Source organism: Gossypium arboreum, chromosome 3 (assembly GCF_025698485.1).
Source record: "Gossypium arboreum isolate Shixiya-1 chromosome 3, ASM2569848v2, whole genome shotgun sequence".
NCBI classification, from domain to species: Eukaryota; Viridiplantae; Streptophyta; class Magnoliopsida; order Malvales; family Malvaceae; genus Gossypium; species Gossypium arboreum.
The window spans coordinates 102,137,053-102,209,141 of NC_069072.1; the positions used below are offsets into that span (position 1 = coordinate 102,137,053).

The window sequence follows — 72,089 nt, forward strand, 5'->3', positions numbered from 1 at the left end:
GGTTCGTCGTAAGTTGACACAAAACAGAAATGTCAATGAGTCATTGGGGACTAAGAAATGGATAGAGAGAGAGTCCACTAAGGATCGGTTCAACCATGGAAGTCAGCCAAGAAAGGTATAACCTAAGAAACCTTGAGCAAGAAGGTGAGAGATCTAGTATACAGGTACATGATGGCGAAATAAGTTAAAGGTCAATGAATACCATGTATGCGGTGTATATGAAAGGATAGGAAAGGTGAAAAGGGATAGGACTTATGGGTATGGCGAGGTACCTAGACTACGGTTACAAGGTGAGTCCAACCAGAGGAAGGTCTTATGGTAAGTCGAGTAGCTCGGAGGATCGGGTGGAGTTCGCAACCCTAACAAAGAACACTCGCCTTCAGCAAGCAAAGAGTATTTATGCTAATTTTATTTTACATTGTTTACCTTCATGCAATAGGGTATAGATATGGTACAGTGAAGGAATGTTCATAGGATTTGCGAGGTTAATGGAGTACTTCGATGAGGGACCAAGCTAGATGGAGCGAGATCAGGGATCGCATACAATTAAAGTCATGCACATAGGAAGGAAGTACCCTTGGAGGTTTCACCTCAAGATAAAGCATGGTGTAACCATATGATGTCCATAGAATCTAGATTTTTAGGACAAATAGTCCTTAGCTAAATTTAAAGAATTTCTTTGTAAATGATTATTATAATTAAAAATTGAAATTGTGAGGAACTAAGCATTTAGTGGCTAAAGGTTTTAGTTGTAATAACCCATATTTTTAATTTCAGTATTAGATAGTTTTATTTTTAGACTGATTTATAGCAGGTAAGTTAGCTAAATTAAGAATAGGTTTGTTTATGACGCTCCATACCCGGATCCGATAGACGGTTTAAGCGTGGGGTGTTACAAATATAAGGGTATCAAAGCATAGGTTTAGTCGGTCCTTTGACCTAAAAGATTGGAAAGAAGTACCCCTATGTGCAATACGATTGAACTAGCTAAGTCCCTCAAGTCCTCAGTATGGTTAAGAGAATATATGCGATATATGAATGCATGCACCTAGGTTAGTGAATTAAAAGGTAAGTACCATAGCTAAATATAAGATATATATATATATATATATGTAGAAAGTATAACTGAGAAAATGTGGTAGTAGAAATTCCAGTAAAAGCATGTTCCAAGGATACAAGGAAACTATAAATAAGGAAATGTGAGTAAATGAACATAGAAAAAAGAAAACTCCATTGATTGAAAAATACAATTACTAAAGATAGTAAATTTTATTAAAGAAAAGGTACAAAAGAAAATAAGTGTTTTAATTCAACTAGTGCGATGACCGCCTTAATGGTGTCTGCGCCTTTTTTTGACCAGCCCCTCAAGAGAAGTGAGAACAACTCTACTTGAATTCCTGGTGGAGAGAGGGGGAGAGTAAGGGAAAATCCCTGACTTTGGTGAATAGATTTCTATAAATCTAAGGAACTGTACGCCCATGTGGAAGACTATGTGGCCTTAATCCTAAACATGATCGTCACCAATTCACTTGGAAAAGAATAGACACCTTTCTCTGGGAGTCCAATTGACATTCTTCACGCTTGATTCTAATTTTTTTCACCTAAATTAGGTCTTCCAAATGATATTTACACATGAATTAATGGTTGATTTCAAGATTTGACAAGATTGTCAAAATTTTTGGTAAGAACCGTAAAAGATTGATTAATCGAACGTAAGATTAGCACCGAATAGTAATATTACAAAATTTGGGATCTAAACATCAGAAATGAGATGTACTTACCGATTATTGGCAAGAACAAGGATGCTATTGACAGAAATTACAAAACCAATAGAAGGAACAATCGAATGGAGGATGATTTGATTCAGGAAAGCAAAATAATTAACAATAATTAGGATGAAAATATGATGCAAAAAAAAGAGAAAGAAAATAAAAAGAGATTAAAGAGAAATATAGAGAGCAAATTCTATTGGAATTTGGAAATGGGCAATATGAAAATCTAATTAGGAAAAAAAGTGAAAGAGATGGTGGAATTCTAATTCTATTGGGATTTTGAGGAATGGCAAGATATGAATTCTAATTAGGAAAGAATTGGTTAAATTTCTAAGGTTTGTAAACCCTAAGGGCATCACCTGTAATTTTCCCAATATTTGTCGAATTTGAATTTAAAATGAAGGGGAGGGAAGAGGAGGCTTGAACCTGGGTCTTTAGAAGTACTAATGCCTTAACAGTTGAGCCTTTTCTCATTTCTTGTTTGTTTTTTTACGCTTAATCATATACGTATGTTTTGGGGCATATTTGGCGAAATTACAAAATAAAAAAAAAAGGAAAAAGTGGTTTGAACTTGAGTCACTAGGGGGATACTAGCGCTTTAACCATTAGACCTAAAGCCTATTTTGTGCTTCATTATTACTCCTAATTGTATATATTTTGCTGTGGCTTTTATCCTAGGTTGCTAAAATTAAAAGAAAAAGAAAGTGGAATAAATAGAGCTCGAACTTGGGTCTCTAGGGAGGACACTCTAACATTTAATCATTAAGCCTATAACTAATTTCTTACTTAATTTAGTCACTGAACCATACATATTCTTTATTACCTTACTCATTTACTCAATTTTTCATTAACTTATTTAACTTCTAGTTATTAGCACCTTCCACTTTAGTTTATATATAATAATTAATACTCATAGTCTAGTATCATTATTAATATTTTAATTCATGTCACTCTTAGTAAACTCTAATAAAATGACTTAGATATACGGAAACCATCCAAAACACTAGAGAGCACAAAAGTATTATTTAACTAAGGCTAGTCACACACTTATTATTCAAACAGAGGCATATTAGAATTTTAGATTTTAGACATTCATAGCATTCAAAGTATTATTTACTATTCACACAGAAACAAATTCAAAGTATTTTAGATGAATTCTTCTAACCCAGTTTTGAGGTGTGATATTAATATTTTGCGAAACTCGACAATCGAATCATCTTGAAGATCACACTATCCAGCCTCCATTTTCGGTAGTCTTTTAAATGTTCATTTCGGTTATGTGACATGTAATAGGATTTGAATTGCATTCAAGTGTTTTGTAAAAGTAAAGTGTGTTTTGAGTTCGTACATGATATGTGAGCTTGTTGGTAAATTAATATGTTTGGTATGTGTTTGAATTTAAGTTAGATTATGTTTCATATGGAGTGATTGGAAATGAGTGCTTTTGTTGATGGCTATGGTATAATATTTGAATGATTGAGATATGATGAATGTTTTGTTGAATTTTTTAAATTAAAGTCACATGTTCCTATTCTGTTTATTACCATAGCATTCTGTAATCCGATTCCGAAAACTGAGACAGGTGAAGGGTGTTACCTATGTGCTCTATGCCTCATCGATATAAACCAAAGTATATAAATATGGCTAGCACATCATCAAAATATCCAAAGTATAATATGCATTGTGCGCCTCCTCGGTATAAACCAAAGTAAAATCCTGTACACTAATCCTATGGCATGCCAACTATACCTAACTCTGCCCAAGGCCGTTAATAGGGTATCCAGTATTTTAATATTTGTATAAGAAACATAAGATAGTTTAATGCATATCAACTCATATCATACTCAAACCAATTCATACCATTTCATATCAACATTTGCATATCATCACATTTTTCACAAGTTATCAACCATTTCATACTTCCCTATTTATGAGACAACTAAATTCATACCTTAAACAAGCTAATTGTAACAATCCATATATGATATTTTAAATTTAAGTCATGAAAGCACAAATCAGGATAGCTACTCGTTTATGGCCCTCGCCTTTCCTTTACCTCGATATGGCCCAACACCTTCTTTAGCTACGTATAATAATTTGATTATAGAACAAAGTATTATTTTTCACTTAATCACATGAAATACATCAATTAAACATAGTTTGTATTTATTCATTTTAGTCTTTATATATGAAATATTCATATTTTTATATTTAACATTGGATCAAAATCTAATTTCATATTCTTTCATTAGGGACTTTGTAATTTTAATCTATGAAATAATTTATTAACAACTTTCAATTGATTCGATTTAGTTCCTAATGTCATAAATTAACTTTGTAGCTTAACTGAATGTCTAATCAATTCTAATATTTTTCCCTCCTTTTCAACCTAGTCCTAACATGCCCAAACTCATACTTCAAATTCTCATCCAAATCAAGCTTAATTTCATCAATTATCCATTCATAGCAACTTGATAAACAATTAAAAATTAAGAAATCTAAGGCATGGGTAAACTTAATCAAGCTTACTTGATCCTAAATCCATAAAAATTTCAAAGAACTAGCTTGAATGTATTGTTAAATTGTGGAACCGAAAGGAAGAAATAAAAACAATTTTTCTTTCTTCCTTCAAGCTTGGACGGTAAAAGAATAAGAAAGATTATAATTCTCATCTCCCTCCCACTCACTTATTATATATACTTAGGGTTAGATAATTAATTAATTAATTTGGATTATCTTAAATTTCTAACTATTAAACATGATTAATTTATTAATCAAAAGTGGGTGGATGATCACCACTTTTCATGAATGGTTAAATAACCATTAAGTGCCTTAGGTTTTTGTTATTCAAGTCCCTAAAGCATATTTAAATTAAAATCAATAACGATTGCATTTTTACAATTTAGTCATTATATTATAATTAATGATTTTTCAATTTAATTACTCAATTGTCCATTAATATATTTTCAATTTAACCACATAAATTCTCCTATTCATAGTTTCACTAACTCAATTTACGGAATTGAGTTCCGAAATCACATTTTCCGACAGCGTCTAAAATCGGGTTGTTACAAAAAGAGTAAAACAAGAGTAATAGGAGAATAAAAAGAGAATTAAGAATTTTATTCATCAATGGGACATCTATAATATTTCTCCAAAGCTTATATTTATAAATATAAGAAGTATAAATAATATAAAACTCCACTTCTAATGAATATTATAGTCATAACGTACATCAAACTTATCTTGATATTAATGAACATTCACGTGGTAATAAAATATTTATAACAATTTTAAGTTAATAATAAGCCAATAAAAAAATACAAAATAAAAAAAGGGTGAACTACACTTCAGATCACCCAACTATGCTTAAATGTCTTTTTTGGTCCCCTAACTTTTAAATCTTTCAAAATGGTCACCCAACTAATCAGGTTTGTTCTTTTTTAGTCCATTTCCATTAGGTTGAGGTAACAGTTCAAGAATTGGTATAATAATAAATTTAGCTCTCAATTTTTACAAATTACATTAATTTAGTCATAATTTAAAAAATAACCCTCGACATTTCAAATTATCTCAAATTTATCTTAATTCTTAAAAATATGAAAATACATAAATATTCTAAAAGCTATAATAATTTTTTTTTAAAAATTCTCAAATTACATATTGTCTCGAAATTTGCTTCTCTAAAGCATGTCTATGAAGTTGTTGCGAAGCCTGTTGTGTTTTGTTTTTATATTTAAATGTTCTATTATAATTAATGCCATTAAATCATGCAGTCATTCTAATTAGCCCCAACAAGCAGGAAATGTTTATATGGATATGGTATTTGGATGAATAAGGCGTGTCTTGATGTTGTTTTAAATTTTGCAGTGTATCTTGGATGCCCAAAGTTGAACTGGAAAAACTATTACTCTTGGATGATTGGTGAGGAATAGGGACCAATTCAGAAAAACTTTATAGGGGTATGTTTGAAGTTGTGTCACCTAAATTTCTGTTAAAATAAAATACAAGTAATAAAATAGGGGATTTACGAGGGCGAAGGCTGAGGGTTGAAACTGAGGTCGCAAGCCCTCGCGGTATGGTATGATAGAGTTAAGAGTTAGCAGTTAGATTAGTTAGGCTGTTAGTAAGTTACTATTAATCTGCTAGTATCTGTTAAGTACTCAAGTCTCTCTCTTGTATTAAATACGTGAGTTCATTCGTTAATGAATATAGAGGTGAGAATGGCTTTTACATGCATGCGTTAGTCTGATTTTAGCATGGTATCAAGAGCCACAATTTTATTTTAGTTTTTAGTTTTTCTTCTTCTTGTTTGCGATCCTGGTTACTGAGGTTTTCTCATGAGTGATACACCGAGGCATTCTTCCAACACCGAAGGGGCGTTCCCTTCACAAGGTCAGAATTCTTCTTGTTTTTCGAATATCCAGTACTTTTCCAAACATGAGACAATCAAGCTTGGTGAAAGTAACTTCTTGTTATGGAAGCAACAGATTTTACTAATTCTTGAGGGGTACGAACTTGAAGGGTTTGTACTAGGCATGGTCTTCGTTCCTGAGTCTCTTATTTCTAGACCTGATGGGCAACTCGTGGTTAATCTGTTGTATCTTCTTCATAAGAAGCAGGACAAATTCCTTGCTTCTTGGCTGCTTTCTACGGTTTCGGATGAAATACTGGTGCATCTCACGATGGCCAAGACAAGTTTTGATGTCTGGACAACTATTAAGCGATGGTTTGGTGCTAAGTCGAATGTCAAGATTTCAAGTATGCGTCATGCTCTGTGTTCTATCAAGAAAGCCAATCTTTCCATCAAAGATTATTTGGCTAAAGTAACGACTCTAAGTGATGCTCTCATTGCTGCTGGGAGTCATATCACTGAACAAGAACAGGTCAGTATTGTTTTAGCTGGTCTCTCGATGGAGTATGAATCAATTTGTGTGTTTGCATCAGCTACTCCCATGTCTCTTGATCTCTTAACTGATATGTTGCTTGATTGTGAGACACGACAACTAGATATTTTAACAGAGGCACCTTTGCAAGCAAATATGGTTTCTCGTTCAAAAAACAATACTGCTAAAAATTTGAAACATGTTGAGTCTTCAGGAAGTTATCAGCGAGAGTATAAATTCGGTCATCGGGGCAGTGGTCGTGGCTGGTCTCGTGGCAAGGGTCGTACAAATGGTCGTGGATGGTGTCACTCTAGGCCACAGTGTAAATTATGTGGAAAAATTAGACATTTGGTTCAGACTTGCTACCACCAGTTTGATGAAACATATTCGGGAGTTAATTCCAATCAGTCAATTTCAGTCAACTATTATCAGGTTGAAGGTCATGACTGTAATGGCCTAAATTCAAGGTTATCGGAATAGTGGTTTCGTAACCACAAATTCGATTTAAAGAGAAATTTATTTCAATATTTTTGCATGAAAATTGATATGATAGGAAAATCGTATGAAACTATTGATAGAAAAATTTTACAGATTTAGTGGTTAGTTAGAAAAAGAAATTATTGAAGAAATTGGGTAAAATAAGGTATCGGGACCTCTATCTCGTAAAAATGAGTCAAAAATAATTTTATAAATATTTATGAAATGTTAGTAATGTGGTATTAAAATTTCGTTAGGAAATTTTAATGTTTGGATAGTTAATTAAATGAAAAGGACTAAATTGTAAAAGGTGTAAAAGTGGATGGGATGATTAAATAGCTTAAGTGTCTAATAAGAGAGGATTTAAAAGGAAATTAGACCCAAAATTTATTTGGGCTGGATGGCAAGGGCATGAAATCAGCAGGAAAATTGATAAATTAAGGGCAAAATGGGAATATTGCAAAATTAACTAAATAAAACTAGGACTAAATAGGAAATATCTAGATTTCTCTTCATTTCTCTTCAATTCCAGCAGCTAAAAATGCCATAGGAGGGTTCTATAAGCTGGAATTCCATAATTTTTGCACCAAGTGAGTTAATCCTTGCCTTTTTCTTGTAATTTTTGTGTTTCTAAGACTTTTACAACTAAGTCCTACTATTAAATTCATTAGTTTTTGATTTCATGGATGAAATTGAAAGTCACCATGGTTGATTTCTGTAAGTTTATGATGAGATAGAATGAAATTAAAGCTTTAATTTGTTTATGAGATGATTTTATTAGGTAATTTCAATAGAAATTGATTTTTAGGACCTAATTGTGAAAATATTTGGAATTAAAGTCTATTGCTGAAATTTTGATTCCTAAATGTTGTAAACTAGTTTAAGGTGATAGAATAAAGTGTTAATTGAGAAAAATCAGCTCAATTGAGAGGCTAATTGAGTAGAGACGAAATTGTTATTTGTTAAAAGCTTAGGGGAAAAATGGTAATAAACAGCTTGCACTAAAACAATATTGGACAGCAGTAGTAGACTAACTTTGAAAATCACCATAAATGGTAGGAATCGAATTAGAAGATGAAAAAAATATGAAATTAAAGCTTATTGAGTCTAGTTTCTCATAGAAGAAACGGTGTAAGCAATGGATCTGTAAATCATTAGATATAATGAATTTTGTGAGACAAGGTCAAAATGAATTCGAGTTCCCCTGTTCTAACTTTGAAAAATCATAAAAAATTTAATAAAAATAATTAGAGCTTAAATTTATATTAATAGAATCCTTAATGAGTCTATTTTCAATAGAAATAAATGGGAACATTATCCGAATTTTTTATAAAGAGATAATCAATTTTTAGTGAAGAAGAGTCAGAACTATCAGACAGTAGAATAGGGGTGACTTTAAAGAATAAAATTTTCTTATTGGCTAAACCAAAAATTCTAAAAATTTTATGTTAAGAATATATATGAGTTTAGTTTTAAGGAAAATTAACGGATCTTAACTTGGAGTTCCATATCTCGAGTTATAAATAATTTAGTGACTATGACTCAAATAGACAGCTTTGAATAAACTATAAATAATAATAATGAAATTATAGAAATTGCTGCATATGAACATGAAATGTATTATATTGATAATTAAATTTATTATTTAGATCTAGAAGATTCAAATACGAAGCTAGATCGAGGAAAGGAAAAAGTTCAGGATTAGTAGATTTTTGTACACGAACAAGTATCAAGGTAAGTTCATGTAACTTGAATTATATTCTTAAATGCTTGAAATGTATGTTATTGATGTGAATATCATTTGAAAGTTCATTGTATGAAAATTTATGAAACATTGATATATTTGATAAAAAGGGGAAGAAATCTCGGTTGAATGAAAGGAAATTTTGATGGATCTCTGAAAAGGAATTGATGGTAAAAAGAATCTAGCCCGGACTGGTGATCTTATCCTGATATAGCCCTCCCGAAGAATATGTGGAAAATGGATTTAGCTCGGATGGGTAATCCAAATTAGGGTTTGAATTTAGCCTGGACTGGTAATTCAGATCCAAGCTCATTAGAGTAATTGTCGTTCTGAGGATTTAGCTTTGGTGGTAATCCCGACAATACTCTATGAGTTTATATTACAAGGATTTAGCTCGGTGGTAATCCATTGTAAGGATGAGGTTCATGGAGTGTGCTCTCTAAAATGGAAATGTGCGCACATGAATATGAATTGACGGACCCGAAAATGTACACTAAAAGTGTACCTTTAAAAATCTATCGAAATTCTGAGAAGTTCAACGGGATAAATATGAAAAAAATAACAAGGAAATGGAAATCATGGTATTGATGAGCTCATCAATCATAGTATATATTATTGGTACATGAAAATTATTGTACTAACTTGAATGTTGAGTTTGTGCATGTTAGGGTAATAATGCATTGAATGGATATAGGAATGTTTATTGTATTGTATTGAAAATATTAGGTAAGTATAATTCTTGTTACATGAGCTTACTAAGCACAAAGTGCTTACCCTGTTTCATTTTCCCCTGTTTTGTAGTGTTAAGAGCTCAGAGGTCGGATTTGGTCGGAGACACATCACACTATCAACCTCAGGATTTCGGTATATAAAGAAACTTTATTTTGGAAATCAATGGCATGTATAAGCTAATAAAGTAAATGTTAACGTGAAATGAATGTAACGTTAGCCATTAGTATGGTTAACAAACCTAGTTTTGGGTATGTGATGACGTTATCTTATAAATATGCATGAATTTATCTTGAAAATATGTTGAATTGGTTTGGTTGATGTGGATTGGTCTCGATTTACTATTGCAGGGAAGGTTAGATATTTATAAAGGGGCTATATTGAATATAAAAAAAATCGTAAACTCCGATAATACCTCGTACCCTATTCCGGCAATGAATACGGGTAGGGGGTATTGCAATGGCATTTCCTTTGTGCCCACGTGTTCTCACAGGTGTAGCCAGTGTTGTCCATCCACTACATCATCATTCTCTCATCCATCTCCTCGAACTTCTGATCAAGTTTGGTATCGGATCCTGGTGCGACAAATCATGTAACTCTAGATGTGACTTCACTCTCAAATGTTGCTCCTTATACAGGTACGAACCATGTCTTTATGGGTAATGGTGTTTCTGTTCCGATTGCTAATGTAGGTACAACTCGTATGGTGGCTGGTTCTTGACCTTTACATCTGCAAAATGTTCTCCATGTACCTACTATCTGCAAAAATTTGATGTCAGTTGGTCAATTTGCTAGAGATAATGCAGTATATTTTGAATTTCATCCTTTCATGTGCTTTGTGAAGGATATACAGACAAGGAACACTCTTCTGGTGGGCCACATGCATGAGGGTCTTTATCGGTTCGATGTTTTTAAACCACCTCGTCGTGCTACTGGTGCCTCTTCTCAATCTGTCTCAGCTTACTTATGTACTGTACAACATTCTTTCCCCACAGAGTTATGGCACAGGAGGCTTGGACACCCGTGTTCCAATGTTCTTGGTGTTGCTTTACGTAATTGTAACATTCCTTTCAATAACAACAATGTAAAACTGTGTATTCTACAACTGTGTATTCTACAACTGTGTATTCTACAACAATGTAAAACTGTGTATTCTACAACTGTGTATTCTACAACTGTGTATTCCAAATAGGCAAGGCACATATGCTACCTTTCAGCCCATCTAAAACTGTGTATTCTACACCATTTGAATTAGTAGCATCCGATGTTTGGGATCCTTCTCATGTAAAATCGAATGGCTTTCTTTACTATGTTACTTTTGTCGATATGCACAGTCGCTATACATGGATTTACTTTTTTAAGTCCAAGGCTGAAGCCTTGCAATGTTTTCTTCAGTTCAAACAAATGGTGTATGTTCAGTTTGGCCGTACCATCAAGATTCTTCAATCTGACTAGGGTGGGAAGTATCGATCACTCTCCAGAGAACTTGCTTGTCTTGGAATTCAACATCAAATCACTTGTCCTCACACTTCCGAGCAGAATAGGGTGGCTGAAAGGAAGTATAAGCAAGTTGTGGACATAGGGTTGACTCTTATGGCACAGGCTGGTTTACCCTTGGACTTCTGGTACTATGCCTTTGCCCATGGTGTTCATCTAATTAATAGACTACCAACGCCTATTTTACAGAAATAGAGTCCTTATGAGGTATTGTATCAAGTCAAATCATCCTACTTATATCTTAGAGTTTTGGGTTGTGCATGTTATCCATGCTTGAGACCTTACCATCAACATAAGTTGCTGTTTCGGTCTACTCAATGTGTGTTTCTTGGCATTGGGATGAATCAGAAGGGTTATAAATGTCTCGACAGCAGTGGTCAAGTTTTTGTCTCCAGGCATGTCACTTTTGATGAATCATGGTTTCCCTTTCAAAGAAGGTTTTCCCTCGAATCCTTATCACAATTAGAAAAGTCAGCTCGTTGTCAGTCGCATTTTCCAATGGTGCAGGCTGAAACTATTTCTGTTTCTGTTTCTGATATATCTTCTCCTATACCTCCAACAATATCTCCTCATGAAAATAATAATGGGCAGTCTTTGTCAGCCATGGAGGTTCCTACTCACTCATCAGGTGTATAATGTTTACATACACCGTCTGAAACAGCTCATTCATCTGCCTCTCCTATACAGTCTATGCCTCTTCTCAATGCCCATCCAATGCAGACAAGGTCTAAAAGTAGGATATTCAAGCCCAAATTATTCACTTCTGTTTTGGGAGATGAGGAACCGACTTCTATTACAGCAGCTCTTCAACATCTAGCCTAATCTGCAACTGCTCATACTGAGTATACTGCATTGCTTGCTAACCATACTTGGGATCTTATGCCTCTACCTACAGGAAGGAAGGCAGTGGGGTGCAAGTGGATTTTTAAGCTCAAACATAATGCTGATGGGTCAATTGTACGATATAAAGGTCATCTAGTGGTCAAAGGCTATCTCTAACAAGCGGGGGTGGATTTTCAGGAAACTTTCAGCCCGGTTGTCAAACCAACCACCATTCGGGTTGTATTGGCTCTTGCAGTCTCAATAGGATGGTCTCTTAGGCAGGTAGACATTAATAATGCCTTCCTTAATGGAGATCTCCAAGAGGAAATTTATATGGTGCAGCCCTTGGGGTTTGAGCAGCAAGGGCACGAGGGACAGCAGCTAGTGTGTCGTTTAAGAAAAGTCCTCTAGGGCCTGGTTTCATAAATTGAAGGAATTTTTGTTAGCCACCGACTTTGTTGCTTCCAAGGCCGACAGCTCTCTTTTTTTCCATCGTTCAAGGGCACAACTATTGTATGTTCTAGTATACGTCGACGATATTATAGTAACTGGGAACAACTCTAAAACCATTGATTGGTTCGTTCGACGGCTTGATGCTCAATTTTCGTTGAAAGATCTCGGTAGACTAAATTATTTCCTTGGTATAGAGGTTCAGTATACGTCCACTGAGGTTTCTCTTAACCAAAGGAAATACATTTGTGACCTTTTGCGAAAGGCTTCTATGGATAAGTCAAAATCTGCACCAACACCTATGGTAACAACGTTTCAATTATCAGCTCATGCGGGTACTCCTGTTGCCGATGCTCATCTCTATAGAAGCTTAGTAGGGCCGTTGCAGTATGTAGTCATTACACGACCAGACATAACGTATAGTGTGAACAAAGTTTTCCAATTTATGCATCAACCAATGGATACACACTTTAAAGCTATAAAAAGGATACTGCGCTACTTGCATGGTACGCTGGATCATGGTCTTACTTTTACAAAGACTTCAAAACTCATGCTCGAGGGTTTTTCAGATGCTAGTTAGAGGTCTGATGTAGATGATCGGAGGTCCACGTCTGGCTACTGTGTGTTTCTTGGAGGAAATCCAATGTCTTGGAGCTCGAGGAAACAGCAGGTGGTCTCTCGCTCATCTGCAGAGGCTGAATATAGAAGTCTCGCTCATGTCGTTACTGAGATGGTCTGGATTCAGTCTTTGTTAGCTGAGCTAAGTGTTACTCCTCGAGGCAAGGCTCTTGTATAGTGTGACAGCTCAGCTGTTGTGGCTGTTGCAGGGAATCCAGTTCTACACTCAAAGTTTAAACACGTTGAATTGGATCTCTTCTTTGTATAAGAGAAAGTGGCACAATGACTGTTTCAGGTTGGACATGTTCCAGGGCAAGAACAGGTTGCAAATATATTAACCAAACCTTTATCAGCAAGTCAATTCAACAAGTTTACAAGTCAGCTTCGGGTTTTAGTCAATGGAACTGTAAATAAGGAGAGGAGTTCGACGAGCTCGAGGCATGATAGAGTTAAGAGTTAGCAATTAGATTAGTTAGGCTGTTAGTAAGTTACTGTTAATCTGTTAGTATCTATTAAGTACTCAAGTCTCTCTCTTATATTAAATATGTGAGTTCATTCGTTAATGAATATAGAGGTGAGAATGGCTTTTACATGCATGCGTTAGTCTGATTTTAGCATGGTACAAGCTGCACATGTAAAATCTATATAGAAGTTTACTTATTCTATTTAAGGTTAATTAAAATAAGATGTTTTAATTTTATTGCATTATTTTTATTTGACTTTGATTAGAATAAGGTTTTTAAACCTATAAATAGATATAACCGTCTCTACTCTTGTATAATTCGAATTTGACATAGTGAATTTTCTTCTTCTCTTCCGGTGGTTTTTTCCCGAGAGGGTTTCTACGTAAAATTTTGTGTGTTCTATTTTATTTCTTTTTCTTTGCGATACATTATCATTATCAACATTCAATTTTTACAAGGTCAAAATTAAATTGTAATTTTTACGATAATAAAAATGTAATTTTTAAAGAATTAAATCAAAATTTTATTATTTTTTGAAAACTAAAGTATAATTTTACTTTTACTAATTTAAATTTTTTATGCCTAAAACCATCCCTAGATTCGCCCCTAGTGGGGAAGATACATCTCCTCGTAGATTAATGGTCCGCTTGTGACATCCCAAAATTGACCCTAGTCGGGATGTGGTTTCGGGACCACAAAACTGAGGCATAAAAATAATTTATAATTTATTTTGATGCCTATAATATGTGTTAATTCATGTGTGACATTTTGATGTTTCGATTTAGAGTTATAAATGTGAATTTCACTAGAAAGGGCCTAGTAGTAAACATTGAAAGTATGATGGGGAAATGTGGGATGACTAGTTGATAATGCATGCAAAAATAAAGGATTTGCATGTCAAATTTCCCCTAACATGAAGTGGCCGGCCATGACAAGGAATCATGGGCTAAACATGTCATGAAACATGTTTTGTTGGTGCACTAGGGAGAAACAATAAACAAATGAGTATGGGTAATAAAGAAAGAAAAAAAAAATGTGTGTGTGTGAGTGAAACCCCCCTTGCCGTGCATTGTGGAAGAGAAAAGAAAAATTTTGTTCATCCATTTTCTCTTCTTTGGCCGAAAATACTAAGGAAAAAGGGAGGATTTTTGCTTCATGCTTGGTTTAGAAGAGAACTAGAAGGAGATTTGGCTATACTTGCATCAAGATTAAGGTATGTTTGAGGTTGTGTCATGAGATTCATGCTTGTTTTGGTTGCTAACTTGATGTGCATGTTAGCCATGGTTCAAATCCTTGTTATGCCATGGAAATGGTATTTGGCCAAGGTGGATTTTGTGTTAATGCCATTGCATGTTAAATATGAAGCTTGTTAATGGTGTATGTGATGGGGATTGATGGCTCTTGGACTTTCTTTTTAGTATTTTTGAGTGAGACATTAAGTTCTTTGCTTAATCATGACCAAAATGATGGTGTTGTGATGTATTCGGTCATGGTATATCCACAAGTATGATTCATGCATGTTGCATGGTAGGTAAGATTTGAGCTTTGAATATGTGTTTGCACATGATGAATTGGTATGACATATATACTATTTCAAGGTATATATTTGCTTGGGATGATGTTTTCGGTTATGTAGTACATGAGAGATGTGTATTGAGCTACAATATGTAATCGTTAGTTAGTAAAATGCATGCTGTTTTGTGTGGTATTAAGTGCATAATCGGCCTCAACATGGGCATGCATATTCGCCACATGAGGGGAAATTGGTGTGCATGCATTCGGTTAGAGGCAAGCATATTGATGCCTATTCTTGGCTTAGAAAATTCGCTAAGAGGAATACTAACTAAGGTGTTGAGTTCGATTCATGATTTTGTACATATGCGACTTTGATGCCTAATGAGTAGATATTTATATATTGGCTAGGCATCTTGAATTCCTCTTCCGATGCTCAAATGATAAAACCAATTTATTTGTTAAATTTAGCCCAAGAAGCTAGAGGTGGAGAATCAAGCAAAGGCAAAGGAAAGATAATCGAGTAGTCGATTGGAAATCGTTTCATCCAATATAAGGTAAGTCATAAAGCATATATTTGGCATTGATTTAAATGATCATAATATATATATGCAATTGTGTTTAATGAATTGATGTGTAAGTGGAAATGTATGTGTATGGAATGATGCCATTGTTGAATGTATAAAGGTAGTAAAATGCATAACGTATTGGTCTTGGCACTAAGTGTGCGGGCATAAATGGACACGGTGACAAGATTGGCACTAAGTGTGCGGATTTAAAATTTGTACAGCACTAAGTGTGCGAATTTGATTATATAGCACTATGTGTGCGAGCTGATTATATAGCACTAAGTGTGCGGACTTATTATATGCTTTTGCATCACTATTGGCACTGAGTGTGCGATATTATCGAGTTGATCACGGACAGCGGATCGGGTAAGTACCTCGAGCTCATGATGAATAGAAAATACGTCCATGCTTGGGGTTGAATTGGTAAGCCTTAAATCTATGTGATGATTGAAATTGTATGGTTGTGCTGGAAAATGAGTTAATGTGTGAAAAATACTTCGATTATCTTGTTGTGTAGATTATGAAATGTGGATGTATGACTTGGTACGAGATTGGACCGAAAGGTCCGAGGTATTATGGTATAGATTCGATATGGATGAGTACCTAGCCTCGCTTCTTTGTACATGTTGTAGTGACTTTATTAGTGGATTGATAAATGCTTATGACTTACTGAGTTGTAAACTCACTCAGTGTTTTCTTGTCACCCATTTTAGGTCACTGGGACTCGTACTGTTGTGTGCTCGGAACCGTCGTTGAAGTCATCACACCGGCTGAAATCTTGTGGTATTACTTTTTTTTGTTGTTGAAGAACATTTGGCATGTATAGGCTATTATATTTTGTCGAATTGTGGGTTGTAAACTTTAAGCCATGTGAAAATGGCCTATGTGGTCGTCGAGTGGGATGCTAGAACCTATAGCCACGAGTCTTAGAAACTCAAATTTTGTTAAGGTGACCATAATTTGTGTCATGTATGATGGATGATTAAGGCCAAGGAAAAATTCATGAAATTGGCATAGTCTACTGCAGTAACTGTTGCGGACAGCAGCAGTGAGATGAGATTGAAAAATCACTAAAAATAGTATAAGTAGAATTAAATAGTGAGTAAATTATGGAACTGATCCTTGATGAATCTATTTTTATATGGACAAAACGAAACGACCATATGAGCAGTATACTGGGAGATATTAAAGTTCTCGTGAGACAGGGCCAGAACGATTTCTGGGTCCCCTGTCGTGACTTTGAAAATTTACCATAAATTATCCAGAAAGAATTAGGAGTCATGCCTTATATGTACAGATTCCATTTTGAGTCTAGTTTCATTAGAAACAAACGGCACCAGTATTAAAGCCCTGTACAGAAAGATATTCAAGTTGTAACGCGCGGAGGTCAGAGCAGTCGATCCCTGTAACATGGGTGACTTTAACTAATAAACTGTACCAATTGGCCCAACCAAAATTCTAAAAATAAATCCATGGATGGATATATGAGTCTAAATTCAGGAAAATTTACGAAACCAGTTTCCGAGTTTTGGAACTCGAGATATGATTTTTAAGGCGACGGTGACGCAATTTTCCAGCCTGTCCAGAAATGCCAAATTGGTCGGTACTTTAAGAGGATTTGTCTCGTTAACCCCTCGTGTCCGACACGGCGTCGGTCACGAGTTAGGGTGTTACAATTTTATTGGTATCAGAGCTATGGTTTAGTCGGTTCTAGGACTACCATAGCGTGTGAGTCTAGCTATACATGCCAAATTGATAGTGCTTAATAATGTGATGACTTGACGGTTGAAATTTTTGTTTTGATTAGCGATGGAACCCGGGTAGAGAGACCCTTGGCGGATGACGTTGAAAGTGTAGCGGCTGCTCTGCGCAAGGGACACCGCTGTTGAGCCTCGGTCATCCGCGAATAATCAAAATGAAGGGCGAAACAAGCCTTCTTCACTATGATGAATGAGTGGGTCGCATAATATGCCCGAACCAACCCGGCTGTCCAACCATTCCGAATTTAAATACTCCACCCCAAGACTCATAATGCCTCCGATTCTTGATCCTGTGAGGCTGAGTAAACCACCGTGGACTTGATTAGGAAGCGTGGGGCGAGGAGTTCAAGGCCATAGTTACCGATGATGCCGAAAAGGCCGAGTTCGCTCGATAACACCATTAGAGTGTTAGATGATCGTCATGCACACCGACGAATGTCTTAAGTGTGCTATATCCTTGTTATGAGACTCGACTTACTATTGGTGGAGGACTTTAATTTCCATAGTCCCAAATGAAGCAGGTTACTTGGGATTTCTTCCAATCCAATTTGAAAGAAATACATTAGTCAACAGTTCATCGATCGAAGCGTAAGGAATTCTTGGAACTCAAGCAAGGCGGATGATCAGATCTCGAATCTGAACATGAGTTCGTAAGACTTAGTCGGTATGCTCGGGAGTGTGTGGCTGATGAGGTTGCGATGTGCAAAAGATTTGAAGAAGGATTGAATGAAGAGTTAAAGTTACTAGTGGGAATTTTGGAGATAAAGGAGTTCGTGACACTAGTCGAACGAGCACTGCAAGGCGGAAGAACTTGGGAGGAGAAGAAGAAGGCTGAATTTGAAGCAAGAGATTACCGTAAAAGATCGTGAGTAAAGCTCCGTTCTCTGCTGTAAAGAGGTTCGGGGAGGACACCGATGAAGTCGAGGACGCATCGGGAATTTCCATTAGAGCCCGACCATTGACGGACTCCGAGCTACTTGATAGCTAGTGTGGGCAATAATCGTCAAGAGAGACCGAATGCCCCCAATGTGGAAGACGACACCTAGGTGAATGTTGGGGTAAGTCATTAATAGGGCTGTTATGGATGCGGTTGAAGGACCACTTCATTAGAGATTGCAGAGCTAGATGAGAGGAATAAGGCGCAAGGTGCAAGACCTAGTGGAACGACGGTGGAGGTAGGCCCCAGAATCTCTGGAGGTAGGGGTGGTAATCGAGAGGAGCCTCTGTCTGGCCGTCCGATCCGAGACCCGTGCTCTGCTAGAGCATATGCCATCCAGCATACGAGAGGAGGCATCCTCCCCGACGTTATCACCGGTACTTTTACTCTCTTTGATACTATTGTGATTGCATTGATTGACCCGGCTCTACTCACTCATATGTATGTGAAACCTTAGCATCCAAGAAGACTCTACTGTTGAGTCTCTCGAGTTCGTAATTCAGTGTCAAACCCTTTGGGTCAATACGTGCTTGTTGATAAAGTGTGCAAGAGATGCCCCTAATAATTCGAGAATCTGCTTTTCCGCCGATCGATGCTTCTACCATTTCATGAATTCGATGTTATTCTTGGTATGGATTGGTGACCGTACATGATGCGTTGGTGGATCGCAAAGGAAAACCATTAATTTGAGGAGTGCAAATAATGAGGTAGTCCGAGTCGAGTCTCTTGATTTAAAGGGAGTGCGACAATAATATCTTCTATGACCGCTCGAAGATATGTGAAAAGGGTGTGAAACATACCTTGCGTATGTGTTTGGGAGTAAAGAGACGGAAAGGAAACTCGAATCGGTACCAGTGGTTTGTGAGTATTCAGATGTTTTTCCGAGGAGTTCCGGATTGCCACCGGTTCGAGAAGTGGAATTCGCATCGAAGTTGTACCGGTACTACGCCGATTTCAATAGCCCCGTATCGTATGGCATTAACGGAATTAAAGGAATTGAAGGTTCAATTGCAAGAATTGACGGATAGAGGTTTCGCTCAATCGAGTTTTTCTCCATGGGCGCTTTGTATTGTTTGTGAAGAAGAAGGACGGAACCATGAGGTTGTGCATCGACTATCGTCAACTCAATAAAGTGACGATAAAGAATAAATATCCATTGCCACGAATTGACGATTTGTTTGATCAATTAAAGGGAGCCTCGGTGTTTTCAAAGATAGATTTGAGGTCGGGTACTATCGGTTGAGGGTCCGAGAATCGGACATACCCAAAACCGCTTTTAGAACGAGGTATGGTCACTACGAATTCTTGGTGATGCCGTTTGGGCTCACTAATGCCCTGCGGTGTTTATGGATTTAATGAATAGAATTTTCAGGCCATACTTGGATCGGTTCGTAGTTGTATTTATCGATGACATTTTGGTCTATTCGAGAGATGAAACCGAGCATCTTGAACACCGAGGCTAGTGTTGCAAATCTTACGAGATAAGCGATTATACGCAAAGTTCGATAAATGTGAATTTTGGTTGAAAGAGGTTAGCTTTTGGGGCACGTGGTGTCCGATCGGTGTCGGTGGACCCGAACAAAATTTCGCCATAGTCGATTGGAAACCACCAAGGAATGTTACCGAAGTTAGGAGCTTTTGGGGCTTGCGGTTATTACCGACGATTTGTAAAGGTTTCTCGACGATAGCCACGCCAATGACGGCTACTCCAAAAGGATGTTAAGTTGAATGGACGGAGAAATGTCGAAAAGTTTCGATCAACTGAAAGCTTATTTGGTGAAGCCCCAATTCTAGTGCAACCGAATCGGGCAAAGAGTTTGTCATTTATAGTGACGCATCCCTACTTGGGTTGGGTTGCGTATTGATGCAAGAAAGGCGAGTTGTGGCCTATCGTCGAGACAATTAAAGCCACATGAGAAAAATTATCCGACCCATGATCTCGAATTGGTCGCCATCGTATTCGCCTTAAAGATATGGCGACATTACTTATTTGGTGAGAAGTGCCATGTATTCGGATCACAAAAGTCTCAAATATTTGATGACTCAAAGAGACTTAAATCTGCGACAAAGACGATGGCTCGAGTTGTTAAAAGATTATGAACTCGTTATTGATTATCACCCGGAAAGGCCAATGTGGTTGCGGATGCCTTAAGTCGAAATCCTTTGTTTGCTTTTCTGACGATGAATGTACACTTGTCTATTCTACCCGACAATGTGTTAGTAGCGAATTGAAGGCCAAACCATTGTTGGCTCATCAAATTCGGGAAGCTCGAAAGTTGATGAGGAGTTGCTTGCAAAAGCGGGTGAGTGTGTTACGAGCAAGGAATCGAGTTTCAAATTGATGATGACGATTGTTTAAGGTTTAGAAGTCGTCTGTGTGTTCCAAAGAATTCGGAACTTATTTCGATAATTCTAAATGAAGCCCATTGTAGTCGAATGTCAATCCACCCGGGTAGTACTAAAATGTACAATGACCTGAAACGCCAATTTTGGTGGCCCGGTATGAAACGAGACATTTCTAAATTTGTTTCAAGGTGTCTGATATGTCAACAAGTGAAAGCGGAACATCAAGTGCCATCGGGATTACTTGACCGATCATGATACCCGAATGGAAATGGGATCGAGTCACAATGGACTTTGTATCCGGACTGCCATTGTCAGTGAGTAAGAAGGATGCGATTTGGGTCGTTGTCGATAGACTAACTAAGTCGGCTCACTTTATCCCGTACGTACGGATTTTTCAATGGACAAATTAGCGGAATTGTACGTTTCTCAGATTGTGAGATTACACGGGGTGCCTATTTCTATCGTGTCGGATAGAGACCCAAGATTCACGTCGCGATTTTGGAAGAAATTGCAAGATGCTTTGGGTACCAAGCTGCATTTTAGCACCGCTTTTCATCCCCAAACCGATGGTCAATCCGAACGGATAATTCAAATACTCGAGGATATGTTGAGATGTTGCATCCTTGAGTTTAGTGGTTCATGGGAACGGTATTTACCTTTGATTGAATTCGCCTACAACAATAGCTTTCAATCAAGCATTAAGATGGCGCCTTACGAGGCTTTATACGATCGTAAATGCCGTACCCCATTATTCTGGTGAACTTAGTGAAGGTAAATTCTTGAGGTTGATTTGGTTAAGGATGCCGAGCAAAAGTTCGAGTAATTCGTGAAAGTTTGAAAGTCGCCGGATCGCCAAAAGTCGTATGCGGATTTGAAAAGAAAAGATATTGAATATCGGGTTGGAGACAAGGTCTTTCTCAAAGTTTCACCTTGGAAGAAGGTGCTTAGATTTGGTCGTAAGGGCAAATTGAGTCCGAGGTTTATCGGGCCATATGAAGTATCCGAACGAGTTGGGCGATCGCATATCGATTAATTTTGCCCCTAAGCTCGAAAGGATTCACAACGTTTTCATGTCTCGATGCTTGACGATATAGGTCGATCCATCGCGCGTAATTGCTCCATCCGAGATTGAGATTCACCTAATTTGAGCTATGAAGAGGAACCGGTTCGCATTATGATGCGTGAAGTAAAAGAGTTACGCAATAAGAAAATCCCGTTAGTGAAGGTGTTGTGGCATAAACACGGAATTGAAGAAGCCACTTGGGAACTTGAGGACGCTATGAAAGAGCGATACCGAGCCTATTTGGGTAAGATTTTCGGGACGAAAATTTCTTAAGTGGGGAGAGTTGTGACATCCCAAAATTGACCCTAGTCGGGATGTGGTTTCGGGACCACAAAAGCGAGGCATAAAAATAATTTATAATTTATTTTGATGCCTATAATATGTGTTAATTCATGTGTGACATTTTGATGTTTCGATTTAGAGTTATAAATGTGAATTTCACTAGAAAGGGCCTAGTAGTAAACATTGAAAGTATGATGGGAAATGTGGGATGACTAGTTGATAATGCATGCAAAAATAAAGGATTTGCATGTCAAATTTCCCCTAACATGAAGTGGCGGCCATGACAAGGAATCATGGGCTAAACATGTCATGAAACATGTTTTGTTGGTGCACTAGGGAGAAACAATAAACAAATGAGTATGGGTAATAAAGAAAGAAAAAAAAATGTGTGTGTGTGAGTGAAACCCCCCTTGCCGTGCATTGTGGAAGAGAAAAGAAAAATTTTGTTCATCCATTTTTCTCTTCTTTGGCCGAAAATACTAAGGAAAAAGGGAGGATTTTTGCTTCATGCTTGGTTTAGAAGAGAACTAGAAGGAGATTTGGCTATACTTGCATCAAGATTAAGGTATGTTTGAGGTTGTGTCATGAGATTCATGCTTGTTTTGGTTGCTAACTTGATGTGCATGTTAGCCATGGTTCAAATCCTTGTTATGCCATGGAAATGGTATTTGGCCAAGGTGGATTTTGTGTTAATGCCATTGCATGTTAAATATGAAGCTTGTTAATGGTGTATGTGATGGGGGATTGATGGCTCTTGGACTTTCTTTTTAGTATTTTGAGTGAGACATTAAGTTCTTTGCTTAATCATGACCAAAATGATGGTGTTGTGATGTATTCGGTCATGGTATATCCACAAGTATGATTCATGCATGTTGCATGGTAGGTAAGATTTGAGCTTTGAATATGTGTTTGCACATGATGAATTGGTATGACATATATACTATTTCAAGGTATATATTTGCTTGGGATGATGTTTTCGGTTATGTAGTACATGAGAGATGTGTATTGAGCTACAATATGTAATCGTTAGTTAGTAAAATGCATGCTGTTTTGTGTGGTATTAAGTGCATAATCGGCCTCAACATGGGCATGCATATTCGGCCACATGAGGGAAATTGGTGTGCATGCATTCGGTTAGAGGCAAGCATATTGATGCCTATTCTTGGCTTAGAAAATTCGCTAAGAGGAATACTAACTAAGGTGTTGAGTTCGATTCATGATTTTGTACATATGCGACTTTGATGCCTAATGAGTAGATATTTATATATTGGCTAGGCATCTTGAATTCCTCTTCCGATGCTCAAATGATAAAACCAATTTATTTGTTAAATTTAGCCCAAGAAGCTAGAGGTGGAGAATCAAGCAAAGGCAAAGGAAAGATAATCGAGTAGTCGATTGGAAATCGTTTCATCCAATATAAGGTAAGTCATAAAGCATATATTTGGCATTGATTTAAATGATCATAATATATATATGCAATTGTGTTTAATGAATTGATGTGTAAGTGGAAATGTATGTGTATGGAATGATGCCATTGTTGAATGTATAAAGGTAGTAAAATGCATAACGTATTGGTCTTGGCACTAAGTGTGCGGGCATAAATGGACACGGTGACAAGATTGGCACTAAGTGTCGGATTTAAAATTTGTACAGCACTAAGTGTGCGAATTTGATTATATAGCACTATGTGTGCGAGCTGATTATATAGCACTAAGTGTGCGGACTTATTATATGCTTTTGCATCACTATTGGCACTGAGTGTGCGATATTATCGAGTTGATCACGGACAGCGGATCGGGTAAGTACCTCGAGCTCATGATGAATAGAAAATACGTCCATGCTTGGGGTTGAATTGGTAAGCCTTAAATCTATGTGATGATTGAAATTGTATGGTTGTGCTGGAAAATGAGTTAATGTGTGAAAAATACTTCGATTATCTTGTTGTGTAGATTATGAAATGTGGATGTATGACTTGGTACGAGATTGGACCGAAAGGTCCGAGGTATTATGGTATAGATTCGATATGGATGAGTACCTAGCCTCGTTTGCTGTACATGTTGTAGTGACTTTATTAGTGGATTGATAAATGCTTATGACTTACTGAGTTGTAAACTCACTCAGTGTTTTCTTGTCACCCATTTTAGGTCACTGGGACTCGTACTGTTGTGTGCTCGGAACCGTCGTTGAAGTCATCACACCGGCTGAAATCTTGTGGTATTACTTTTTTTTGTTGTTGAAGAACATTTGGCATGTATAGGCTATTATATTTTGTCGAATTGTGGGTTGTAAACTTTAAGCCATGTGAAAATGGCCTATGTGGTCGTCGAGTGGGATGCTAGAACCTATAGCCACGAGTCTTAGAAACTCAAATTTTGTTAAGGTGACCATAATTTGTGTCATGTATGATGGATGATTAAGGCCAAGGAAAAATTCATGAAATTGGCATAGTCTACTGCAGTAACTGTTGCGGACAGCAGCAGTGAGATGAGATTGAAAAATCACTAAAAATAATATAAGTAGAATTAAATAGTGAGTAAATTATGGAACTGATCCTTGATGAATCTATTTTATATGGACAAAACGAAACGACCATATGAGCAGTATACTGGGAGATATTAAAGTTCTCGTGAGACAGGGCCAGAACGATTTCTGGGTCCCCTGTCGTGACTTTGAAAATTTACCATAAATTATCCAGAAAGAATTAGGAGTCATGCCTTATATGTACAGATTCCATTTTGAGTCTAGTTTCATTAGAAACAAACGGCACCAGTATTAAAGCCCTGTACAGAAAGATATTCAAGTTGTAACGCGCGGAGGTCAGAGCAGTCGATCCCTGTAACATGGGTGACTTTAACTAATAAACTGTACCAATTGGCCCAACCAAAATTCTAAAAATAAATCCATGGATGGATATATGAGTCTAAATTCAGGAAAATTTACGAAACCAGTTTCCGAGTTTTGGAACTCGAGATATGATTTTAAGGCGACAGTGACGCAGTTTTCCAGCCTGTCCAGAAATGCCAAATTGGTCGGTACTTTAAGAGGATTTGTCTCGTTAACCCCTCGTGTCCGACACCGGCGTCGGTCACGAGTTAGGGGTGTTACACCGCTCAATGGAGAAGATTTTAGCAAATGTTTCTCAAAAACAGATTGTCTCTATTTTATATTTGCAAGTTGCTAGTCTCATGATTTTAATATTAGTATGTTTTGAAATTGATTTTTTTAAAAAAAATTATATTTTTTCAAATATTTATGTATTTTTACATATTTTTTATTTGTTAAAATTAGGATCAATTTGAGATTATTTGAAATGTTAAAGATTAACTTTTTTTTAGTTATGACTAAATTGACACAATATAAAAAAGTTGAGAAATAAATTAGTTATTATACCAATTTTTAAACTGTCACTTTGTTTAGAGCTGGCAAAATAGTCTCGAGCCCAAAAGTCCACTCCTGCTGATCCGAGCCCATAACGATCTAAGTCTGAGATAGTCTAAGCCCATAACATATCCGAGCCTAAGAAAATCTAAGCCCAACAGAACCAAGCTCAAGAAAGCTTGAACCCGTAACAGACCCAAGACCAATCTGGCTTGAGCCTGAGATAAATCTAACTCAAAACCCGAAAAAGTCCAACTTTATAACTGAACAATCATGATAGACATTAATAATAAATATAATTTTATGATATCACTTAAATATAAATAAATGATAATTTTTATTTTTCTTTGAAATGTATTCATAATCTTGCATATTTATATTAAATTTTTATTAATAGAAAAATTATTGATAATAACTTTTCAATGTTAAATTATAAAGTGAAATAATTTTAAAAACATTAATTTAATATAATATATTTTAATACTATAATTATATATGTCTCATAAATATATAAAATTTATAATTATTAAAATCTATAAAATTAAACTTAAATGATAATATAATAATATATTATATAACTGTTATTAAACATATTAATACATATATTACTAATATAATATAGATTTTAATAAGAGATATAGTATTACGTGAGATTATAATGTTTAATCATCGATGTATATATATAAACTATTAATATATTATATGATATGTTATAGCATTATATAAAATGGAAAGAGGGTTAACTTTTAAATGTATGAAAAGTATAGGATTTAGAGAATATTTCAACAAGCATAATAATAAACAATAATATATAACGTACTAATATTATATATAACTATTATTACAATATAGATTATAATAAAAGATATAGTATTACATGATATTATAATATTTAATCATCGATGCATATGTATAAACTATTAATATATGATATGACATAACATTATATAATATAGTAGGAGGGCTAACTTTTAGATGTACGGAATATATAGGGACTTAGAGCATATTTCAACCAAGTATAATAAACAATAATATATTATAATAATTAACACTCTACTATTATAGTATTTGATATACTATTATATAATGGAATAATATATTTTATAAGTATTAATATAATAACTATTATTATAGATTATAGATTATAATAAAAGATATAGAATTATGACTACGGCATGATGTACATATGTCAAGCAAAGAATTAGCACAAAATATAGAGATTTAAAAGCTACTTTGACTACAAGTGTAACAGGTCAGTTGTAATATTTGTAAGTGAACAATGGAACACTTAGAGAATTCGAAGGATCGAACCCAAAGGAGATTGAGTGATATAGTAAATGAACAATGATTAAGCATACAATTAGGAAGTTTAGCAAGCTAATGGCTAAGATGATTAAGCATACAATTAGGAAGTTTAGTGATATATTACAACAATTCATAAAACGAGGTGAATTGGGCTAAATTATATCTAAAAATACTAAATTGAATAAACACCAAAATCACAAAAAATATTAATAAGATGAAATAGAGTGGTTGATTGATATCCATGTTGATAATTAACTCTCAGAATACATATTTAAATTGCTTAAACTCCTAATTGGTCCAATTTTACCTCTCACTCACCATTTTACCCAATTAGACAATTTAGTCCAATTTAACTCTCGACCTCACTAGACTAAATCAAGAAAGTTGAATTTGTTCATAATTGTTGGATCTGGTACCCTAAATGTAGTATATTCGTTTGTAAACTTGTAATTTTTTCAAACAAATTGGTTAATAAAACAAATTCACTGATTACATTAATATACTTTGTATGATTGTCTTAATATGATTTTTGCACGCAAAGCAAAATGAAAGAAAATGTTGCTCATTGGTTGCCTAATGTTTAAACTAATACTAAGCGGTATTACGTGGTCGGATCGTAATACGAAAAGACAACTTGTATTAGTAGACAAACCTAAACATGTCCTTAGTCTAATCAGAAAAAAGCGAACCAATTGAAAGACTAACATTTCGTCTATCAAGTCTAATTGGAGAGATGTTTTGTCTTGAGCATCGGAGTGGATGACTCCCAGAAGATAGAGATATAGATGTGACTGACTGACCTAACAATAAATTTGATTAGACCCAAGAAGAATAAATTTTGAATTTGATTATGGATTTATTCACTTGTTACGTTTATAGTGTGGTTTACTTAAATCTTGAGTGGATAATGGACTATGTATGTGTGACTCGTATACTTTGATGCAAGCAAAAGCCTGAGTTCGAACAGATAAGGAACCGAAAGCTAGTGCATTGGGTGTACAACTTCTGCAGTAGGTAGCGTTATTCACAATAATGGAATTCATAGTCCGAGATATGAGTAAGTGATATCCTCTCATCGACATTACATGATTGATGAAAAGTAAACGTAACCACAGGTCCTTTGTCTTTGTGATGGATGACTTGATTACTATTTTATAGTAATTGGGTTAGCAAAAGAGCTTTTGAAAGCTCAATTAAGACTCAGATTTGATTCTTTATCATGATTTGATTGTGTTTAGTGTTAGATTGCATGTATAAATGATTGATTGATGTTTGATTGATTGTAGTTGCTCCGCCAACGAATATAGCAACCTGTAGCTCGGACCTAGCAATCGGGCCGGGCGAATTGACAGATAATTTACCCTAATTTTAAATTGACTAACATGGGAATACACCGTTACCGTTAATATTATGTTACCATTTAAGGGTGAAGTGACCAATTTGATCAATTTCTATTTAAAGTGACCAAATTAACCAAAGAAAAAAAATTAAAAGTGACTAAAAAAAAACAGCCCATATTTAAAGCGACTAACGAGATAATCTATCCTTTCAAATGATAGTATTTTAAATCAATTAATCAGGGCACTAATACAAAAGTAAATGATGCCTAAGTGATTTGTATTTAGACTCGGAAGCGAATGTGCTGAGAAAGAAATCAAAGAGTGAAATAAAATCCTCTCATAAAATTAACTAAAAATATTAAATTTATCTTATTATGTGTTCACCAAAAGATAAAAATGAAGATTAATTTTATTTAATCTATACAAACTGAAAAATATATTAATTCATTTTATTTCCTTTTATCTTTTGAATTAGACATAAATTTTGATTTAATGCAAAATATGATATATAAACTTTAATTTTATACAATTGTATACATAATATTTTAATTTGATTAAATTTTCATAAATCACTTATAATAACATCAAGAAACATCATTTTACATTTCCATATCACATATATAAATAATTTGAATATCTCACGTGAAAATAAATTTATATATATATATATATATAAATGCATACAATTAATCAAATTAAAGTCCACATCCATTTGAAATAAGTAAATTTGAATATTTTCATAATGAAGTCGTATGATAATCTCTAACAAATTGCATTGCAATCACATACCATAATCTTTAAGCGATTAATCTTATTAAATTACATTTATTAGTAAAACATGTTCGAGGGATTAATTTTATAAATAGGGCAGAACAAACAGCGTTAGGAAAGAAACGTATCTCCCAATCAAACATGTCATCATTAACATTTATTTCGTCAGTCTTATTGTTTCAACTCCTGTTTACCTCACACCCATGTCATCGCATCCTCACCTCCGCCGCACCTGGCGAAAGGTGGCAACTCCTGCAAAAAAGCATCGGCATCTCCGCCATGCACATGCAACTCCTTAGCAATGACCGTGTCGTTGTCTTTGATAGAACTGATTTTGGGCCATCAAATCTGCCACTACCGGAAGGGAAATGCCGTTTTGACTTGAATGACACTGCTGTCAAACAGGATTGCACGGCGCATTCAATTGAGTACGATGTTTTATCGAATAAGTTCAGGCCCCTTTTGGTCCAAACCGACGTCTGGTGCTCTTCCGGTGCCGTCACGCCCAATGGTGATCTAGTCCAAACCGGTGGCTTCAATGACGGTGAACGTAAAGTGAGGGTCTTTAGCCCGTGCAGTTCATGCGATTGGCAAGAATCAAATAACGGGTTGGCAGCCAGAAGATGGTATTCGACTAACCATATCTTGCCAGATGGAAGACAAATCATTGTCGGCGGTCGAAAGCAATTTAACTACGAGTTTGTTCCTAAAAACATAGCGGCCAACACATTCGATTTGCCTTTCTTGTTTGAAACCAATGATCGAGAAGTCGAGAACAATCTTTACCCTTTTGTTTTCCTTAATATTGATGGAAACTTATTTGTTTTCGCTAACAATCGAGCCATTTTGCTTGATTACGTGAAAAATAAAGTTGTCAAGAGGTATCCGACAATTCCAGGTGGCGATCCTAGAAGCTATCCAAGCACTGGTTCGGCTGTCTTGCTTCCATTGAAGAACTTGAAAGCATCAGATATTCAAGCTGAAGTTTTGGTGTGTGGAGGTGCTCCTAAAGGATCTTATTCCCAAGCCACACAAGGTGAGTTCATTGGAGCCTTGAAGACTTGCGCCAGGATCTTAATTACCGACCCCAACCCAAAATGGGTCATCGATACTATGCCACTAGCTAGAGTTATGGGTGACATGATATTGCTTCCAAACGGCAACGTTTTGCTCATTAACGGGGCCGGGTCCGGGTCAGCTGGTTGGGAATTTGGTCGGAACCCGGTTTTAAATCCGGTTTTATACCGACCGGATAACAAAATCGGAACACGTTTCGAAACACATACCCCGACCAAGATTCCACGGATGTATCACTCCACAGCAGCATTACTTCGTGATGGCAGAGTTTTAGTTGGTGGAAGCAATCCTCGTACTTATTACAATTTTACAAGTGTTCTATTCCCTACTGAACTAAGTTTAGAGGCATTCTGTCCACCGTATTTGGAGGCTAAATACAACAATTTGCGACCAACAATCGTTGGTCCAAACTCAATGTCGGGGATCAGCACGGGAAAACGCTAACACTTGAAATGGAGATTAAGGGTAAAGTAGAAGAAAAATTAGTGTGGATAACAATGGTGGCACCAGCTTTCAATACACATTCGTTCTCTATGAATCAAAGGTTGATTGTACTTGGAAATGACAAAATAACAGCTTTGGAGAAATCAAGGTATAACATTGAGGTAAGGACGCCAAGATCGGGTAATCTTGCGCCAGCAGGGTTTTATCTTTTATTTGTGGTCCATCAAGACATTCCCAGCATGGGAATTTGGGTCCAGTTGCAGTAAGAAGACAAAAAGATCTTTGATTTCTTTCAAATATCCAAAGTCAAATGCTCTGCTAATTTGCATGGTCGTTAATGATTAGTTTGATTCCTTGCTGGTCTATATACTTATTATTATTACGAAATGTGACATAGATATGTTCGGTTCTTTTATTCATTATATACGGTCAAATTATGATAAATACCCAATGGCTTTGACAAGTTACTTTTAGCTCAAATATCAATGAACACGGTGGGGTTGGTCATTTACCTCTTATTATCCACCTGGTCGTGTTGCATAGCTCCGATTTTCCCCGGTAACATACAAGATCTATTTGGGCCAATTGGGATCGATTAAAATGGGTTAATTAATGTCATTTTTATATGCCATTCATGTGTGGATGTTGGAGAGAGAGGTATAAACTACAAAGTTGTGTTGGATCAGAAGATGGATACAAACGAGAGAATTCGGACAAGTAAAGAGAAACGATGGTTTTTTTTCTAGAAATTGTGTAATCACGGGGCTTGTTGTGATTCTAAAGTTCACGGGCATGCAAATTTTGGCTCAATAATGATGGGGTTTCTTTGTAACTTTGTATGTGGTCTATATGTCTAAAGCAGTCGAAGTGAGGAATATCTTTCATTTCGGCATATAATAATAAATAAATAAAAACACATGGAAGTTATATAGCTTAGTGATAAAATCTGTGATTAGACTCATGAAAATAATAGTTTTTTTTTATACTCCTATTACTTGGATTAAATTCAAATTTGAGTTAAACCAGATATTTAAATAAAGATAAAACTCTCTCATTATTAGTTTTTTTCATCCACGATACTTGAACCCGTTATTCAAAATCAATGAGATGTTGCATGGAAGACTCACACCACCACATATAGCACTTAACCATGCTAGGAGCTTTTCTTCCCATAATCTGCTCAATCAACCAATGTTACCAAAGCAATCGAGAGTGGTGCGCGATGGCAATCACTTAACGGCATGGGTTTATCAAATGTAGATGAGGCTTGTTTTGATGTGGATTATCTAAACGAGCTTCGTACTATTGTATTGACGAACGCTAGTTAAATTGCTTACTGAAATTACCTTTTGTGGTTTGCAAATAATAATGGAAAACTACAAAACGACATGGGATGGTGATAAAAATTATTAGACGTAATTAAATAGTGAAACAATGGATGGATAGCCAATAAGTAGTGGAGAGGAAGAGGCACATGGTTTGATGCACGAATGGGGACTACCCTTACCCGCTTTCTTTTTCTCTAAGAGAATAAAATTATTCATTAATAAAGAAAAGCTTGAAACAAGGGGTGCATACCACACCGTATCTGAATCAAGTAGAAACATCAAAAAGCAAACAAATATACATCCAGTGTTACAAAACCGCCTCAAGCATTGTTGATCACTCAATCACCATTTATGCGAGGGAATTGGGTAAAAATATTATGAAATTAAATTATATTTTGTTTTATTTATTTAAAAAATAGATAAATTAATTTGATATATACTAATAAATTAATTTGATATATACTAAATCAAAAATAGATTGATCATTTTGTTAAAGTTTATACTTTTTTACTGTTAAAAATTTATTTATATGCATTATACTGTGATATATATAACACGTCACATATATTTAAAATGAATAAAATTTTTAACAAAAAAATTCATTTAATCTTTAATTTAATGTATAAAAAAAATTTAATAAAAAATAAAATATAATTTCTCTCCAAATATAGAATTTAACTTCTAAAGAATTGCAGTTGCTTAATGTACCCGATCAGCTAATCAATCTCATTAAAAATTCTCCATTCCCTCACTGCAAGTCAAGAAATGGAAATTTTCGAATCTGATTCCATCACTAACACATAACAAATAATAAAAGAGGACTTGCCGAAGAGTTTTAAAGCAGAATAGATTACTGAAATCTGTGTCTGAATAGCAGTCATAGTTGGTATCATTCATATTTCAATAGAGTAAAAATATATTAAAAAAATTTACAAAACAAATTATATTATTATGAAAATATTTTTATTTTTGTATTTTTATACATTAATAAAAAACAAATATAAAAGGATTTAAATTAAAAATACAATTTACATGAAATATATCAAATCTTTTAGATTCATCTTTTAAATAAAAATGTCATTTATTTTATATGAACTTTTAATAAATATTAATACACATTTAAAATAAAAATTTGTTTAAATATAATATGTGAAAATGACACATTTAAAATAAAAATTTGTTCAAATATAACATATAACAAATCATGAAATAAGTAATAATACAAAATAAAATATATACAATATTATAATGTAAAAATATTAAACTGTAAATAAAATTAAATTTAGACACATAAATATATCATATTAAAAATATTTAATAAATTATAATTATTTATTATGATATTATCATTAATCTAAATTAATATCAAATTAACATCAAATTAACTTTTATCATTGTAAGTGTCCATGCTTGTAACACCAATATTTCGAAAGCAAGATAGGGTAGGATATCTTAATCTTTTATAGTTTAAAATTATATTATTTAAGAATATTTTAATTTTTTTATTTTATTTTCTAAAGATCTAATAAAATTTTGCAATGTGATTGTATTAATTATTTTATTGAGTAAGTGCTATAAGTTAATTTGATATTAATTTAGATTAATGATTAATATCTTAATAAAAATTATAATTTATTAAATGTTTTTAATATAATGTATTTATGTGTTTAAATTTAATTTTATTTACAGTTTAATATTTTTACATGTACATATTTTATTTTGTATTATTACTTATTTCATGATTTGTTATATCTTTAAAAATAAAATAAAAAATTAAAATATTCTTAAATAATATAACTTTAAACTATAAAAGATTAAGAGATACCCTACCTATCCTGCTTCCGAAATATTGATGTTACAAGCATGGACACTTACAATGATAAAAGGGAGAAAGGCCACCAACTGCATCATTTTGGAACAAAACCCGCCCAGCTTAATTGGGCCTTGATTGATATTTGACGGAGATACTTTCTTATTGCTAATGTTATCCACCACAAACCTTCGAAAAGCATGTTCTAATCCAACACAGTATAAAATATCATTCATCGTAAAACCGACAAAATATGATGTGAATGAACCAGCTATTCAAGCTGCATGAATAATGAAAATCCTTTAAAGATGTAATCCAGTTAGATTACATAGAATCCGAAATTACCCACAAAAACAACCCCTGAATCAATACAAATTAAAAAAGAAACTTAAGCACGCTCCCCACGAATTCTCCTAGCGAGTTGAATATCCTTGGGCATAATGGTGACCCTCTTGGCATGGATAGCGCACAAGTTGGTATCCTCGAACAAACCCACAAGGTATGCCTCTGCAGCCTCCTGCAATGCCAGAACCGCATGACTTTGAAACCTCAAATCCGTCTGCCAAACAAGAAAAAAAACCCTTAGTTATTACGCTATACGAACAAATAAAACCAATGGGGACTACCAGGGGTTCGATTTCTCGATTTTTTTTTGGCATTTATATACATACCTTGAAGTCTTGGGCAATTTCACGAACAAGACGCTGGAAGGGTAACTTGCGGATCAAAAGTTCAGTGCTCTTTTGATATTTACGGATTTCACGAAGGGCGACGGTTCCAGGACGGTAGCGGTGAGGCTTCTTGACTCCGCCGGTCGTAGGCGCAGATTTCCTTGCAGCCTGTAATTGATTGATTGAAATTCATAAAAAGATCAACTGAAACGTATTTTAAAAATAAAAGAAACTGGGAAATTAAAGCCCTAAAAAATCATACCTTGGTGGCGAGCTGCTTCCTGGGAGCCTTCCCTCCGGTTGATTTGCGAGCAGTTTGCTTCGTACGAGCCATCTTTTTTCTTCAATACAAGGAAATTGAAATCCAAGATCCTGAAAGATATACAATAATCCAGCAAATAAACGATCAGATCCACGAGAGATCAAGAAATACAGAATCCAGAGATGATCAGCAACCGCTATTTCCTTGATAAGAAGAGATTAGGGTTTTGATTTTGAGAGACAAGCGAATGGGGATAGCGACTTTAAATATAAGGGAAACGGAAGGGAAGGGTTAAGGTCCGTTTAATTGAGGGGCAAATATGGAAATTCGAAAACATCATTCAACGGCATTGTAGAGAGAGAAAATATTGTGTGTAGGCTTTGATCCGTGTGACTGAATCTGATTGGGCGTCTAAGCTGTGAGGATTGCCAGCGTGGCAAAGTTTTGTTTCTTTTGTACAAGGAAGAAAATTACCATTTTCAAATTCTTATTCTTATGGCTAAAATATGTGGTTAGTCCTTGTATTTTTAATGAATTTAAGGTTTAATCTCTGTACTATAGAAGCCCTCAGTTTAATAAATATAATCCAATTATCAATACTACTCTGTTAAAATTTGTCAATTTTATAAAATAAAATATAACTTATAAAACAAATATGTAATTTTGTCACTTTATTATATAACTTATAAAACAAATATGTAATTTTGGCTATAATAAAAAATTATTAGAAGAAAAATTTCTAAAAATCTAAAAGACAAATATGTAAATGTTTTATATGTGATGAAGAATGACATATAGCACCAAATTGTCCTAATAAAGGAAAATGTACAAGAAAAATGATTAAAACACTTAGAAGAACAAAATTTAGAAATATGTTCGAAGAGGAAATAAAATCTAAGGAAATATTATACAATTAATATCGAAATAGATGATACAGATGAAGAATAATATATATTTATGTTTAATATAGGAAGCAGTTCTAATAATCAATTAGAAGAAATTCCTAAGAATGAACAACAAGATATAAAATTAGGAAATATAATTGGAGAAGAAAAAGACTTTTCGATGAAATGATAGAAAAATTAATAAAAATTAAATTTCTAAAGAAGAAATTTATAAAATATCTAAATATAAGATATGGAGTCAAAATCATATACAAAAAATAAGTGGTAATACAAGAGCTAAAGATACTAAAAGTGGATTAACAGAAAGCCCACTATTTAATAAAGATAAAATTAAGAGGATTAAAAAGAAATATCCCCAAGTTAGATATATACATTTAGGAATAATAATGATAACTATAAGAGCTTTATTTAGAAAAGGTCATGATATACCAATAATAGCAGTTTTATTAGATAAGAAATTTGAAAATCCAATAAGAGCACCTATTCGAGGAATTCAATCAAATTTACATGCAGAAGTAATAGGATTTAAAGTTAAACCAAATTACTTTATATCTATTACAGATCCTTTGATAGTTCATGTCTTAGAATTCAAATAAAAAATTCTGAAATTAATGATTTAGCATAAGATCTAGCAATCAATTGAACTTCTATTTATGAATATATTAATATAGCAGAAGTAGAAATCAAAGAAATTAACAACAAAATTATTGCACTCTTTGAACCCAATAAAATCACTACTGAAATACAACCAAAATTATTACATTTAAGAGATTTATCAACACCAAAAGATTGGATGATAGAAAGGATAAGTAGTGTCAATACTTATAAACCTGTAAGTACAATAGAATATATGTCATCTAGTGATAAATTATATTTTAAAAATACAGCTACAACAAATACAAATAATAATTTGGTTTTACCCTCAAATGCTCAAATAGAGGAAGATGAGGAAAATCCAAATAGAAGTTTTATATCTTCAACAGCGATAGGAATGAAAACAATTCATATTCCTATTTTTCCTACAAAACTAAGTAGAAATTTTGTATTTCTAGAAACACTAGAATGGAAGAAATACAAACTTCGATAATAATCCAACAAATGAAACTTGGAACAAGTGATGTAATTACATTTTCAAATTTCCAATCTAGGAAATATTACACATATTTTGAAATTACGTGTGCGTTTGTTTGCCAAGAAAACATTTTCCAGAAAATGTTTTCCTAGTTTTACGGTGTTTATTTTACTGAAAACATTTTACATAAGGAAAATGTTTTCAAAAACACGGGTAAAATGTCTATGCTTTTAGGGAAAATGTCTTATAGATTTTTTTCTGTAAGACATTTTCCAACTCTCACCAATCTTTCCCCATTGTGTCGTTCTTAATCTTCCTTCTTCTTCATCCAGGTACTTTCCTCATTCTACTTCTTCTGTTCTTCATCTTTTAATTTCCTTTTTTCCTTAGCTTTCGCATATCTTCTCTTCTCAGGACTGCTGTTTCATTTGGCTCTGTGACATTTTCCAACTTTCACCAATCTTTCCTAGTCATTCTTCATCTTCATTCTTCTTCATCCAGGTAACTTTCCTCCTTCTACTTCTTTTGTTCTTCATCTTTTATTTTCTTTTTTTCTTAGTGTCTGTCGCATATCTTCTCTTCTCAGGGCTGCTGTTTCGTTTCGCTTAAATCTTCCTCTTCGAAGGGTCTTGGCTTAAGGTATGGCATCTTCTTTATGTTCAGTTTAAAGCTCTCTTTTTTTCTTCTTGTTCTTTACTTGTCCACTTTTTAACCGATAATTTTGGCAATTCCCTAGAATTTTGATTTTAATTTTTATACTGTTGAATACCTTTTTGTTCTTTGTGTTGAATTTTGGCTTTTATCTGAATTTTGTTATTATGCTTGTTGTTTTGTTCAACTTTTGTTGCTTTCTATTTGTGTTGATCATATTCTTTTGTAACTCTGCGATAAGTTCAGGCTAATGCTGGGCAGTGGGTGGTCATTCTTTGTAGGGTTAATTAGTCTGCCATATCTAGTTTTTTGTGATTCTGAGTAATGTATAACAGTTTTGACACTTAACATGAGCTGCATGTTTTTGAACACTTGATTGAAATGAAACAGCAACATGTTTTTCAACATTTAAATGAAGGACTTGTGATATTCTCGACATATATATATTACTCAGATAGATTTTAGTTTTAACATCATCTCAAGCTCAGTATGAGAACTATTTTGGAGGGTTTTGAGCTTGTATTCATTTATCTTTCCTTGATATAATTTGAATGATAACTAGCTTTATATATATGCACTTTATAATATAATTACCTTCATGCTTTTTAATTGTTAAACCATAAAAAATCACTACCACCGTTCTTTTATCTTGATATTTTCAAGTTCTTTCTACCCTCTTTCAAAAAAAAATTCTTTCTACCTGATATAACTTTTACTTCTTAAGATGTTAGGTGTTCATATGATTTCAATAGTTGAAGATGGTGTTCATAAAAGGAAAAACTCAGAAAATAAACATTTTATTTGAATTTTTAACGCTTTAATGTTTTTGCATGCTAGTATCATGTTTGCATACACTCTGTCTTACTTCTTGTTCCAAATGCTGAATCGAATGACAGATCTTTAGTGATCTAGGTGCTGCAGATATTGTGTTCAGATGTGAAGCAAATGTTTTGGCTGTAGGGACAAATGTAACTCATCAAGTTGTTTTGACAGGTACTCATTTTGGCTATTTCTCTATCTTTGTCAATATGTTGTTAGCGAGGATTATTCTATTATATATAGATCTATATGAACACCTTATAATTTTAATTTCTGGAATTTCTTTCCTCATTATTTTTTTATCCTTTCTTTTGAGTTTCCACTTGTTTTTTTTTTAATCAAACTTGTCATATTTTAAATTCTGATCGAGAAACATTAGCTAGTTCAAATGGAAAATTTACTCAGTACTTGTTGAAGATACTAGAGGTGTACTTCAATTATCATCATGATGCATACAACACAAAAGGTTCGTCTGCTGCAAGTGGTTAAGGGATTTCTGTTGAACCGTTAACTTTCTAATTTATTCACTACCATTCTGCAGGTATGTACCTTAATGATCCAACAGCCATACTTGTAGCCATTAATCCTTCACTTATCACCTACGTAGAGGTGCTGTCAGAGTTCAAACAAATGGCATCACATGGGGACTAACACTATTATACAACAAGCAGAAAAGGTTAGATTTTTTTTGTGTGTATTGGAACTGAATGAGACTAAATGAGCTTTATTAGAATATTTATTTGCAGTAGCTAGTAGTAAAAAAAAAACTGTTAAGCATAATTTGTAAATAAAGAAAACTGACTCCTTTGAGTAACTTAACAAAGGCCCTATTTGAGCCACACTTAACTGCAAACAAAGAGTAATAAGCTTTATAGTATCATGACATGTCAGTTTCAGGATTCTCTTATTAAGCCATGACTTATAATGTTTGAAAATGGAATAAGCTGCTGGATGAAGTGATACAAAGTAAAGGAAATCAAATTGTATATGAAAGCTTTTTCTATACAGTGATGTTGTGCTTGTCTTGGATTGGAGATAAAGTAGATATAATGTGTAGACATACAGTTGTACCCTTCAAATTCTGTAATGATGTATGATTGTTCGTTATTGAGTGGGATGCATATGAGCAAGTTTGTTGAAATTGCGGAGTGGTCCAATCAACCATCGGTGAAGGTGGCGGTCACAGTTGATGCACCTGTTGTTCTCAATTTGGTTATGGAGAGGTTGATGGAATGATGATGAGGATGGTTGTATTGTGAAATCAGTGTGAATGTGTTTATAAGACTGTATAAGCTTTGTTAGTGGACTAATTTGTTCTGTTACAGTAGCTATTATTGTTTCAATAAAAGGTAATAATTTTATGCTATTTTTAGTTACTATTGTAATAATTTTATGTTATTTAACACATGTTTTACAATTTTAGATATAAAATAAAGAATAATTAGTACAAATTTAAACATGCAATTATAAAGATAAGTAAAAACTTTTGTAAAAATAAGACTTTTCAAAATAATAAGTGAAACACTTTCCATTTTTGCCTCAAACAAGTCGTATGAATAGCTAAAGTTACCAATTATGATTAATTTATAATTAATCAATAATTAAAACATGTGAAAAAATAATATTCCATGTGAAAAAATAACTTGAGCAGTTAAAGGTTAAGAAGATTTAATAATAAATTCTTAAATATATATTTGTTTCATTTAAAACAACTTTTATGAAATATTTTAGGAAATCTGCCAAACAACAGAAAATATTTTACACAGATTCATCCAAACATCAGAAAAGTAAATCATTTCCAGAAATGTAAATCATTTTCCAGAAATTATTTTCCGGAAAATATTTTACTGGCAAACAAACGGAGCCTACATTTCAATTTAGAGAATATAAAACGTATTTTTTACATGCTTTATTAGATACTGAAGCTACAACTAGTAGTTGCAAAAAGAATGTCATTCCTTTATAAAAATGGGAACCTATGAAACATCCAATAAAAGCCATAGGAATAGATGGTAATGAAACCATAGTTCAATATAAAGCTAGAAATATACCATAAATAATGTAAGATTTGCGATACCTAAAATATTATGCTTTCCAACAATGCATGGAGATATATTATTAGGTAATAATTTTATATATCAACATTTACCATTTTCTATTGATAAAAATTTAATTATGTTATCTCAGAGAAAAACTTCGAGAAATACTATTGTTAGAAAATTATAAATTTATTTGTGATAAAAACTTTGCACCACCAAGAAAAGAATAACTATTAAACAACTTGAAATAAGTCATTGGTTGTTTAAAATATTAGAAAATAATTTTAGTGAAGAACCATTAAAATTATGGCAAAATAGCCCTAGATATTGTGAAATTAAATTAGAAAATCCTAATAAAATTATTAGAGTTAAACCAATGATCTATATTAAACAAGATAAAAATGAATTTGATATACAAATTAAAGAATTATTAGAAAAAGGATTAATAGAAACAACTAATAGTCCACATTCTAGTCCAACCTTTATGGTTAGGAATCATGCGAAATAAAAGAGAAAAAACTAGAATGGTTATTAATTATAAAAGATTAAATCAAAATATTATTTTTGATGGTTATTTTATTTCAAGAAAGGATGTTTTAATTAATCAAGCTAAACAAGTAAAATATTTTAGTAAATTTGATGTAAATCAGATTCTGACAAATCATGCTGACAGAAGAGTCCAAGCCTTTGACAGCTTTTAGTACACCTAATGGACATTATCAATGGAAATTAATGCCATTTAAATTATGTAATGCACCACAAATCTTTCAAAGATGGATGAATTCTATATTTAATAAATATAAAAATTTTGTGTAGTTTATATAGACGATATTTTAATATTTTCAAACACATTAGAATTACATAGAAAACATTTAAATATTTCTCAAGAATTCATAAAACATGGAATTATACTAAGTCCTAAGAAAATAGAGCTAGAAAAATAGAAATAGAATTCTTAAGATTAAAATTATTTGTAGATACTCTTAAACTACAAGATCATATTATAGTAAAATAAAAGAATTTCTGAAAAAATTGAAGATAAAAGCAGCTTCAACAATTTTAGGAATTTTAATTATGGAAGAAATTTATTTCCTAACTTATTTGAAAAAATAGGTAGATTATATAAAAATTAAAAAGGATAAACCCTTTATCCGGTCTAAAACAGACTTGGAAATCATAAAAATTTAAAATCAGAAATTAATCAAATTCCAAAAGTTTATTTACCTAAACAATGTGGTAAATTAACTTTAGAAACAGACGCCTCACAAAATTATTGGGGTTGTATTTTAAAAGCTAGAATAATAAATAAAGAAGAATTAATATGTGGATATAGTTCGGAAAATTTAAACCAAATGAAATTAATTATGTCATATATGAAAAAGAATTATTAGCAATAAAGAGAAGAACAAAAAGCTTTCTTATATATTTAACACTTGAAAAAATTATTATAAAATTGATAATCAGCGTTAAACATTTCCTTACTAATAAAAGTTTGGAAAAGTTACCTAGAAGAATTAGATGGTATAATAAATTATGTATTTTTAATTTTGAAGTTTTATATGTAAAAGGAACTAATAATATTATTACTGATTATCTTAGTAAGCCATATGGATAGAGATAAAAAAAAAACCTCTAGAAAAAGTCGGTGAATGGACAACTGTTCATAAAATGCCCCACAAAGGAAAAACATTCAAATTGACAAATCCTAATCAAGGATTTATGACAATACCTTCTCAAGTATCTTTTTATCCTAACCAAGTATATTATATTCTATATCCAATGGTAAGACAACCAGTTGGAACTCTTTATCATTTACACCACAACCGTTAAGTCAATTCCCTTGGTCTTAAGATCTAAATTCAGCATATCAAGCCAGTTATGCTGAAATTATAAAAGGAGCAGAAAAATTTTGTGCATCAGAAAATTTGTTGAAACCACAACAAATTCAAGAAATAAAATATTTTTATAATCTAGGCTTACCATCAGAATTATATAATTTTATTAATGATATATGGAAAAACCCATATTACTGAAAAAAGAGCTAATTTCAGGAGAGCTCTTACTAAGCTTTCACAATTTCTAGTTGAAAAAACAACTAAAGAACAAGAACTCATGATTTATTATTAAAATCCATTTTATATCGAGATTGGGAAGAACGAGAAATCAGTTATTTAAATATTAAGGAGATAAACAATCTTCTTGATATATTTCATTATTTTATTAATAAAGGAACAAATAGCCCTATTATAAATAAATGTTTAGGTTATGTTTATATAATACTAGAAAAATTTTACTAGTGGAAATATTTACAAAAATAAATGGAGCTATCTACAAACAACAAGTTCAATTTTAAAAGTTTTTTCGAATATTTTTACAAGCTTATGTTTTTACAAACGATTTAAATGAAAAATTCCCTACTATAAAATTTAGACTTGATCATGAACCATTTGATATAAGTAGTATTGAATGGAGTTTTGTTAAAGAAATAACAGTTCAAAATTTTTCTTTCTATTTATTAAATTTTTTTCTATATTTATTAAATCTATATTATTACTTATGATATATGAAGATGATTTTTATTATTATTTTCATATTGAAATCAGTAGTCTTATTGGTATAGCTGAAAAAGAAAAATTTTATCAACCATATCAAATTTGGATCATTAAAAAAATTATTGGAGGTCCCAACCTTTCAGTTGCTAAAGAAGAAAAAAGACACTTGACAAAAAATATTGACAAGTGTTATAATAACCCCAGTGACAAGTGTTATAATAACCCCAGTTATTATCAGATCCAAACAGGAATAGATTTAATGACCAAAGCTCAATATTTACTTCAACAAAAAAACTTATAATCTATGGACTAATGGAAGAAGAATATTGGCATATGATACTGGAAACTCTCAGGATGATAGAGACGAAGAATCCGTACAACTATTAAAAAAATAGCTAACATGAAGATTGATGATTTCTCATTACACATAATAGAAGAAATCAAGAATACGTGGGAAAATTGAAACTCACCAAGACTGTCAATAGATTCATTACATCTAGATGAAATGGAGGAAATGAATCTAGATAATATTCATGAAAGATAAAAGCCAATTGGAAAAAACCAATTAAAATATCAAGGAAGCAACTTGGGAAAACGGCATCCAAGTGTAAACAAAAAAGGAAGCTACATGGGAAAATGGCATCCAAGAAAGCAACTTAGGAAAACGACATCCAGATAGAGAAAAAAAAGGAAGCAACGTGGAAGCAACCATGTCAAATCAATGATGAGACATTATCCTTATCAAAAAAATTGTGTGGGATTCAAAGAAAATTAAATAGAGTTCAAGAATTCTTCTATAAAAGGGAGATGAAGGAAGCCTAAAGGGCATCTAAGAAAGTTTAGAAAACCTCTCTCCGTCAACTTCTTATCCACCATCCCTCCAACTTTTATTCACTATCCTTTCTTTCTTTATAAAAATCTTTTCCTTTCTACTAGTTTTATGTTGTAAATTTGTAATATTATCTACTGTATCCCGTATCTCGTTATAATTGGTACCAAAGCTGATGGTAGATAAAAGTAATATTCATTGTAAGTAGTTATTTGTTAGAATGTTGCGTTCACCAACACATATCTGCCTTGAAACTTTTTCCTAATGTTTTTTAACCAAAATGTTGAAAAATTCAAGGTGTTACCTTAACAAAATCTTAATCATATTTTAATTGAACCTCCTTTTTGCGTTTTGAGCAAGTGATAGGACCAACATCAAATTTTTAGGCTTTTTGTTTCCCCTTGACTTTTAAGTTGTTATTGCATCTAAGCCAAAGTCTCACTGGAAAACTTGCTTCTTGATGGGACGACCTATTTTGTTGGAACTTGGTTTGGAACAAAAGTCATATCATTTGTTGAGTTCGTTTCTTGATTAGTCTGTCAAAATCTCCTCTGTTTCTTTGCTTTCCTCGATAGAAAGGCCAGAATCATTGGAAGCACCAAACATCTGCTATAGTTGGGCAAGAATCTTATTAATTTTTTCAATTACATCAGACAATGCTATTTTGACTATTCTCCCATTTCTTGTCGTGGCTCATCGGCTACTTCAACAGCGGATTCGGGTATGCTCCTTAGTTTCTTTTGTATTGTTCTCTTCAAACTTGCCATGAGATAAAGAACCAAGCTTTAAAAAGGTTGTGGTTGGATAACATTAAAACTCCTTTAAAGAATATCTTATCACATAAATAAAGTTTGAATGAAACCAGATTACCATCCCAAACAGATAATGAGCAGCAAACTAGGAAGGACAAAAGAAAATAAATAAAACTCTCAAACCGAGTGGCATCCAGACTTTTCGAAAAAACATCAGCGAGTTGTTTCTCACTCCATAAAATGATGATGAATGTCAATATACTTCGCATAGTTATACCCAACAAATGCCAAACTTGTGTCTTTAGTATGTTTAGCATTGTTTTTAAAAAGTATTTTTAGGACAAAAAGTATTTTTCAATAAAAGTATTCCTAAATAAATTACTTTTTAAGAGAAAAAAATGCTCTTCCTAAACTAAAAATTGGCCCAAAAATACTTTTTTGATAAGCTGAAAATTTTAATTTCTCCCAAAAATTGAGAAGCATAGTTTAGGACTTAATAACTTTAATAAGTTGGTGCTGGTATTTATAATTGAGTACTGTTTTAAGGAAATATTCGGAAAGTATCAAACACAATTTATTAAAATAAAACCCCTACAAATTAGGTGTAATTTTGTGGAAAAGATTTATCGTAAAAATATTTTTGGAACAAATATTTATATTCAATGATTTTATTTAATGTTGGAGTTAATTGCCTTCTATCAAACTACCATTCAAAGGGAAAAAAATTGATTTTATTATTATTGGAGCTAATAAATATATGGAAAATAGTTCAAGTTTTTCAAATAATTTATGTTTTCTTTCTTCTTCTTGTAATAAGTATCCAATTAATATTATTGATACATGATTTAGTTGGTAACTCTATTGACCAGTCCATCTTCCTCCTGATATAGGTGTTTAGATGAGATAGAAAAAAAAACTCAAGAATTTGAAGAGAATCAACTCCCTTAAAGAGGGTCATTAGAAGTGCATATAAAGGGACTTTTTCGGGTCGGATTCTGAGTAGGTCAAATTTTAGTTCGGGTTATGATAGCTTCTATAACAATTTGTCCTCCACCTTGTCAAAAAAGAGTTATGAAGTGACTCTTCTAAGATAGACTTACACGTATGCAGCATGTAATTGGAGCTTATTATGTAAGTTTTAACTCAAAACTTTACTGAGTAAGTTTTGTTGTCTGACAGTGTGGTATAGAAGTTAAAAGGCTATTGGAGAAATAGTTTTAAAGATCATGAGACTCTTAAAATTTTGTAAACAGAAACCTGTGATTGTAAATCAGCAAACTATGAAAATGGAGTTGTAATCGTAAATCGGTGAACTCTTAATGAATTGTTCATGATTGTAAATCAATGAACTGAAGTTGTGATCATAAATCAGTGTGTTTTAAAAATGCCAGTTGTAATCGTAAATCATCAAATTGTTTAAATAGAGTTACGATCGTAAACCAATGAACTTTTAATAAAGTGTTTATGATCGTAAATCGTAAATATTGCCATGATGTTTTAGATGTTTTCATAGCTTATTTGCTCTTAAGCTTTATGAACTTGGAACTTGTTATCTTGAGTCCCTGATTGAACCGTTATTGTGGTCGTTTTGGTGATAACTTGACAAGATTGTAATGGGCCAAATTTTCCCGGGCCCACTAGAAACCCAAATAAATAAATACAAAATAAACAAACAAACAAGAATAAAAAAAAACCGCAGTTCATTACAGTCCAATTACAGAAACCAATAGTCCAAACTAATATTAAAACCCAAGACCCAAGTTACAAGCCCAATGACTAAACCTAGACTTGACCCAAAAATAGACCCAAACAACCGACTAGTCAATTAAAACCCAACACTAATACCCTAGCCCATTTATCCAAAGTTACGAGGCCCAAATGGCCCAAAAGGCTCCAGCAACCCTAGGTCACCCTTCCCTCATTTGCGCCGCAACCCCTGCAGCCTCCAGACGCCGTACAACACTTCCAGCGACCACGCCAAGCCTCCGTAAGCTAGCTCGGCTCCCGTACACATGCCAGCGCGCACCTGTACCTGTGAAGAAAGGGACAAACCACAACAGCAAATAAGTGCAAGAAAACAACAGAAAAAAAATTGTATATTTTATTTTCATTTTTTTTCTCTTCTTCTCTCGGCTATAAAGCCTAAAGAGAATCACTTGTAATGGGTTACAAGCACAATATACATTTTGAAATACAAAACACAAAAAAAAATCGAAAGGTGAGACCCAGATTTGTTTCCTTTTTCAAATTTTTTTCCTCTCCATTTCCCAGTTTTTGCATGAATCCTTGAGCATAAGAAAATAAAATGAAAAGGATAGTTCACCTTTATGAATGGGCTATCGAAATCCATATTCACTTTGTCGAAATCGAAGCGTGGGATAGGATTTTTGGAGCTGAGACCGGCAATCGTTAAGCCAAGGCTCTAGACGAGGGTTGCGCGCGTCGTTCTCCACCGATCGCAGTGGTGGTGGGACTGCGCAGGTTCTTGAGTCGGCCGAACAGCGATGATTTCTATAGGTTTTCTTTTTACTTTGTTTTTTTAAAAAAAGGGAAATGAAATGTGTTTCATTAGGGCTTTATTCTGGCATTTGAAAGTGTATAAAGCGATGCCGTTTTAAGCCAAGTTCAATGGCTTCAAAACGGCGCTGTTTAAGTAGCCCTGACCCGATGACCCGGCCCGTGTTCAGATGGGATCCGCGAGTTTGGCCTCAGAGGGTTAATTGCACATTAAATCCCTCCCCTTTTGCACCACATTTAAATCGGCCCATCTGCTCTTTTTTTTGTTTTTTTTTATTTTTTTCCTTGTAATTTACATTTGTTTGCAATCTAATCTGCGCCTAAACGTAACGTTTCGGGATTTGGTATATTGCCAGTTTTAGTCCCTATACGTTTTAGCACATTGAATATTGATCTTTTTTATTATTATTACTTTATTTTTAGATTATCCCTTTGGTTTTGGATTGATTCTAATTAAATCCTTTTAGCTTGTAACCTTTTATTCTTATTCGCTTATTCGTGCAGTTGCTTTGAAGATTTTTATCATGTTAATATCTTGTTTTTTTTTATATATTATATTCGCTGTATACATATACATTTGTACATGCATGATTTTGTTTTGTTTTATGAAATAACCACTTCAAATTTCTTTTTGCGTTAAACTCTTTTAATTTTCTTATACATTCTCTTTTAAATATTAATATATATATATATATATATATATATATGTGTAAATTCATTATGTTTCTAAGATTATGTTTTATTATACATTTTTTTGTAATTTTTTCATCTTTGGTACATATCTTAAATTTTTTAATGAAAATTGCCATTTTTAAGCTAGTATTCTTCAATATTTTGTAGCACCCCAAACCCGGCCCAGAAGTTATGGCCGGATCCGGCATGCCACATCAAAACGTAAAAAAAAAATTTCCATTCTAAGTCCAGAAAATCGTACTTGATGTTCAAAAGATTAATTCATTAAGGGTTAAAGTGAAAGGAAGCTGTGCACCAAGTAGGAAACCGGAAAAGAGGTGGTGAGTCCATCGGACTGCTTAAGTACCAAGCTCCCTTCGGATCCAATCCTAGACATGCATACCGCCATTGCCACACCTTAACGTCATGGATATTTCTAGGAAACTGATTTGATTAAGTCATTTTTAGGAAAAGTGATTAATTTTGAAAAATACTTTCATTGCGGAAGCTTTGCTTGTTGTCGTGTTATTTTGAAATCAACTGTTGTTTTTGAAAACGCGCCTAAAGCTATCCAATTTCAACAGTTAAAATAAATATTATCTATCTTAATAAAACATATAAAACCATCAAAATAAATAAGCGGCCTTATTACATTTAAAAGCCCAAAACCTCAAACGTAATTAAAAGGATGTCCAGTTCACGAAGAAAATCAAACTTTCGAGCGGGTGGCCACTCGAATTCCCTCACGACCCAAGCCCACTATGGTTGGGGATTTCTGCGTGGATGAAAATAAAAGGGTGAGTTTGGGGAAACTCAGTGTGTAAGGAAAACCCATTCAAAGCCCAAGTCAGCTCAAGCCGATTGGGCCTAAGCCCATTCAGTAACATGGTGTCTGGGCGAGCCCTTTTTGATTACAATAAACTAGGACTTAGCCCTTATTCAGATAACAAGATGGCCCATAGGCCCATTTCAAAATACATGCAACATCAATAAACATATGCAAGCCCATTTGGAGAGACTACTCAACCCACAAACCACTACACTCCACCCGTACCAGCCATACACTCCATGTGGGGAATAGCTCAACCCACTCATTAACACTCCACATTGCTGACCTTGTGCGCTCGATTATCAATAGAATTGAGGCAAAGCCTCCAAGACGTGGACAAGCCACTTTCAGTACTTCCTCGTCAATATCCCAGTCCATGCATCGATAATAACAACATGGCATGCATAAATAACAACGATCAAACATGCATTTAGGTCAATTTAACCCTAGGGGTATTTGGTAATTTTGCACCTAGGGGTATAACAGTAATTTTCCATACATAGGGGTATTATAGTAATTTAGCTACTTTTAGGGTTTTTCATGCATATTCCTACTTTTCACATACTAACGTAATCACGTCGAGGGTTCTTACCGAATTGGGCAGATTGGCCCATCATTCCAATTTTGGCCCATTAAGCCCAAAAACATCGAGGCACGTAAATCATGCACTTTGCAGTCTAAATTTTGCAGCTTACCAAAAACATTAATCGATTTACCTCACGAGCATTTGCACACTCGCAAATCTACAAAATACCGATTTTCGGCATTTTGGCTTTTCGACTTTTACCGATCCAGACTAAGAAAGAGGGTGTTAGTTACACACCTGTTTGCGACGATATGTTGACGAGATCCACACACGAACCGCCTACAATTGGATTACTAACACGTTAATCTAACTATTCAAATACAAACTACATATTAACCCCTTACAATATTCGGCCAACCACACCTACAGATCATAGTGAGCTTATAAGAAATCAATAAGCAACTCATTAACAAATTTTTGTCAATGTTTACCACATAATCATAATTTCACTGCAAGCTGTCTTCCTGAGCAACAGTCACTAAATTATTTATAACTGGAGCTACGAAACTCCAAATCAAGTGCCGTTAATTTTCCCTGAAAATATACTCATATATCTTTTATCTATAAAATTTTCAGAATTTTTGGCATGGCCAATCAATACCAGATTTTTCTCAAAGTTTCCCATGTTTCACTGTTTGACTAATCTGACCACTCTTCATTATGAATCAAATTTATCATTGTACAGAATTCAAAATATGTTCTTGTTTATTTCATTAGAAACTAGACTCAATAAGCTTTAATTACATAATTTATTCAGCTTCTAATTCATCTCCCACAATTTATGGTGATTTTCCAAAGTCACGTTACTGCTGCTGTCCCAAGCAGATTTATTACCAAATCACTCTTTCATACACCTATCTTGCATGCATGTTATTTAAACATGTATATCACCAATCAATCATCACATATCTATGATTTTTACTTAAGCATAATCTCCATTTCATCATTTCAAAGCACAACATGTTAGCCGATTTTTCCCTTTAGCATCTAAGGCACATGCATGCTCATTTGTTTGGCTCAACTTCACATATCTTCCATTTTTCATCAAAAGAACATGAAACAACAACCATTTCCTTCATTTTAATTCATGACTAAATGCTCACAACACAACTAAAAATCAAAATATACTTCAAGAGTTAAGGTAGAATCAAGAAGAACTCATGAACCTCAAAATAGAAGCAAGGTACCAAGAACTTACCTTCAATTTTCCTCCTCCTAATGACCAAATACTCAAGAGTTTTCTCCTCTCCTTTCTCTCCTCTAACTTTCAGCTATGATAAACAAAGATGGACAAAACTTTGTTCTTTTTACCCCTTTTTCTTTTAATAAAACTTCATATTTCATCCATTTAATTCTTTAATACAAAAGACATGTAATTCTTATCATGAAACATTTACCTAACCCATTATCATGAAACATTTACCTAACCCATTATCATGGAATATTTACCTAATCCATTGTCATGGAACATTTACCTAACCCATTATCAATTTGTATCAATTTGTACCATAAATTATGGATATCAAGTGTACATTTTGTCTACAACAACATGATGGTTGGCCACTTCATGTAAAATGGGAGGTTTATCATGCAAATCCTCCTATTTTGCACTCCTATTTATTTGGCCACTTCAATTTAGCCTATAGCATTTTCAAACATTTTCACATAGGTCCTATTTTATAATTTCACCCCCTTTTTCTTATGGAACAAAAATTAACTAAAATTGTTGGGTTCTATCTTAAGTTTGGGCTTTCTAGAGGCCCACTAACATAATTAAACCTATGCCAACATTCACAGAATTCCCGAAAATTGGGGCATTACATATTTTGTATGTTATTTGATTAAAATATTTATTCCATAACATATATTTTAATAATTATGAATATATGAAACTATTTTAAAATTTTGTATATATCTTATTATTAATCTCATGTTTTTTTTATAAATTTACATGTACATATGTTTTATAAATCTATTTTGTGTATTATGTCTTGTCATATATCTTCATTATTATTCTTTCATATTATATATATATTATTTAAATTATCATATAGTTTGTTAACTTTTAAATGTACTTGTGTTTAAAATATTTTACATGCAATTCGATTCAAACTTTCATTCTATAATGTCTATTTCAAAAACTACATATCTAGCCCTAGTTTTTTTTATATACAAATTTGGCAACCAATATTTCATGTATCCATTTATTCTTCATTCTTAAAATAATTTTATACATTATTACCTTTTTATTTGCATTTTGTTTTGTGTATCTAGTAATAGTTATATCATATTATGTCATGCATATTGTCGTTGCATATTGTATTCATTGTTTTATATTGTCATGTTAATTATACTCCATGCATGATCGAAATCGAATTATATTTCCAAGCTAGTTATGCTTAGTTGTTGAAGTGCTTGTTAGTCGATTAAATAAATTGAATTACCTTCATTTTTTATTGTCATGTTTTTATGCACACACACACTACCCCATTCATCGTTTCACTTGATTTTTGAAAGGTGGTTCTTTAAAACCCAAATTTTATGATTAATTTCGTCTTATTTCAAATCGAATTAATACGCTTTAAGCTAGTTTTATAATCATTCATTCAAAAATTCTTTAAAACGAAGACGAGATTTGATATTTGGCAATTCGTGGAATCGTGCCCTAACGTGCTGGGTTGCAATTTAGCGTTTGCTCAAAATAATCAAATATCACTTCAAAATTTCACTCATGTCTTTTAAAATCCCTTAAACGAAGGTGATGTGCGATATTTGGCAATTCATGGAATTGTGCCCTAACGTGTTGGGTTGCAATTTCTTGATTGCTTAAAATAATCAAATATCCCTTCAAAATTTCACTCAGGTATTCTAAAAATCCTTCAAAACGAAGGTAATACTCGGTGTTTGATAATTCTGGAATCATGCCCTATCGTGCTGGGCTGTGATTTCTCGTTAGTTCAAAACAATCGAATATTCCTTTAGGTTTTCATTCATGTTTATTAAAAACCTTTCAAAACGAAGGCGATGTTCGATGTTTGGTGATTTGAGAATCGAGCCCTATCGTGCTGGGTTGCGCTTTTTCATTTGTTCAAAACAATCGAAGATCCCTTCGGAATTTCACTCATATTTTCTAAGACAAGGCAATGTCCAATGTTTGGAAATTCGAGGAATCGTACCCTACTGTGCTGGGTTTCGTTTTTTCGTTGGACCAAATAGTTGAGTATCCTTTCATGATTTTCCAATTATAAACTTTCGGACGTCGAAACAAGAAGATTTTTGGCAATCAACTCGGGTTATTCAAAAAAAAGAAGACCCACATTTCAAAAACATCTTTAAATTTTAGACATAAGGACAGTATTCAATCGATTCAGTACCAACTTTGGGCGTAGTGAGGGTGCTAATCCTTCCTCATGCGTAACCGACTCCTGATCCCGTTTTCTCAAAAGTTCGTAGACCAAAATTGTCGTTTTAGTAAATCAAAATGTTTTTTTAAAATAACCGAATCCTTAGGTGATCCGATCACACCAAAACAAAAGATCGGTGGTGACTCCGTATTTCGTTTTCCAAGGTCGATCCCCGTTTTTTCTTTTAAATTTAAAAATGGTTTCGACAAAGATAAAAGTTGAATGTTGAGTAGTTATTATTTTGAATGGACTATATGCCTTAAACTACTGAATTTTTTTGGTCTGGATGTAATGACCCAAAATTCACGGGCACCGGAAAAGTGAGTTCTAGGGCCTTCGTCTTAGTGAAATAAGTTCAAAAATAATTATTAAAAATATTTGTGAGCCTAGTGGTGTGTCTAATTAGGTTTTAATTAGGTAAATTTAGCTTAATTTAGAGTAATTAGTAAAAAAGACTACATTGAATAAGGGTAAAAGTTTAATTCTAAAGTAATAGAAAATAAAAAAGATTAAAATGGCAATTAAATCATTTACAAAAGTTGAGGCGGCATATATGTATTAAAATCTAAGATTTTATTTAGGTTATATTTAAATATTATATATAATTCTTATAATTATTAATTAACATTATTGTTTTATATTAGATTATTATAATTAGTATTATTATTAAATAAATTAAATAGTAAATAATTGTATGGTAATAAAAATATACATGTGTAAAAATTATATTGGTACATTTGTAAATTTAATACTCAAATTATTTATAATTTAAGTATAAAGATATTTTATAATAATTAATTGTATTAATTATATTATGAGATTTTATAAATTAAAGTTATGACAAATGTATGAGGATGATAGGGTACAAATGTAATAATATGTATGTGTACAAATGTAATATATGTAATTGATATTAAAATAGATATTTATTAATTATTATTATGTTAAAGATATTTATTAGATAAATAATTAAAACAAGATTTTGATATGAAAAACAAATTAGATAATGACATTTGTAATAATATAAATATGTACACTTGTTATATAATTATTAATTTACTTAATATTAAAGTAAAAGATATTTTAATATATCATATTAATATTATATTATGTTAATAAAATAATAAAGCATAAAAGAAACAAAGAAACAAAAAAGAAATAGAGAGCATTTCGAAGGTAGCAGGAAAAGAAAGAAAGAAAAGAAAATGGAAAAACTAAGGGTTTAGGGTTTAAAGCTTTGATAGGTAAGTCAATCAAGCCATTTTCTTTTAATTTTGATGTTTTAGAAGTCTTAAAACAAGATTTTGATAGAATTAAGTTGATAGTTTGGAAGTTCATAAGTTTTTAAGTAAAGTTTATGTTGAACAAAAAGAAGAATTAGGGATTTAATTGAATGAATTTTAAGTTAGAATTGATTAAAGGATTAAATTGTAAACTAGGCTATAAGTTTTATGTTGTATGGAGTAAATTGAAGAAATTTTGAAATTAGGAAAATATGCTGAAAAAGTAATAGTTAAATGTAAGTATGGACGAAATTTGAATAGAAATAAAGTATGAATTGAATTAGACAAGTAAGTAAAATTATTTAGGATTAAATTGGGAATAAGGTAGGAATTGATTAGAAATTCAATTATTTATTTTAATTAGTGTTGTAATTAATAGTATAATTATTTTAATTTTCGTAGCTAACAAAGAACCGAGATATCGGCTCAAAAGTGAAAGGAGAAGATTATCGAGGAGTAAATCAAGAATTTCGGGTTTGTATTACTATAATTCAAGTTATTTATTTTAAATATTAATTTTAAATTTATAGTAAGTAAATATTGAGGTAAGTAATTTTATTGAATTGAATTTAAAAATTGAATTGAATGAGAAATACGTGTTAGTATTACTATAATTCAAATTTAATTATTATTAATTGTTGAATTTTAAGTTAATATGCATGGTAAGTATTAGTATTAAATTGTATGAAGTTAAATTGAATTGTGATTATATGTGAATAATTGAAATGATATTGAATTGAGAAAGTGTATTGAATTATGAATATGTGAATTGAAAATTGATTGAAAAGTGGAAAATGATTGAATTGAAAATGTGAGAAATTGCGGCTGAATTTAATTGAGATTTATATGTGATCCGAAAACCCTATTAACTAGTCGGGCTGAGTCGGATATAGTTGGCATGCCATAGGATTGGAAGTGTTCAAGAATGCTTCGACCTCAAGTCGATGAGACACGGGGTGTCACTATTTTACTTCGAATAGATTTGATGAGGTACTGGGTACCATTTTACTTCAGCTAGGCCGATGAGACACTGGGTGTCAACTTTGCTTCGAACTATCCGATGAGGCACTGGGTGCCAAATTGGTGTGTTTGGTTGGATCAGTGTATCTGCCAAAGTTCGAGTCTGTTAATAGGGGTAATTAAAAGAATAGTTAAGTTGAATAAAATGAATTGGTTGAGCCACTGAAAGAAATATAAAAATGGAACATGAATTGAAAATGTGATTTGAATATGAGTATGAGAATAGAAAGCATGAACTAGTGGTTCATGAATTAGATAATGGTTCAACATGAATGTTTATGATTTTAATTGATTAATAGCTAAATTAAATTGTATGAATATATTGAGAATGGCAAATTTATGTTTGAATTGGTTTAGTAAATATTAAAGTTAGATGATTTAATTTACATGATTATTATGTTTATAATTTGAATTAGGGTAATACCACTGAGTACAAAATACTCAGTGTACGGTTGTTTCCGTGTGCAGGTTAATAGGTATTCAGAGTCTCGGTTCAGCATCCAAGCTATCCCGACTCCTACGCAAAACTCGGTGATGTATTCTTCTTTTGGCAAAAGTGGCATGTACATAGGTGTTAATTTGGTCACTTTAAAATGTTATATAATTTTTGTTGTAAAGAATGGTATTTGGTATTTTGGTGTTTAAACTAATGAAATAGTATGAAAATTTACATGATATGCATGGTATAATTGGTGCTAAATTTAGAATGGATGAATGAAATTCTAATTTAATTTTTAATGGTAACATAAATGTTCATAGAGTAAATTATCAAATTATTGTTATAGGTATGATTTTAATACGATTAAACATGAAATTGCATTGGTTGAAATATTGGTTTTGGATTGGTTCCGATTTGAAATTGCAGGGAAAGTTAGATATTTATAAAAGGGGTTATATTGAATTTTAAAAAAATAAAAAGAAAAAAAAAGAGTCAATTAGCAAAAGTTTATATGAATTTATGATTATATTATAATATGTTCGATAATTATTTGAATATTAATTGTAAATTGTCCGATTGTCGATAATACCTTGTAACCCTGTTCCAGCGACAATTTAGGGTTAGGGGGTGTTACACTGGAGCAGAGGTATCGATATTCGTGTTTTAAAAATGATACCTCTATGATTTTTTGAATGTGCAAGAAGTCAGTATCGTAATTTGGTATCGATACCTTACCACGAGTATCGATACTCAGAGTAAAATAATTGATACTTTAATAAAGGTACCGATAAATTCTGGGGTTTGATTCTTAGAAGAGAAACAAAATGCTATTTTGGTATCGATTCTCCAATTGGTACCAATACCATATAAGAGAAATATCGATACTTTTGTTTCAGTATCGATACCTACATAACTTGTTTTGGAATTTTGCTAAGTGACTCTAATGCATGTTTAATTGAGATTATAAGTTTGTTTGAAGTATGTTTGGCATGTTTTAATGATGATTAATATATGCTTGACTTAGAAATTTTTAAGAACGCTAATAAAGAGGACAATTGCCTATTAATGTGACATTTTATAATGTGTGTGATGCGTGATGGTGGTGTGACATCCTGATATTCGAGCTCGGCGATTGGGTCGGGTATAGGGTGTTACAAGTGTACTCTATGAGAAAATGTTTATGAATTGCATGTGATGCGTGTTTATATATCTTGTGGAATATAAAGGGGAAGTATCGTCGGGTTAGATGGAGTTAGGATTGGGAAAAGGGTTATTTTGTATACCGTCATACGATGTTGTTGGGTGCAAAACATGATGTACGAAGTTCTGGGCCCTATGGAGGGGACACTTCAATGTTCGATCATCAAGGTAATTATGATGAACTGGAGGAATGAGCGGAGGAAAAATGAATTCTATTAAGATTCTGCCATATGGTGTTGTTGAGCAGAGGGGACATTACGGTGTTCGAACATAAAGGTAAAATGTGTAATATAAACTTAATTAAACAAATAAAATAAGATGATTGCAATAAGAGAAGAAAAATTTAGAAAAAGTTTACCTTACTAGTGTAGTGAGATGCTTCGGATTTTTTTTTCTAAAAATGATAATATGGATTTGGTATGGTAGGATGCTTTGGATTTTTCTAAAATGACAATATGAAAGTATCTTATTTATGGGGTGGGAATGATACTCTAAAACCTTTGTATTTAATATTGTGATTGTGGTAATTGTTTTATGTATTTAAAATATTATTTGATTATTTTCATTGTTTATTTGCATATAAATTTTCAATGTTGTATTATTTTACAGCTCAATTTATTTATTTAAATATTATTATTTAAGTCATATTTAAGTCAACTATAATAGTAGATATATTAGCATGTAGTTATTTATGGTCAATTTCAAAAATCAAGTATGGAAATTAATGAATTTTGACTAAAATCATTGAAATTGTAATTAATCTTATTAAGAAAAAGGACTAAAAAGTTAATTTCAATGACTGTATTAACAAATTTTCTATCTTTTGAAAATCTGGAAAGATACAAAATAACAATTATATTTACAATAATTTTGTAAATATTTAAAATCTATAGGAAAATATCATTTAATTAATTCGGGAAATACATGATCTGAAAAAGTGAAGTTCTAGAGTATGACAGATGTATGGAATGAAAGTCTAGTTTTAAGCATATATACGCTTTGTTTAGCATTACTTTTTAAAAATATTTTAGGCTAGAAAATACTTTTGAGTAAAAGTTAAAATTTTTGTTTCTCTTTTAGCTAAAATTTTAAAAGCATATTATTTAACAATACTTTTATCTTAAAAGTATTTTTTTGTCTCAAAACTGTTTCTTAGAAACAATGCTAAATTGACCTATAGAAGGTAGAAATATTGTTATTAGACCTGTCCATGAGTTGGGCCACCTGGTTCGACCCGAAAGCCTACTCGAAAAGTGAGAGGGTTTGGATAAAAATATAAGCCTGAAAAATGGGTTTGGTCAAGAAAAATAAGGCCCGTTTAGAAAACGAGTTGAGTCTCAGATAAGACTTTTTTAGTTCGGGCCAAGCCCAAATTTGCAAAAAAAAATAATTTTTTGCTGTTTTCCTGCATTTTTTTATATTTTCTCACTGTTTTGCTGTGATTTAACTATTATGTTGTTATTATATAACTATTATTTTATTGTTAATTTTACTTTTATTTTAAAGACATTTGCTTGTTAAATTGCACCTATTTTGATGTATTATATTTTTCTTAAAAAATTGCATAAAAAAACAATATAAAAAAAATTAATACAGTCGGGTCTAGGTTTTAACATTTTTATCTAGACCAGGCTTGAACAGAATTTTAAGCCCATTTTCGAATCGGGCCAAGCCCAAACCTATCAAACGAGCTTAAATTTTTATCAAAATCTGATCCGACCCATGGAAAAATTTAGGCTCTGTTTGTTTCACTGAAAATGACTTCCGAAAAATGATTTCTAAAAAATGATTTACTTTTCTAAAAAAACCAATATTTTCTGGTGCTTGGATGAATTTGTGTAAAATATTTTCTGTTGTTTGATAGATTTCTTAAAAATATTTCATAAAAGTTGTTTTCAATTAAACAAACATACATTTGAGTTTTTCTTTTTTTAATTGTTTAATTGAATTTACTTTTATCTATAATTTTATATTTTACATTCTTTTGCATATATTAAAAATATTATGTTAAATTGATTCATTACAACGTTATTTTTAATTACATGACTACTAAGTGAATATTTTCATTTAAAATGTGACATCAACAAAATCGACAAAAAAATTAACTATGTCAACAATTGGACTTGATTTTCAAATTTGAAACGTAAATGGACTAAATTCTTGAAAATAAAAGTACAAAGACTAAATTACAAATCAGTAAAGTGTACATAGACTTATGACATATTTTAACCTTTATAATACAAAACATTTATTATTAATATATTTATAATTGTAATAAATATTTATTATTAAAATATTAATATTGAATATTTTCAATAATATGTTAATAATATTATTTAAAATTATTATTTTTAAAATTTATTATTAAAATAAAATTGAAATATTAAATAATTTATTAAAATAATAAATTATATTTATTATATTAATAATTTATTATAAGACTAAATATAAATAATTAAATATGTATGTTTCATAATATTAAAAATATAATATTTTAAATATTTTTAAAATAAAAATAAAAATATTATTAATATAATAATATTAAGCTTGATTTAAGTTAATTTTATAAAAAATAAAATTATCTATAGATGAGCTCTTTTCCGAAAAATAACATACGCTTTTTAAAAGGGTAAGTCATTTTACAGGAAAAAGGATTTTTTACCTTAACTTGTAAGTCATTTTCTATTTATCAAACTATTTTTGTAAAATAAATATAAAAAAATGCAAAAACATTTTTAATAAACCCTTTTATATATAAACAAATGGACAGAAATAGGTTTTCATCATCATTATGAGCCCCTGTCGTGCATATAACGTATTCTCATGTGGAATGTATAACATAAATAAAAACTAAATGTGAAATGCTATATGCCTAATTAAAAAAATAAAATTAAGATGAACATATGGTAAACATTTTATATAGATTTGATTTTTCGTGGAAGATGAACCACCCTGCATTGATTGATAGTTTAAGAAAACAAAATAGAAGAAAACGATTAGTTTTTTATTAACGGAGGTGTAGTTTGCAATAACCAATTCATGAGTGTATATATCGTCTCTTTAAGGTCAAAAGCACTAAAGAACATAATGGTAATTAAATGTAAAATCAATTTATGCTATTTTTAATAATTAATTTTCAATTTTGACCTATTTATTACATTGAATAACTTTATCAAATCTATAAATATGTAAAAGGTAAGAATGAAGATGTAAGTCAAATAATCGCAATTTTTTATATAGAATCATATAAAATATAATTGTTTTTAATTAAATGTAAATTACATTCAATCAAGCATAATCATTGAGGTTTGTATAAAAAAAGCATAATCAATGAGGATGGAATAATGTATTAAACATAAAATTTTATATATTCACTTGCATAATTCTGCTTTTTTTTTTTTGAAGAACAGTGTATATATAAGATATATTAGATAATAAAACAGTTTTCCAAAAAAAATCACTTAACAACAACTTATTATCACGACATTTGTCACCAATTATAAATTAACAAATCATCGTTGCAAAAAAAAAAAATTATTAAATATGAACTCAACACAATAATTCACGACATAAAGTAAGTGTATTTATAGGCGAATCTAGGAGTTGGTAGATGGCCCTAAAATGAAAAATTACTATTTAAGCTTTTTAAAAATTTTAAAAATTTTAAATTAGTAAAGGTAAAATTGTATTTTAGTCTCCCTAAAATTATGAATATTTGATTTAATCCTTTAAAAATTATAAAGATATAGACTATTAAAAATTAAGATTTCATTTCGACCCTCCTAAAATTTTTTTTTGGCTTTGCCCCTGTGCATTTGTGCGAAGCTGAAAACGTTGGTGGAATCTCAACAAACCGGAATAAAGACAAGCAAAAAATTGTTTAGTTCAACGAGCCGTAGTGAACCACAGGTGAGTACATTTGTATGAAGTATTTTAGCATGAATTGCAAGACTTGGAGGGTCAAAGTATGAACTACGAACCCCCACTTATGGTACACGAACCTAGACTTTTCATGGATCAAACCTCTGCAATTTTGTTTGAGTTGTTGGGCATGCATGTTGTGCGAAATTAATGGTGCCAAATGCATGAATTTAAAACACATGCATGTAGTTATATAATATAAATATGAAAGCCTTAGTTGTAAACCATGAGTTTGACGTGACAAGGGTGAATGTTGCATTTAATTGTTGCGTCTGTGAGTGAGCATATCATTAAAGGCAAGCTTATGTGCTAAATAGGTCTGTATATATAATATAAATATGTGTGTATGGCTCATGTTGTATATATAATATAAATATGCATATATGGTCTTGATATATATACATATATGGTCTTGCCATATTTGCTAAAATTTGACGTGATAAGGGTTACTTGTCACATGTGAATGTGTAATGTAAATATGCAAGTATACACATCGAATCAAGTAATAAAGTGATGAGTGAGTATCGTCTCTATAGGGATCGAAATTGATTAAAATAATTGGTTATGCTATTACTTATGAAATTTACTAATTAAACTGTGTAAAAGAAAGAGATGACAAATTGATGACGAGAATTAATGAATGGATTAATAAAATCAATTATGAATTAAAAAAAATGCTTAGGCAATTGAAATGCTGTGGCAATTCTCAAAGAATAAGTAGGGAGGATTACATTGTTGAATGATAAAGGTTGGAATTACTTAGGCTTTATTCTTATACCATAATAATGCCATGGCAAAATCTTGACCATTCAACTACTCAGGGATTCACTACTATAGTCTGCTTCTTTCGAAAGCCAGGCTATGAGCTACCATTCTGAGTTTTTTTTATGTCTATAGAATTGAAGAATGATATCAAGACTGTTCTTCCTTTCCCTATACAGATCGCAACTTCTATGTCTAGAGTGCTGCAAATATTCTTTCGAATACTTGGCTGTATCAACCAATAATAATCCAATCTATTTAATCTTTTCAGAATTAAATCAGATATACTAACATACCATACAATCATCTATGTCTAGAGTTTGCATGCTTGCATTTAAAATAATCACAAATCGAATGAAACAATAATCTACTAAAAATCATACAATGGGCATTAAAGATAATAAAAATTCACCCAAATAATTCCAACCCAATGAGATTTAGTGTAACACCCCTTACCCGTATCCAACGCCAGAATAGAGTATGAGGCACTATCGAACTTATACATAAGCAATCTACAAATCCGAGATGTAAATTTCCATCCAAATTTAAAACTTTTCATAAACATTCATATCGTCCCTAAAACGAGCCTACAAGGCCCAAAACATACATTGGAAGCGGTTTGGGACTAAATTGAGAACTTTAGAAATTTTTACAACACTTAGAAAATTTTTCACTAAACAGGGGTCACATGCCCGTGTGGCTTTGGGACACGCCCGTGTGGCAGGCCGTGTGGTCATACACGCCCGTGTTCCTAACCCTTGTAACTCTCTAGTTGTCACCCAAGAACAAATTGAAGTCACATGCTCATGTGCTTAGGCCGTGTGGTCGATTTAATTTTCATAATTTTTCATAAAATAGGTACAAACTTCACACGCCCAGGGCATATGCCTGTGCCTGGGGCTGTGTCATCTACACGGCTAAGACATATGCCCGTGTCTCTGCCCATGTGCTCAATTCTGAGCATTCTGTTTTGCAACAATTAAGGTGCATGAGACACACGACTGGAACACATACCGATGGGGCAAGTCGTGTGTCACACACGACTTAGACACATGCCCGTGTGTCTACCCGTGTAGACAAAAATAAGGCTATTTACCAAGCCATTTTGTCACCCTTCCTTGTACATACCTACACAACAACATACAACATCAATCTAAGCATATACATAAAGCCAAATCAGCCACATTCAAGACATCTACACATCATTCAGATGCTACCATTTATCACATACGAATATCACATACTTATCAACTTCAACTATGCAAATTCCCACATCCATGAAAACATCATCATATGCATATATACTTAAACCAATATTAGCCAATTTCAATGGCCATTTACAAAATGAATCATCAACCAACAGAAGCCAACACATTTGGCCAAATTAATTATGAAACATAACAAAATGACCAAGTCCCTATATATGCCATAACTCAAAATTTTGAATTCATTAGTACTATAACAGTCCAGTTTCGACCTTAGTCAGAATGGTGGTTTTGGGACCACAAATTCGAGTCTAAAAAATATTTTTAATATTATTTTCTGTGTCTGTGATATGTAAATTTATATCTGTGAAATTTCTGTAATTTAATTCGTCTATTTCTGTACTTGATTTGCAAAAAGGACCAAATCGCGTAAGTTGTAAAAGTTGCCTATTAGTTGCTCAAGTACCTAAGTGCTATGGTTTGTTAAAGTTGAAGCCCTTGCATGTCAACAGGACCATTACATGATAGTGGGAGACATGGTTTGGCAATATAGTAAATAGATAAATTTTTAAAGGATGGTTAGGTAATTAGGTAATATATGTTAATTATAATAAAAGAAATCATGAAAATGAAGCCATTTTTCATGCATGTTCAGCTGAAAGTTGAGGAAGGGAAAGCTATTGAAGCTGTAAGGTATTCGGCCATTGCATGGGTGAATAGGTTAGTCCATTTTGTTCAATTTTTGATAATTTCTACATTTCTGTGATCGTTGCTTTGTGTTCTTCAAAACCCGTGTGTAAATTTTTGTTTTTGTTGGATATTATAAAATGTGCCATTGAAGATTATATGAGCTATGTAGTACTCTTATATGGATTATGAAAGATATATGTTAGATTATCATGTTTTTGAATATTTGATGAAATGAGCTATTTGAGCTAATTTGTGAAAATGAGGTTTTGGAGGACTAAATTGTGAATTAAATGTGTTATTTGGGCTTGTATGGAAGCAATGTATATTTGGCCAAGCTATAGTCTTGGTGAATTTTGCATAATTGTGATTTTGTAAGAAATGGACTAAATTGTCAAAGTGTGATAATAAAAGGGCTAAAACGTAAAGTGCACTAAATATGTGCATCTGGATTAAATTGAATGAAATGAATGAAATGAATGATTGAATGGTTGAATTTGTATTGTATTAGATCAAGAACAAAGAAAATCAGACTTAGATCGAGGGAAGTCTAAAGTAGTTGAATAGTTGACTCGGTTCGTCCGAAATTTGTACGAGGTAAGTCAAATTTCAATTACATGTTAATTGAATAAATTCTGTGTATATAAATCATAATCTGTATTGGATGCCCCTGAGAGCCTGATGAATAGATTTTGAGTAAACTTGATAATATGCTAGTATTTGAAAAGTTCTGTATGCCTTTAAAACAACGTTGGTATTGATCTGAATTATCGTGTAAGACCATGTCTGGGACACAGGCATCGAATTGAAATTTACGTGTAAGGCCATGTCCGGGATATCGACATCATATCTGATTTCGTATAAGACCTTGTCTGGGACAGAGGCATCGATACTAAATTACATGTAAGACCACGTCCAGGACGTTGGCATTATACCCGTTTATGAGTATCTGTATCGTATCTAAACTGTTTGATGAAAAAGTACGAGATATGGTAAGGAATATATGAAATGTATAATCTATACAGGTACGTTTGTATCGTATTTAATTTCTGAATATGAAAGACTCTGTTTCTGAAAAATAGCGAATGCGAAGTAGGTTCGAAATCATGGAAATGAATATGATATGAATACAAATAAACGAGCATGGTTAAGCTTATGAACTACTCTGAAAAATGGCTATGAATTCTTATTGTTGATTTGTACTATATATATATGCTTTAGTAATTAGATCCATTGAATTTGGCTTACTAAGCTCTTGTAGCTTACTCTATGTGATTTCTGTCTATTTTACAGTTATCGTAGCTACTGAAGGCTTGGGGATAGTCGAGGATAGTCGCCACACTATCGAACTCATTTTTTGGTACTTTTGAAAGTGTAAATATTGTTAAGTATGGCATGTATAGGCTAGAATGTCTATGTATTAAGTTTTGAATTGTATAAAAGTTATGCCATTTGAATTAGCTAGCAAATGATATGTTTGTGTATTGTTTTGGTGTATGTGGTAATGTGCCATGTTCTAATGTGTTTTGGTCATATTTGATCATGGAATTGGTCAGAAATGTTGGTATAATTGTTGCATATTAATGCTTGTAGGATTGGAACCATATGGGGTGGCAAATTGGCTTAAACCAAGCCTGCATTGTGCCACACGGCCAAGGAACACAGACGTGCCCTGTGGCCGTGGAAAAAGTCAGTAGCTAGCTAAATTTTACACGGTCATGGCACACGGCCGTGCGTATTGGCCGTGTTAAAAAGTCAGTATAGGACCTCTTTTTGGCACAGTTGAATGGCATGGGCGTGGCTTATGCCCGTGTAAGTCACACGGCCTAGTCACATGGGTGTGTGGATTTGACAGCTTTGAAATATTTGATTAAGTTCTGAAAAATTTCTGTTTGAGTTTGGTTTAATTCCGATCTTTCTTAAATGTATGTTTTAAGTCTCGTAGACTATATTAAAGGTTGAATTGTGAATGAATATTTATGTATTGATAATTTATGATATCAGTGATTCTGTAATGTTTTGTCTGTCAGGTAATACCCCTTACCTATTCCAGTGATGGTTACGGGATAGAGGTGTTACATTTTATTGGTATCAGAGCTATGGTTTAGTCGGTTCTAGGACTACCATAGTGTGTGTGAGTCTAGCTATACATGCCATATGTCTAAAACCGTGATAGTGTGATGAATCCTGACATTAAAATGTGCTTTTATATAGCAATGGATCCCAATAGAGCCGTAGTTGACGATGTTGAAAGTAATGCGCCTGCTCCCGCGCAAGGGACAATGCAAGTTGATTCTCGACCGGCTAAGAGTAGCCGTGATAGTGAGGCTAAACAAGCCTTCTATCAAATGATAAACGATTGGTTCACCCAATACAATAGAACCAATCTGGCTATTCAACAACCTTCACCCTCGGTTAATCCTCCTTAAATTCCTATTATGCCCTTGGTGAGTCCAGTTCAACTAAGTAGACCACCTGTTGATAAGATTAGAAAGTATGGGGCTGAAAAGCTCTGAGCTACAACGAATGATGATGCTGAAAGAGCCGAGTTCTGGTTAGAAAATATGGTACGGGTATTTGATGAAATGTCTCTGAATCTAGAAGAATGTGTTAAATGCGTCGTTTCACTTCTGAGAGATACGACATACCATTGGTGGAAAACTTTAATATTTGTGGTTCCGAGCGAATGGGTTACCTGGGATTTCTTCCAAGCTGAATTTTGGAAGAAATACATTAGTCAGAGATTTATTGATCAGAAACGTAAAGAGTTTCTCGAGCTTAAACAGGGCCGAATGTCTGTCCCTAAATATGAACAGGAATTTGTGAGATTGAGCCAGTATGCTCGGGAATGTGTATCGAATGAAGAAATAATGTGCAAAAGGTTTGAAGATGGATTAAATGAAGATATCCGTCTGTTTGTTGGAATTCTGGAAATTAAAGAAATGGTTGTGCTCGTTGAACGAGCTTGTAAAGCTGAAGAATTAAGTTAAGAGAAAAGAAAAGCTAATTTTGAAGCTAGAGATGTTAGAAAGAGATCTTCAAGTAAATCATTTCAGTTTGGATCAAAGAAATTCCGAGATGATCAGAATCGTTCAAATACCAATGTGGGACATTCAAATAGAGATCGAACTAGATCATATTCAAACACTAGAGCTCTTGTTACTTTTGTTGCAAGTGTTGGAAACGTCAATCTGAGAAACCTGAGTGTAAACATTGTGGTAAAAGACATCCGAGAAATTGTAGATTGAATGACCGAGCCTGTTTCCGATGTAGGTCCCTGGATAATTTTGTAAGAGATTGTTCTGAGCCTACTGAGCAAGAGAATGTACAGAATCCGAGACCGAGTAACACCTCAGCTAGAGGTAGACTTTCCAGAAACACGAGAAATACAAATGGTGATCAAAGAGCTACTAGGGATACTGCTGTTAGATCTGAGGCCAGAGTGCCTGCTAGGGCCTATGCAATCCGAGCTCGTGAGGAAGCCTCGTCTCCAGACGTGATTACTGGTACTTTCACTCTTTATGATACTTCTGTGGTGGCATTGATAGACCCTGGCTCAACGCATTCTTATATCTGTATGAATTTATTGCGTAGTAAGACTTTTCCTGTAGAGTCTACTGAATTTGTAATTAAAGTATCGAACCCTTTAGGCAAGAGTGTTTTAGTTGATAAAGTCTGCAAGAACTGTCCGTTAATGATTCGAGATACCTATTTTCCTACTGATCTGATGCTATTGCCTTTCGACGAATTTGATATAATTTTGGGGATGGACTGGTTAACATTGCACGAGGCTATTGTGAACTGTAATAGAAAAGTCATTGACTTGAGGTGTAAAAATGATGAGATAACTCGAATTGAGTCTAGTGATCTAAATGGGCTATCAACTATGATATCTGTAATGAAAGCACGAAATTATGTAAACAAAGGTTGTGAAGCCTACTTAGCATATGTGTTAGACTCGAAAGTGGATAACAAGAAAATTGAATCAGTGCCTGTTGTCTGCGAATTCCCTGATGTGTTTCCTGAGGAACTACCTGGTTTGCCTCCGAATCGAGAAGTCGAGTTTGGCATTAAATTGCTACCTTGTACTACTTCGATATTAATAGCTCCGTACAGAATGGCTCCGACTGAACTAAAAGAGTTAAAATCTCAGTTGCAAGAATTGACCGATTGAGGATTTGCTAGAATGAGTTTCTCACCTTGAGGTGCTCCTGTTCTGTTTGTGAAAAAAAAAAAGATGGCACAATGAGAATGTGTATTGATTACCATCAACTTAATAAAGTGACTGTAAAGAACAAATACCCTCTGCCCGGGATCGATGACTTATTTGATTAGTTGAAGGTTACTACTGAGTTTTCAAAGATAGATTTGAGATCGGGTTACTATCAGTTGCGAGTAAAGGACTCTGATATTCCGAAAACTGCTTTTAGAACAAGGAACGGGCATTATGAATTTTTAGTTATGCATTTTGGATTAATGAATGCGCCTGCTATCTTTATGGATTTAATGAATAGAATTTTCAGACCGTATTTAGATTAATTTGTTGTTGTATTTATTGATGACATATTGATTTATTCACGTAATGAATTTGAACACGCCGAGCATTTGAGAATAGTGCTACAAACATTGCGAGATAAATAGTTGTATGCGAAGTTCAGTAAATATGAATTCTGGTTGCGAGAAGTTGGTTTTCTGGGTGATATTGTATCAGCCTCTGGTATCTGAGTTGATCCGAGTAAAATTTCAGCTATTATGATTTGGAAACCTCCAAGAAATGTATCTAAAGTCCATAGTTTTCTGGGACTTGCTAGTTACTATAGAAGATTTGTAAAAGGTTTCTCCATGATTGCAACTCCTTTGATGAAGTTGATACAGAAATATGTGAAGTTTGAGTGGTCTGAAAAGTGTCGAACGACTTTGATCGATTGAAAGTTTCTTGTTGAAGCTCGCTTTTGGTTCAACCTGAATCAGGTAAAGAATTTGTTATGTAGAACGATGCTTTGTTGATTGGTCTGGGATGTGTGCTAATGCAAGAAGGTAAAGTCATTGCTTATGCTTCAAGGCAGTTGAAGCCACATGAAAAGATTATCCGACGCACGATCTTAAGTTAGCAGCTAATGTGTTTTCCTTAAAAATCTGGCGTCACTATCTGTTTGGCGAGAAATGTCATGTGTTTTCTAATCATAAAAGTCTGAAGAATTTAATGACGCAAAAAGATTTGAATTTGCGATAGAGAGGATGGTTGGAATTGTTAAAAGCCTACGAGCTAGTTATTGATTATCATCTGGTAAAAGCAAATGTTGTTACTGATGCTTTAATTCAGAAATTGTTGTTTGCTTTGCGATAAATGAATGCTCATTTGAATCTATCTGATTATGGTTCTGTTTTAGTAGAACTGAAAGCAAAACCCTTGTTTGTACAACAGATCTGCGAGGCTCAGAAATCTGACAATGAATTGATAACTAAACGAACTCTGTGCGATTCTGAATTTTAGGTTGATGTTAATGATTGTTTGAGATTCAGAAATAGACTCTGTGTTCTGAGAAATCCAAAGTTAATTTAGATGATTTTGAGTGAGCCTCACAGTAGTAGATTTTCTGTACATCCGGGGAGCACGAAAATGTATAACGACTTGAAACAACTATACTAGTGGCCGGGAATGAAAAGAGATATTTCTGATTATGTTTCTAAATGTTTGGTTTGTCAGCAAATTAAAGCTGAACATCAAGTACCATCAGGTCTATTGCAACCAATTATGATTCCGGAGTGGAAATGGGATCGGGTGACCATGGATTTTGTTTCGAGTTTGCCTCTGTCACCGAAAAAGAAAGATGCAATTTGGGTTGTAGTTGATCGTTTGGCGAAATCAGCTTATTTTATTCCAATTCGATTTGATTATTCGCTTGATAAGTTAGCTGAGCTTTATACTTCTGATATTGTAAGACTGCATGGTGTACCATTGTCGATTGTGTCAAATAGGGATCCGAGATTTACATCGCGATTCTGGAAGAAATTGCAAGATGCTCTGGGTACTAAATTGTATTTCAGCACTGCTTTTCATTCGTAAATAGATAGTCAATCTGAGTGGATTATTCAGATACTCGAGGATATGTTGAGATGTTGCATTCTTGAGTTTAAAGGTACGTGGGAACAATATCTACCTTTGATTGAATTTGCTTATAATAATAGTTTTCAATCGAGCATTAAAATGGCACTGTATGAAGCCTTATATGGTAGAAAGTGTAGAACTCCGGTATACTGGTTTGAACTCAGTGAGAATAAGATTTACGGGGTTGATCTGATAAAATAAATAGAACGAAGAGTGAAAATAATCTGAGATAGTCTAAAAGCTGCCTCTGATCGTCAAAAATATTATGCAAATTTAAAACGAAAGGATATCGAATATGAGATCTGTGATAAAGTGTTTCTGAAAGTATCTCTGTGGAAGAAACTATTCTGATTTGGTAAAAGGGGCAAGCTGAGTCCGAGGTTCATCGGACCGTATGAAATCATTGAGCGAGTTAGGCCGGTTGCTTATAGATTGAAGCTACCATCTGACATAGAAAAGATTCATAATGTATTTCACGTATCGATGCTTCAACGATACAGATCTGATCCTTCGCATGTAATTTCTCCGTCTGATATTGAAATCCATTCAGATATGACTTATGAAGAAAAGCCAATCTGTATTCTGTCCCGTGAGATTAAAGAATTGCATAATAAGAAAATTCCGCTAGTCAAAGTACTGTGGCATAGACATGGAGTAGAAGAGGCTACATGGGAGCCTAAAAATGCAATGAAACAACAATATTCGAATCTGTTTAACGGTAGGATTTTCGGGGACGAAAATCCCTAAGGGGGAGAATTGTATGATCCGGTTCGACCTTAGTCGAAATGGTAATTCGAGACCACAAATCGAGTTTGAAAAATATTTTAATATTATTTTACGTATCGTGATATGTAAATTTATATCTGTGAAATTTTTGTAATTTAATTCGTCTGTTTCTGTGCTCGATTTGCAAAAAGGACCAAATTGCGTAAGTTGTAAAAGTTGCCTATTAGTGCTAAAGTACCTAGGTGCTATGGTTTGTTAAAATTGAAGCCCTTGCATGTCAATAGGACCATTACATGATAGTGGGAGACATGGTTTTGCAATATAGTAAATAGATAAATTTTTAAAGGATGGTTAGGTAATTAGGTAATATCTGTTAATTATAATAAAACAAATCATGAAAATGAAGCCATTTTTCATGCATGTTCAGCCGAAAGTTGAGGAAGGGAAACCCATTGAAGCTTTAAGGTATTCGGCCATTGCATGGGTGAATAGGTTAGTCTATTTTGTTTGGTTTTTGATAATTTTTACGTTTCTGTGATCGTTGCTTTGTGTTCTTCAAAACCCGTGTGTAAATTTCTATTTTTGTTGGAGATTATAACATGTGCCATTGATGATTATATGAGCTATGTAGTACTCTTATATGGATTATGAAAGATATATGTTGGATTATCATGTTTTGTTTTTGAATATTTAATGAAATGAGCTATTTGGGCTAATATGTGAAAATGGGGCTTTGGAGGACTAAATTGTGAATTAAATGTGTTATTTGGGCTTGTATGGAAGCCATGTATATTTGGCCAAGCTATAGTCTGGTGAATTTTGCATAATTGTGATTTTGTGAGAAATGGACTAAATTGTCAAAGAGTGATAATATAAGGGCTAAAATGCAAAGTGCCCTAAATATGTGTATCTGGATTAAATTGAATGAAATGAATGATTGAATGGTTGAATTTGTATTGTATTAGATCAAGAACAAAGAAAATCAAACTTAGATCGAGGGAAGTCCAAAGTAGTTGAATAGTTGACTCAGTTCGTCCGAAATCTGTACGAGGTAAGTCAAATTTCAATTACATGTTAATTGAATAAGTTCTGTGTATATAAATTGTAATCTGTATTGGATGCCCTTGAGAGTCTGATGAATAGATTTTGAGTAAACATGATAGTATGCCAGTATTTGAAAAGTTCTGTATGCCTTTAAAAGAACGTTGGTATTGATCTGAATTATTGTGTAAGACTGTGTCTGGGACATAGGCATCGAATTGAAATTTACGTGTAAGACGATGTCCGGGGACAACGACATCGTATGTGATTTCGTATAAGACGCTGTTTGGGACAGAGGCATCAATATTGAATTACATGTAAGACCACGTCCGGGACGTTGGCATTATACCCGTTTATGAGTATCTGTATCATTTCTAAACCGTTTGATGACAAAGTACGAGATATGGTAAGGAATATATCAAATGTATAATCTATACAGGTACGTTTGTATCGTATTTAATTTCTGAATATGAAAGACTCTGTTTCTATGAAATAGCGAATGCGAAGTAGGTTCGAATTCATGGAAATGAATATGATATGAATACAAATAAACGAGCAAGGTTAAGCTTATGAACTACTCTAAGAAATGGCTATGAATTCTTATTGTTGATTTGTATTATATATATGCTTTAGTAATTAGATCCATTGAATTTGGCTTACTAAGTTCTTGTAGCTTACTCTATGTGATTTCTGTCTATTTTACAGTTATCGTAGCTACTGAAGGCTCGGGGATAGTCGAGGATAGTCGCCACACTATCGAACTCATTTTTTGGTACTTTTGAAAGTGTAAATATTGTTAAGTATGGCATGTATAGGCTAGAATGTCTATGTATTAAGTTTTGAATTGTATAAAAGTTATGCCATTTGAATTGGCTAGAAAATGATATGTTTGTGTATTGTTTTGGTGTATGTGGTAATGTGCCATGTTCTAATGTGTTTTGGTCATATTTGATCATGGAATTGGTCAGAAATGTTGGTATAATTGTTGCATATTAATGCTTGTAGGATTGGAACCATATGGGGTGGCAAATTGGCTTAAACCAAGCCTGCATTGTGCCACACGGCCAGGGAACACGGACGTGCCTTGTGGCCATGTGAAAAAGTCAGTAGCTAGCTAAATTTTACACGGTCATGGCACACGGCCGTGCGTATTGGCCATGTTAAAAAGTCAGTATAGGACCTCTTTTTGGCACAGTTGAATCATATGGGCGTGGTTTATGCCCGTGTAAGTCATACGGCCTAGTTACACGGACGTGTGGATTTGACAGCTTTGAAATATTTGATTAAGTTCTGAAAAATTTCGATTTGAGTTTGGTTTAGTTCTGATCTTTCCTAAATGTATGTTTTAAGCCTCGTAGACTATATTAAAGGTTGAATTGTGAATGAATATTTATGTTTTGATAATTTATGATATCAGTGATTCTGTAATGTTCTGTCTTTCCGGTAACGCCCTTTACCTATTCCAGTGACGGTTACAGGATAGGGGTGTTACATTTTATTGATATCAGAGCTATGGTTTAGTCAGTTCTAGGACTACCATACCGTGTGTGAGTCTAGCTATACATGCCATATGTCTAAAACCGTGATAGTGTGATGAATCCTGACATTAAAATGTGCTTTTATATAGCAAAGGATCCCAATAGAGCCATAGCTGACGATGTTGAAAGTAATACGCCTGCTCCCGCGCAGGGGACAGTGCAAGTTGATTCTCGACCGGCTACGAGTAGCCGTGATAGCGAGGCTAAACAAGCCTTC

General features: G+C 33.1%; 1 protein-coding gene and 1 pseudogene across 1 annotated transcript; one reads left to right on the forward strand and one right to left on the reverse strand.

The window, feature by feature from the left end:
• The first annotated feature begins 28,842 nt into the window (after positions 1-28,842).
• On the forward strand, positions 28,843-30,590 carry LOC108462147 (aldehyde oxidase GLOX-like; annotated as a pseudogene).
• A 2,994-nt stretch (positions 30,591-33,584) lies between these two features.
• Positions 33,585-34,581, reverse strand: LOC108464559 (histone H3.3). Its single transcript, XM_017764914.2, has 3 exons — positions 34,315-34,581; positions 34,053-34,220; positions 33,585-33,940 (listed from the first exon to the last, which is right to left on the reverse strand). Exons 1-3 carry the CDS (start codon positions 34,384-34,386, stop codon positions 33,770-33,772), a joined length of 411 nt encoding a protein of 136 aa, XP_017620403.1. The 5' UTR covers positions 34,387-34,581; the 3' UTR covers positions 33,585-33,769.
• Between the last annotated feature and the right edge of the window lie 37,508 nt (positions 34,582-72,089).

What these genes read in the sequence shown, in the direction of transcription:
- LOC108464559 (XM_017764914.2), bottom strand. Translation starts at nt 34,386, where the DNA reads ATGGCTCGTACGAAGCAAACTGCTCGCAAATCAACCGGAGGGAAGGCT. An exon ending in GGAAGCAGCTCGCCACCAAG is followed by an intron (nt 34,221 to 34,314) that starts GTATGATTTTTT and finishes AATCAATTACAG; the next exon opens with GCTGCAAGGAAATCTGCGCC. An exon ending in AAATTGCCCAAGACTTCAAG is followed by an intron (nt 33,941 to 34,052) that starts GTATGTATATAA and finishes CTTGTTTGGCAG; the next exon opens with ACGGATTTGAGGTTTCAAAG.